Source organism: Callionymus lyra, chromosome 15, assembly GCF_982586985.1.
Source record: "Callionymus lyra chromosome 15, fCalLyr1.hap1.1, whole genome shotgun sequence".
Lineage (NCBI taxonomy): Eukaryota > Metazoa > Chordata > Actinopteri > Syngnathiformes > Callionymidae > Callionymus > Callionymus lyra.
The window spans coordinates 21,839,543-21,900,490 of NC_141832.1; the positions used below are offsets into that span (position 1 = coordinate 21,839,543).

Sequence of the window (60,948 nt, forward strand, 5' to 3'; positions counted from 1 at the left end):
GCTTCCCTCTCCTGAGAGGGAAAGAGAGGTGGCTGATATCTGTAGGCAGCCTGGAAGGGCGACATCCCAGTGGCTGAAGACGTCAGGGAGTTGTGGGCATACTCCACCCAGGGGATCTGTTGACACCAGGAGGCGGGGTGACGCGCCGACACGCAGCGTAGTGCTGATTCCAGGTCCTGGTTAGCCTGTTCCGTCTGTCCGTTGCTCTGCGGATGGTAGCCTGACGAAAGACTGGCCTTAGCCCCCAGGGACTTGCAGAATGCTCTCCAGACTTGCGAGGAGAACTGGGGTCCACGATCTGAGACGATGTCCACTGGAATGCCATGGAGTCTAAAAACGTGTAGGACCAGCAGGTCCGCTGTCTCCAATGCCGACGGTAACTTGATCAGCGAAATGAAGTGAGCCATCTTGGAGAAGCGGTCCACTATCGTAAGGATTACCGTCCTACCCATGGATGGAGGAAGACCGGTAACGAAGTCCACTGAGATGTGCGACCAGGGGCGACTCGGCACCGGTAAGGGTTGCAGGAGTCCAGCGGGGAGGCGACGAGAGGACTTTCCGCGAGCACACGTGGCACAGGCAGCCACAAACTCCTTGACATCGCGTGCCATCTCCGGCCACCAGAATTTCTGTCTTAGAAACGATAGTGTCCTCGAAACGCCCGGGTGACACGCTACCCTGTGGTTGTGTCCCCACTGAAGCACCTGGTCACGAGCTGGCTGAGGAACAAAGAGTCTATCAGGTGGTCCAGAGCTAGGTCCTGGGTCACTCTCCTGAGCCTCCTGAACTACCCTCTCTATGTCCCAGCTGGCTGCCCTAATGAAGCACCGCTTAGGGAGGATGGTCTCATCCGCCAGATCCTCCTGGGAAGGGGCAAACTGTCGAGATAAGGCATCAGGCTTAACGTTCTTACCTCCTGGGCGGTAAGTCAGGGCAAAGTCAAATCGGCCTAGAAACAGGGCCCAACGGGCCTGGCGGGAGTTCAGGCGCCTGGCCTCCTGTAAGTAGAGCAAGTTCTTATGATCCGTTAAAACCAGAAAGGGTACCTCTGAGCCCTCCAGCCAATGTCTCCCCTCCTGAAGTGCCGCCACCACCGGCAGGAGCTCCCGGTTGCCAATGTCATAGTTGCGCTCAGCTGGAGACAGTTTCCGGGAATAGAAAGCACAGGGATGCACCTTGTTGTCCTTGGCGCACCTCTGAGACAGCACTGCTCCTATGCCGGTGTCCGAAGCGTCCACCTCCACGATGAACTGACGGGCCGGGTCAGGGTGTCGTAGGATAGGGGCGGAGGAGAACAGCGAGCGCAGCCGGTTGAAGGAGTCCTCCGCCTTGGCGGACCAGATGAAAGGACTCTTAGTGGAGGTAAGCTGGGTTAGTGGAGGGGCTACCTGGCTATAACCCCGGATGAACCTACGGTAAAAGTTCGCAAAGCCCAAGAACTGTTGCAATTGCTTGCGGCTAACTGCTTGAGGCACTGGCCACTGGGAAACTGCCTCTACCTTCACGGGATCTGGCTGCAGCTGACCTTGCCCTAAAATAAAGCCCAGAAAACTCACGGTGGGAACTCCGAACTCGCACTTCTCCACCTTGACAAAGAGTCGGTTCTCTAGTAGCCGTTGGAGAACGCGGCGGACATGGCTGATGTGTTCCTCACAGGAACTGGAAAAGATCAAGATATCGTCAAGATAAACATACACAAAATCATTCAAGAAGTCCCCTAGGACCTCATTTATGAGTCTCTGGAAAACCGCTGGCGCATTGGTCAGGCCAAACGGCTTGACTAGATACTCAAAGTGTCCTAGGGGAGTCTTAAATGCCTTCTTCCACTCATCGCCCTCTCTAACACGAACTAGGTGATACGCACTTCGAAGGTCCAGTTTGGTGAAGACCCTGGCCTTGTTCAGTGGATCGAAAGAAGGATCTATGAGTGGGAGGGGATAACGATTCTTGATGGTTATGCTGTTTAACCCCCTGTAGTCTATGCAGGGTCTCAGAGACTTGTCCTTCTTACTAATAAAAAAGAACCCTGCACCAAGAGGCGAAGAAGAGGGGCGAATCAAACCGGCCGTCAGCGACTCCCCGATATAGGTGTCGAGCGCCTGACGCTCAGGACGAGAAACCTTGTACAGTCGACTACAGGGGAGTGGAGAACCAGGAAGTAAGTCGATGGCGCAGTCATAGGGACGGTGTGGTGGTAAGGATAGCGCCCTCTCCTTGCTAAAAACCTCACCCAAACTGTGATACTCGGAGGAAAGATCAGGAGGGGGAGAAATGGAAAGCGGAGGACGAGAGGTAGTGGGCGCAGAACGGAGACGCTGTGAATGACAATGAGGACTCCAACCAAGTACAGTAGAGTTCACCCAGTCAAAGTGAGGGTTATGGATACGAAGCCAGGGGAGACCAAGAACTATAGGAGAAGAGGGAGATGAAATGAGAAGAAAACATATGACCTCAGAGTGGTTACCCGAAATAGTGAGGGAAAGGGGAGTGGTCTGGTGAGTCACGTCAAGGAGCGGTCGGCCATCTATGGCGCAGACCGGGCGGGGAACGTCTAGTCTAACCAGGGAAATGTTAAGGGACAGGGCGAAGTCTCGGTCAATGAAGTTGTCGTCAGCGCCAGAGTCGATCAGAACAACCTCTGCAGTCGAAGTCATGTCAACAGTCAATAGTCCAGGTAGAGTGATTCGGTGAGTGGGGTCATGCGAAGAGCGGGTGTGTCCCACCCGAGCACTAACCTTAGGGCGACTTGGGCAGACGCGTAGTAGGTGACCAGGCTCGCCACAGTACAAACACAGTCCCCTCGTGAGCCTGTGGGAGCACTGTTCGGGAGACAAACGTGTACGACCCAGCTGCATCGGCTCATCGAGTGGCGGCGTCGGAGTCGCAGGAGTCAACTGAGGTGCTGGTCGGTCAAAGATAGGAAAAGGTGGAGAGAACACGTCCTTGCCACGCTCCCTGCGGCGTTCCCTCAACCTATTATCGATCTTTATGGCTAGGCTGATAAGAGCCTCTAACCCCTCTGGTTCTTCCCGTGTGGCAAGTTGATCCCTGACGGAGCTACTTAACCCCTGGGTAAACACGGTTATAAGTGCGGCTCATTCCAACCACTCTCGGCGGCTAATATACGGAAATCTACTGAGTAATGCCCCACAGACTCATCTCCCTGTCTCAACCTAAGTAACTTGCGAGAGGACGCAGCGGGAGAGCGATGTGGCTGGTCGAAAACCCGGCGCATCTCATCAGTAAACCCGTCATAATTCGCTAGAGCCGGAGAGTTGGACTCCCACAGTGAAGTAGCCCAGTCAGCTGCTCTACCCCGGAGGAGATTTATCAGATACGCGATCTGGGCGCGACCCGTGGAAAACGAGGAGGGCTGCTGGCTAAACACTAACTGAAGCTGGAGCAAAAAAACGTGCACAACCGCCCACTTCTCCACTATAATGTTCAGGCGTGGGTATCGTGGGTTCGCGTAGAGCCGGCAGTCTTTCAGTGTGAGCAGGTGAGACAGTCGGAGCGCGCACAGAGGCTGCGGCGGCTGCAACAGGTGCGGGAGGGGCCAAGCGAAGAGTGAGCTCACCCACAGCAGCTGACAGCTGGACGAGCGCTGCGTGACTGTCCCGCGTCACCTCCTCCAGAGAACATAGTCTGGTTCCTTGGGAACCGAGGGCTCGGCGGAGCTCCTTTACTTCCGCTGGGTCCATCTGGTGGCCAGAGTATTCTGTCAAGAGTCGAACACGGCAGGAGACCCAGACGCGGAAGTGAATAAATCCTCGGAGAATCGTTCGGAACAAAAAGTCTTTTAATGTCCAAAGAAGCGGTCGGGAGGGACCGGAACAAAAACAGGACAGGCGCTCGGGACGCAGGTAGGAACACGGCTGGAGATCAGGGTCTCGAACAGCAACTAAAACAAAAGGGAAAAAGACTCACCTGAGCAACTAAGAAAGCTGACAACGTCAGGGGGCTTCAAAAAACAGATCGTTCAGATAATTTAAGAGCGGAGCGATATCGAGTTGCCAACCTGGTCAGGAAACTGAATACTCTGGCGAGTTCTTCCGGTCAGAGACGCTCCTTATGAGTGGGAAGAACCCGCCATTCAATCATCCCCAGCCGCGCACCTGCCAGCGTCTGTAAAGACAAAACAGAGGACACGTACCAAACACGGAAACACACTTTCAAAATAAAACAGGAAGGAACAAACACATGACACCCAGTCCACCATTCCTCACATGGACTTTATACAGTTAAACCCTGTAAACCAATTTGCATATTGTCTGATAATAATTGATGCTTATCCAAATGGGTAGAAATCTTTACATCCAATACACCAGGTGCACTCACAGTAGCAAAGGCTCTCTGTAAACACATTTTTCTTACATTTCGAATTCCAAAAATCATCCGAAGTGATAATAGCACACACTTTGTAAACTAAGTAATTAAACGGCAAACTAACCATTTCAAGATTGAGTTGAAAAATCATTGTGTTTACCATCCACAGTCAGCAGGACTGGTGGAAAGAGCTAATGGCACCATAAAAAATAAGGACTGGACTGATTGTATTGAATTAGTAAAACTCAACATGCACATTATCCCAGCCACAGGACAAACACTGTCACCATTTGAAATGTTGTTTGGGCGAGCATTTGGGTTGCCACGACTGGCAACCAATGAGAAGGATGATCCTCCACTCGAAGTCTGTGACTTGGCCTATAAGATGAAAAAGGCCATGGATGTTCGTGAACTAAGGCAAGAATGTGCAATCCAACTGACTCGAGCCCTGTTCGCGTGGGAGACTCTGTTCATCAAGATCATCAAAAGAAAAACGTGGGCTAGTGATCTGCAATCATCGCCCCTCTTCTTTGATTCAACAACAGTGTTCTGATAGACGGAAAGTCTAGGCACTGAACATCGCCCCTCTTCTTAGATTCAACAACAGTGTTCTGATAGACGGAACATCTAGGCACTGCGACAGCAATTATGGATGCCCTATTCCCCACAGGAAGACCGGTGTGGACCAGAGACAAGAAACTAATAGGCTGTTTGGGAATTATGTTTGCAATAACCTTTTCTGTTGTATTGTTTGCCCTAACTTGTGCATTTTCCCCCAAGTTACTGACACAAGTGATGAAATATTCTACAAAACCCACAGACCAAAACGAGCGTTGCCCACCGGACCTAAGCTTGAATTTATAGACCCTTCTGAAAAAGGGAGACCTCATGGTCACGTAGAATCATTTATAGGAAGCACTGGCACCAGAATCACCCTAGATACCCTAGATCGTGAAAACATTGTCCAAATTCCTCTTGACCAACTGCAAGCCAGACATCAAAGTCACCGCTTGTCGCCAACGTAATTAATTTCAGAAACAGAAATCGATTAGAGTGAATACTGCTATCACACATATAGGTGGTGAAACAATTGATATATTAATAGAGGGTGAGACAGGTATTTACACACAACAACCTTTGACTGCCGGTTTAGATTTGGCTAAATCTATTACAAAAGACTGTGTGGTTTGCATGCCAGGAAGAGAAGCTGTAAAAATAATTGACGTACAGACAAATGAGAAATGTGACATGAATCTGACTACGAGCCAAAAACCTACTCTTACAGGATTATGTTCAAAGTACAGTGCTAAACATTTGACTTTGCATTATTCTCCTAGTCCTCTGCAATTTTGGTTACTGTATATACATTTTTATAAATTTATAAAATCTATAATTATCTCTCTGTAATAACTGCAATGCCATTTAGGAGTCCTTATGTATTTATTTTTAAAATGAGAAAAAAAGAATGACCCTTAGATAGATAGTGTATCCTCATATTTCCAAACTCATCTTGTGGCAAGATGATTGTAGGTAAGTAAGTAATTTGTATTTATAGAGCGCTTTTCTAGACAAGGGTCACAAAGCGCTTAAAGAATACCCAATAAAATAAATATTTAAAAGGTCAAGACAACACAGAGACAAACACAGAGTTTCAAGAAATCAAGAAAAAGTCTACACGAATAAAAATGTCTTGATCCAACAGTCAGGATACTTGAATTGAATGTTGAATCACTTTGTTTTACAAGTTAGAGCCAGTTAGAGATTTGTTTCTCGAGAAATGACCGTGGGACAAGGAATGCCTTTCTGTTTCGTCAACTTTATGTAGGTCATCTAATAATAATAATCATAATAATCATAATAATTAGGAATTTTATTTAAAAGATAGGGGTTTTAAACGCTCCCATCTCTTAAAATAATAGATCACTAAATTAATAATGATTAACTCTCAGAGTAGAATAAAATCACATTAAAACAATAAAACTGCATGTGAACAGTGTAATCTTCTTCCCTGTCCTATGTCTACCTCACAACTGTCACCAATTGAAACATCATAACTTTGTCCCAGCTGTGGAGATGTCCTACTTAATGCAACCATTTAATTGTATGTTAAATTAAACAATTTTCAATCTTTTCTTACTTCTTATTGAAGAAAATGGCTTGAATCCTCCTGTGAAAGCGAATGGTAGGTAGGTAGGTAGATCTTTATTGATCCCTCAGGAGGTCTCCTTCGGGAAATTGTTTAAATTGAATGCTGCAGCAGAATCATATTGATTATCGAGGAAATTAGTTACTGGAACATGCTTACATTTCTGTAATATAACAGTACCAGTTGCTGACCAGATCAGTCTCAGGGATTTTCAATAAGTCAAGATAGTGATCAGGGTTGAGCCAAACCTTGTAGAGAGTTGCGATCAACTGGCAAACTCTTCCAAAGTGACATGAAGCCCCTGTAAAAACAAATGTGCTTGAGGTTAGACTTGTGGTATCTTACCCTGAGGTAACACAAGAGATACCACAAACATGTTTGTTTTCGGTCCTTCAGGTCACATTGAACGTATAACAGCACAAGGTTTAAAAAGGGGGGAAGACCGTCGTTAGAGATGGGACGTTTGACATCGAGACTCCGAAGCCGCCTTCACTCTATTGAAGCAGACTGGCTCGAAACGCTGCGTCGAGGCTTGTATAAAATCTTCACGATCACATGACCAATGATGTTTGATGCGTCATACGTCATACCGAACCACCGGAACATGAGCTGACTGTTTCGAAACTTTGGCGCGAAGCACCTTTGACAGCGACGATTAGCTTGTGATCATGGAGAATCCGAGTGAAAAAAGCGATCCCTTGTTTGGGAAAACTTCAACCTAGTGTCACCCACCAAGGTAGGTGTTATATAGAATTATAATATCCTTTAATAATATGTTTTATTATAGTATATAATATCATATCATATATGATACTGATATAATATAATATCATTATATCATTATATACACATCTTGCTCTGCTAAAGAACTTTTAACTTAAGAAGCCTTTAAACTGGGTGCTCTTGTGCAGTGATGGCGTAAGACGTACTTTTTTGAGCTCTGTGTGTTTCGCCAAAAAATAGTTATTTAAAAGACTCTGCACCGCGCATTTTCTGGAACATTTTCTATCAACTTTTTTGGAACACGACCGCTTTGAAATATGGGGAAAAGAGACGAGAATCAAAGCAAATCGACTGCGGGACAGGCCAGCGGTGCTAGTAACGACGCCATCTTGGCGGCCGTGGCGAACCAAAGCACCGAACTCGCGAAAGTTTTTGAACTTGTGAACGCCATGAAGGAATCCATAGACGGGCGTTTCGACGCAATGGAAAGGACCCTGGCTTCCCTGCAAACTGACCACCGCGAGGTGAAACAACGTCTAGAGTGTGTGGACGAAGCTTTAACGTCCGCAGACTCACGCATTACAGCACTGGAGGCTACGTGTGTGGAGCTGGGGACCGCAAATGTTAAGCTAAGGGCTAAGCTGGTGGATCTGGAGGGGCGCTCACGTCGTCAAAACATCCGTGTTATTGGCATCCCAGAGGGGGAGGAGATGGGTCGCCCCACCGAGTTCATCATTGGATTATTACCCAAATTGCTTGGAATTGATCATTTTCCGAAGCCTCTTAAGGTGGATCGGGCGCACCGGGTCATTGGACAAGCCGCGCACCTTCATGGCCAAACTTCACAACTGCTGCGACATCGCTAAGATCTTCCGGCTCGGGCGCCAGCGTGGACCGCTGAACTACCAAGGGAAGCCAATCTTCATTTTTCCTGACTATCCACCAGAAGTCATTGCTCAGCGCCTCCTTTACAATAGTGTGAAGAAGACGCTCAAAGATGCCGGCGCCGAGTGTTCCTTCCGCTTCCCGGCCAAGCTACAGGTGACATTGAACGGCTCTGTCAGCACTTTCAACTCCGTGTCTGACACTGAGAGGTTCGCTGGTTCCCTGCCTGCCAGAGCATAATCTCATGGTTTGATCTGTTTACATTACGTTCCACTGTTTACAAACATATATATTCATACTTAATATTGTTTTAGTGACGACTAGCCTGTGTTCCTATGTACATGTAAAAATATTTTGATACGTATAAAAAAGCAGAAATAGTTCTATAAAAGTTATAATATTCGGGTTATTTGTTTATGCATTTGTTTATAAATATACTTTTTTTTTCTATAATAATATTGAGGTGTTTGGGTAAAATTCTGTTCACATTTACTCCTTTTTTCCTAAATAAGTTATTTGTGTTATACAATCGGTGCATCTAAATAAGGTGTTACACACGGGTTTGAGATGGTGTTTTTTTTTTCTCTCTTTTTTTTCTGAGGGGGGAGGGGGCTCTATCGCCCAGCAGCCTCTGTGGCTTAGGGGTTTTTTGGTGTCTTTACTCTAATGACACCGGGGTTAGGGGTTTATATGTGTTCATTCTTGTTTTGTGTTTGTTTTATGTTTCATTTTATTTTTTTTCGTTGCCAGTCCACAGCTACATATGTTGCAGGTATATTCCTATTAATAGACTGCTTTGATGCAGGATAATTCAAGAACTTGGTCAGATTTGAGTTCAATTAATTTCACAACTTGGAACTGCAGAGGAATGGGCAAGGCTTTAAAAAGAGGAAAAGTTTTTCAACATCTAAAATTTATTTCCTCAGACATTATCTTTTTGCAAGAAACCCATATATCTTCATCAGAGCAAAGAAATCTCAGAGCACAATGGATATCAAATGTCTATCAATCAACATTTTCCTCCAAAGCTAGAGGGGTTGCCATCCTCATCCGGAAAAATGTCCCATTCTTGTTTTCATCCATGACAGCAGATCCAGGTGGCAGATTTGTGCTCGTAACAGGTTCCATTAATTCTGTTCCGCTGACACTCCTTAACATATATGCCCCAAACTTTGATTGCCCAGATTTTTTCCAGAAAATGTTTAATCTTGTTGCAGACCATGACAACTCAAATATTATAATAGGAGGTGACTTCAATTGCTATCTTGATGCTTCCCTCGACAGATCTTCTTCAAAGACACCATCTCCTTTGAAATCGGTCCCTGTGCTTAATAATTTAATTAAACAGCAAAATTTAGTTGATATTTGGAGAATACAACACCCTTTGGACAAGCAATATTCCTTTTTCTCACCGGTCCATGGTAGTTTCACTAGAATTGATTATTTCCTGGTGGACTCAAGATTAATTTCTAATGTATCCAGCTCAAAATATAATAACATAATAATATCCGACCATGCTCCAGCTACAATGAAAATTGACTTTAAACTTCCAGCTCGCTCGTACAATTGGAAATTTAACCCCTCACTGAACACTGACAAATCTTTTCTTGAATATATCTCAATCCAAATTTCAGACTTCTTCCTTTTTAACGATAATGATTCAGTCTCCGATGCAACTTTGTGGGAGACATTTAAAGTGGTAATGCGTGGACATATTATTTCATATCAGTCAAAACAGAAAAAGGAGAGATGTAAACGTTATAAAGAAATTGAATCTGAACTTGAGACACTGCAGTCTGATTATCTTAACACAAAATCTGAAAACACCCTAGATGCAATGCTCAAATTAAAATATGAATATCATATGATATCTGCAGAACAAGTAAAAAACTATATACACAAACTAAAACAAAAGCATTTTGAACTGAGTGAGAAAGCTCATACACTCCTCGCCAGGCAGCTGAAAGGTGTGCAAGCAGACAGGGCTATCCATAAGATTTCCTCTGCTGCGGGAGAATTGATCACAAACCCAAAGTCAATCAACAAGTGTTTCCAGGACTATTACTCTGACTTATATTCATCTAAGACAAAGGCCTCTGTTGATGACATCGATGCTTTTTTAGACAAGCTTGATATTCCCAGACTTGGTAACGATGCTCGTCAGGAATTAGAATCTGAGATCTCATTGGATGAAATCAAAGCGGCTATCCGCTCGTTTCCCAGTGGGAAGGCATGTGGTCCAGATGGGTTTGGGATTGAATTTTATAAAGCAAACATAGATGCAGTCTCACCCTTGTTACTGAGGATGATAAACTGTTCGGTAAAGAGCAACATCTTCCCAAACTCTATCTATGAGTCAAACATCTGTTTACTCCTCAAAAAAGACAGAGATGCAACAAAGATGTCTTCATATCGTCCCCTGAGCCTCTTAAACAGCGACCAGAAGATAATTGCCAAAGTTTTGTCTTCTCGGTTATCAAAGCACATCTGCAATCTAATTCATCCTGACCAAACTGGATTCATTCCTGACCGCTATCCTGTCTCAAATACTCGGCGTCTTCTAAATATCATGTACTCATCAGAAAAACCACAGTCAGCAGTAATATCATTAGATGCACAACAGGCCTTCGATCAAATAGAGTGGACATTTATGTTTGGAGTGCTGAGGAAGTTTGGATTTGGCGAAAAATGTATAACTATTTTAAAACTTCTCTATGCTCATCCTAAATCCTGTATCTTGACCAACTACGATAAATCCACTCCTTTCGATCTTAATCGAGGGACCAGACAAGGGTGTTGTCTTTCTCCGATGCTCTTTGCTTTGGCACTGGAGCCCCTGGCTGTGGCGATCAGATCCTGTCCCCAAATATGTGGAATAGAGTGTGGGAAGGTAACATCTAAAATTGGCCTTTATGCTGACGATGTGGTGTTGACAATTTCAAAATTAACAGAGTCTCTACCATCCCTTCTTGATCTCATTAAAGAGTTTTGCCAGCTTTCTGGATTTACCATTAATTATGACAAAAGCACTTTGATGCCCCTCTCGAAGGACTTGGATCCAGATTATTTGACTAAATTGCCCTTTAAAATCAGTTCAGATTATTTTACTTATCTCGGTATCAATGTCACAAGACAACCCAAGTTTTTGTTTAAATTCAATTTTTTAAATTTGATTAATGCATTAAAAAATAAAATAAACAAATGGAAGCTCCTGCCACTGTCGCTTGTTGGTCGGGTTAACATTATTAAGATGACTATACTTCCCAAATTTAGCTATCTCTTTCAAAATGTGCCTATTTTTCTCACTTCCTCATTTTTTAAGACAATTGACTCAATCATAGTACCTTTTATTTGGAATTACAAACCCCCTCGCATAAGTAAGGCACATCTCCAGAAATCCAAGGCAGATGGGGGTCTTGCTCTTCCAGTGTTCAGACACTATTACTGGGCATGCAATGCCAGAAACTGGATCTTTTGGAATCAATTTTCATCTGGGTTAAATTCAAATGACGCATCTGCCCCCTCATGGCCTCTTATTGAAACTAACATCACACTTTCTCATTTCAATACTTCTCCCATTTCTATCTTACTCTCAAATACTATTCCTCAGCTCAGAGTTCTAAAAAATGATTTCATCTTATTCAATTCCTTTAAAATATTAAAACAAATTAAAAATGTCCTAAACTTGTCAGAACTCTCTGTTTATACACCTATTTGCCATAACTCTTCTTTTAAACCAGGACAGATGGATCCAGTGTTCAGTGAGTGGTCTGAGAGAGGTTTATGTTCCTTCAAAGATTTGTATTTTGGCGGTAGATTTGCTTCTTTTGCTCAATTGCAGTCAAAGTTCAATTTGCCGAGCTCTCACTGGTTCAGATATCTTCAAATCCGGAACTTTGTCAGCAAATCATTTCAGTCTTTCGAGCGTTTGCCAAAAGAACATACTTTTCATCATACAATGAGGAAATCCTCCACCTCAAACCATTTAATTTCACTACTTGTGTCTCTATTTTACAAGGCGGTCCCTTCGTCGCACATTAAAGAGTCGTGGGAAAAAGATTTGGGCGAGAAAATATCAGACGATGTGTGGACGAGGGGACTGAGCCGGATTAAACTCTGTTTGATAAATGCAAGGCTTCAATTAATTCAATTTAAGGTCGCTCATAGACTCCACTATTCCAAAACAAGGCTAAACAGAATCTTCCCTGCCATTCCATCCTCATGTGATCGCTGTTCAACGTCAGAGGGTTCACTCGGACATATGTTCTGGTCTTGCTGCAGGTTAAGATCTTATTGGTTGGAGTTTTTCAATTTTTTCTCTAAAGCATACAAGGTGAATGTGATCCAGACCGGTGCTTTGGTTGTTTTGGGATGTTCTGAATCAACCTCTAATCTATCCAGCACTCAGCAACAAGCTCTAGCTTTCTCTCTGGTTGTTGCAAAGAGAGTGATCCTGAGTGAATGGAAATCACCATCTCCACCTTCCTTCAAAAAATGGCTCAATGATATGGTTTCTCTCCTGTATCTGGAACAAATTAGATACACAATGTCTAATTTACACTTGAAATTTGTCAAGATCTGGGGACCGTTTCTGGACACTATCAGGAAATGACAATGAAGCATAAGCCACCTATTGTTGCTGTCCCTTTAGAGGGAGTTCTGTGAACTCTCTGACCTCCTTGTAAATACTTTTTTTTTTTTTTTTCTGCAGCATTGAAAATGTTAACTTATTATTATTATATTTTTTCTCTTTTGTGGTCTGGCACTTGGTTTTTCTTGTTTTGATGTTTCTTATTGTCCTGTTGGTTTTATTTTTTATAATATAATATAATTTACTATATATATATATTTTTATTTTATTTTATTTTATTTTATTTTATTTTATTTTATTTTATTTTATTTTATTTGTTTGTTTGTTTGTTACTCTGTACTGTCTTTTTTTTTGTCTGAAATGAAAATAAAATTTGTAAAAAAAAAAAGAAGCCTTTAAACTTGAGGTGCACAGACTTCACCTCAGTGATCTGATGTCTTCTTACAATGAGATGGTGGAAACTGCTAGATCTGATTACATCAGAAAACTGGTAGCAGCAAATAAGGAAAACCCCAAAGTGTTGTTTGACACCATTAATTCTCTCGTGTCTCTTGCTCCACAAATCATTCCTGTCTTCTGTGAAGCTGACAGCAGCTGATGACATCCAGCTCTACTGCTCTTTTGATACAAGCTATTCATGGTCAACCTCCTCCTTACATTCCTGATCTGATCCAACCTTACACGCCAGCTCGGGCTCTGAGGTCTGTGGATCAGAATCTACTGATGGTTCCACGCACATGGTTCAGGACTAGAGGAGAGAAACCCTTCCAGGCTGTTTCTCCTAAGCTTTGGAACGATTTTCCTCTCTGTTCTTGCTTTGGGAACTCGGGCTAATAGAACTTATTGCCTTGAACTATCACCCTTCCTGCTGTGATTACTCAGGCAAAGTTTGTGAAATGCCAATCCCACCTGGTCTGGTGTTGTCTCAACGAGGAGGAATTTTGATACAGATCCTGGGGGTGGATTAGCTCTCAAAGACGGTTTCCATTTGAATATAGTTCATTACAATTATGTTCCCGCTTTTCTCCATTATACAACATGATCATTCCCAAAACTGATTTAGTCGCCTGCAAAAATAAGACTATACAAGAATGCGAGCGGAGTAATACTGGAAGGTCAAAATATGACGTAACCTGCATTCAGTTTTTACAAGCGAACAGTGGTTGGCAAGACAGCAAACGCAGTTTCACAAGAGTTTTGCAAACAATCCGAAAACATCCCAAAAATGCAGTGCTGTTGACAAATGTGAATATCCTCAATCTTGTTAGTCATCTCTAGTACATCTCTTTACAGGTTTAAGTCAGTTAAAGACATGTGTACCTTCACAAGAAGGTTTAAATTTCATCTTACACCACTGCTTAGGTGATACACAAAAATGTTGAGAACAATTAATACGTTATATATATGAATGGACTTGAACTTTAAAGGTCTTCATGTGCATGTTGTTCTCCATTAAGTTTCCCCCGTTAACTTTTGAATAGAGCGCCATTAAACATTCTCAACCATGTTAGTTTATCTAACGTTACATCCAAGCAAGTGGATTTGTGAGGGCTATGATCAAGAATTTAGAGTGATATGGATTATTGCATTAGTTAAAGGTTTTGGAGGAACAGTAGAATATCAATCACAGGAGCATTTAACACTATGAAGGAACAAAGAGTGCAGCTATTTGTCAACCTATTCAAGTTGTTTGTCAACCTTCCATAATTTGAACAGTAATTACTGGTATTAAAGAACTCTTAAGCTACAATTTTAACCATGCTCTTGACTACGCAACTTTGTCGACCAGCCATGAGTAGGTATCACATTAATTTGGAACAGCTTTACAGCAGTGACTCGACTCGAAAAGTTACTTGGAGACTTTTTTATTTATAATTAATATTATGAATTATATTATTATTATTTTTATATATAATAATTAAATATCACCACACTGATCGATAAATAAAGCAAAGTATCAACTTAATGCTTAAAATGTAATCATCACAGAATTGTTATTTCTTGTTTACCTTGTGGATCTTTCTGTAAATGTGATGTACATGTCAATTTTTAGTTGTGTTTTTCAGGTTTGTGTGAAAATTATTAATGCTGTCTTAACCCTAGTGATATCTCAGGGTCACGGTGACCCGGTGGCTGAAAACAAATGTGTTTGTGGTATCCGTAGTGAGACCCAGTGTTATCATAAGTACTTGGAGACTTGTATACTAGATAGATAAAACCAGAATCTGACAAAACAAGAGTATTGATCTTGTTTCTTAAAGACATAAAATGCTGTATTTAGAAATTGTGAATCAGAGAAAAGTAGAGTTCAATTGTGGTCCTGGACTCTAAAAGCTTGTTTTAACCCAGGCTTCTATCTGGGTTTGTAGTTCTACATTCTAGCATTCATTATAAGTAACATCTTTGATTTTAGGTAAATAATGGTAAGAATAAAAGTTTTAATCCAACAAATAATTGTCTCGATATAGACAAGGAGGAACACTAGTGCAGGTGAGAGTAACAAGCAGACAATTTTAAGCGCTTTGCGATTGTTCCACAGTCTGTGAAAGGCACTTTACACTTACAAATTACTTACTTATTATACAGAAACGATGTATGTATAGCAATTATATTGTCGGTTGAAATTAGCTGCTGGAAGTACACCCGATGTTTCCAGTTATAAGTTAAACTACAGTTGCACGCCAGGTTGATTCGCCGGAACTGTTTGATATGTCATTATAGATTGTTACACATGCGTACTGGTTCTACGTCATTGGTGCTCCGCCCTCTAACGGCTTCGCTATTGGTTTACCCCGAGGCACCGCCTCGTCTCTGAGAAAGCTTAATGAACTCGCCACGGGGGCAGTCCACTTCCTATAAAGGCGGGAAGCACCCGCCGCACTTTCTCCTTTTTCAACTCAGCGAGAAAGCTCCTGACAGTGGAATGTAATGATGGCGAATGAATATTGAAGTGAACCATGTGTGCACGAAGACTCCCTGAAGAGGAGACACACATATCTGCTTCGTTTGCCTAGAGGCCCAAATCACACGTGATGATTATGTGGCCTTCCGAGCGCTTCCCACGGCTTTTGACAGTGTTGGGAAGCGTTCGAGGCTTGTCGACCCACGCCGCCTCAGATCATGATTATGATCAACACAGGACTGCCATGTTGTTTAAGAAAGCAACATGGCAGTCCTGTGAGCTGCACTCGACAAGCTCACGTTCCAACGTGTTGGGCCCTGATGAGTCGAGCTGAGTCGTCCATCGGTCATGAACAGACGTCGACGAGGAGGACGACTGGCTAGCTGCATGGAGTCGACCATGAGGTATGCGAGAGCGATCAGGTGAGTATCTCTTGCAGGCCACATGGCCCTCCTGCAGCACTCGACGGGTTCACTTGAGAGGTGTTAGTGTGCATGTGGCTCCGCCTGTGAGTGTAACGTATTCACAGGCGTCACTAGAGACTTTCGCCGCTAATGCTAAGCTAACATGCTCCGCCGTTCATAGACGGTGAGAGTTTCCTCTCAGAACACAGTTCGGAGAAGGTTTTAAACCCCTTCGTCCGGGTCATGCCGAGACTGTAATAACGGAGTCTGTCCACACGAATGAAGGGCAGACTCAACCATGTGCTTTGTTTCCAGATAAGCAAATGTCCACGAGACCGGCTTGATCAGCTGTGTTTACTTCACTTCCGTGTTGACATGCGCTGACGGGGTTTGACCGCCGATGAGCGTTGTCAAAAAAATCCCGGCGCCATGGATGACGTCACGTTTGGCGGAGAAACGTCATGGATGACGTCACGTTGGCGGAGAAACGTCATGGATGACGTCACGTTTGGCGGAGAAACGCCATGGAACGGACGCACCATTGAGAGGAATGGCCCGGCAGGAGGCGGCGCAGCTCCGCCATCACCTGCACGTTTGGCGTGATGACGAGGCGCGACGGGGATACGCGGAGACGGAGATCCCGTTCGTCGGCATCATCATCTGGTGCTGGGGGGAAGCGTCACCAGAGACCAGCCACCCCAGCAGCACCAACAACATCGGCAACAGCGGCGGCGTGCGACGAGTGAGCGTCGCCAAGATCCGCAGCGCGAGCCGGGGAGCCAGCAGCCGCAGCAGAGTCGACGGCCGAGGACTCCTCCCCCCTATTCATTCAAGGGAATGTGTCGGGAATAAAACAAGAGAACGTATGATGTTTCTGTGGTTCGTTCTGAGAGATGTTAGTAGTGTGCATGTGGCTCCGCCTGTGAGTGTGACATATTCACAGGCGTCATTAGAGACTTTCGCCGCTAATGCTAAGCTAACATGCTCCGCCGTTTATAGACGGCGAGAGTTTCCTCTCAGAACACAGTTCGAAGGAGGGTTTAAACCCCTTCGCCCGGGTTATGCCGAGACTGTAATAACGGAGTCTGTCCACACGAATGAGGGGCAGACTCCAACCATATGTGTTTTGTTTACAGACGAGCAGAGGTCCGCGAGACCGGCTGAGTCAACTGTGTTTACTTCCGCGTCGACCAGCGCTCGTGCCCGACAGAGCTTGACAGCGGAGGTGAGTGGAACTAGTCCAGACATGTCTATGTTGACCTGAGGTTGTTCCTTCCCCCACAGCGCTGTCTACAAGCACTGGCACCGTGGAGGACGTCACGTTTGGCGAAGAAACGCCATGGAACTGACGCAACCTGGTGTTTTTACGCGCGAGTTTTCTCGCCGTCCTGAGACCAGGCGAGGGCGAAGAACTTCCGCCCCGTCTGGTCGATCAACTGGAGAGGTGCGTGGCGGTCGGATCTCACGAGTGACGAGCAGGTCTGGACCGCCAGCGGAGCTTGAGAATGTACGGGACCGGGTGAGTGATGCGGTGCCGACGCGCGCGCGACCTAACTCACTTCAGCTCCGGGTTAATTCTCCAGCACATTCCTCCACATCGCGGGTTTTGTCAGCCCGGTGACACTAAGAAGTGCTCAGGGAGTTGGGAAGACTTCCGGGGGGGGGAAGGGAACACGCACGACGCGCATCTGAGGTGTCTCACGCGCACTTGCGCGCTTCTCCCACAGAGCCGGTTTTATGTATGAGAGTGGGGGTTCTTGTGAATCCAACTCGAGTACATGCTCTGTGGATTCAAGAGATAGAGACGCGGCTTGTGTGATGCCCTTTCGTCTATGGCCCGCCCTTGGGGGGCGGGCCGGAGGACTACCCAAGGTTCGCCAGGGCTGCGGTTCTGACAGAACATTATTCGGCTTGGAGTCGCCTGGTTTTACTTCTAAGACCCACTTGGCTGGGGGGAGTAATCAGGCGGGGCTATGCGCTACTTTTTGCCCGTCAACCCCCGCGTTTTCAGGGATTCTCTGGACGCGTATGGCGGAGCAGGAGAAATTATCCTGTTGAGAAACAAGGTGTCTACTCTGCTGCAGAAGGAGGTCGTAGAACTGGTCCCTGCAGCCGAGATGATGACAGGGTTTTACTCCCGGTACTTCCTCGTGGCGAAGAAGACCGGGGGTTGGAGGCCCATTCTGGACCTCAGCTATTTGAACAAGTTCATAGCTACCCGCCCGTTTCGCATGTTGACGGTCAAGAAACTGCTTTCAGGTGTAAGTCCAGGAGATTGGATAACATCTATCGACCTGACCGACGCGTACTTTCACATACCGATAGTCAAGAGACATCGAAAGTACTTTTCGCCCTCGAGGGTCGGGTGTTTCAATACACTCGACTCCCGTTCGGCTACTCTCTGGCACCCAGGACCTTCACCAAGTGTGTGGAAGCGGCAGTGGAGCCATTGAGAGTGAGTGGGGTAAGGATCTTGACCTATCTGGACGACTGGTTGATCCTTGCCAGGTCAGAGGCAGAAAGTTACGCTCACACACAGAAGGTGTTGAGCCATATTGCCACCCTGGGGTTCACAGTGAACCTCAGCAAGAGCGCTCTGACTCCAGTTCAACAGTTAGTTACCTGGGGGTACTGTTGAACTCGGAGGAGGGATACGCACGCCTCCCGGACGTGCGTATCCAGCCCATTCTCCGACTGACAACACAGTTGCTGGAAGCTCAGTGTCACGTGACAACAGCAGGCACTGTTATGTCCCTCCTGGGGCTCATGGCAGCAGCCCACACGGTTGTTCGGCTGGGCTTGCTGCACATGAGGGAGCTTCAGAGATGGTTTGGTCGTCTCAAGCTAGACCTCAAGCGGGAAAGAGGTCGGAAAGTGCGCCTTCCCGCTCGGGTTTTGCAGGACATCCAGTTTTGGAACTCTCTAGCCAACCTCAGGCGGAGAGTTCCATTGGGTTGCGTCCTTCGTTGCACTCAACTGTTTACAGACGCTTCTCTGACAGGTTGGGGAGGCACCTCGGGTCAGGCCTACGCCAGTGGGGTCTGGAGCAGTCCGGTGCTCAGACACATGAACTGGCTAGAGCTGAAGGCGATTCACAATGTCCTGCTTCACCTCTCTCCCCAACTGTCACGGTCCAACGTCCTAGTACTATCCGACAGCTCCACCGGTGGCGTACGTAAATCGCCAAGGTGGAGTAAGATCCCAAGACCTTCTGAGTGTGGCAAAGAAGGTTGGCTGTGGGCAGACTGTCACCTGCTTTCGCTCAGAGCTCAGCACGTACCGGGCGAGCGGAATGCAGTAGCGGACAGACTGTCGAGGGGGGCCGTCCAGGACGAATGGGGTCTGTCCGAGTCAGTGGCAAGCGAGATCTGGTCTCGATTCGGTCACCCGGTTGCAGACCTCTTCGCCAGCAAGGAGAACTTCAAATGCCCTCTTTGGTTCTCCCTCAGGGCTTCGGATTGCCCCCCACTAGGCGTGGACGCTTAGCCCATTCGAGGTGGCCGGTCGGTCTACTGTTCGCCTTCCCTCCTCCGCGGCTCCTTCTCCCCTTGATTCGGAGGGCGAGGCGGGGGGGGCTGAGGTTAATTCTAGTAGCACCAGACTCCCCGGGGGCGCTCTGGTTCCCAGAGCTGGTGCACATGGCGGTCGGGGCCCCGTGGGCCATCCCTTGGGCCCCGCTGCCCTGTGTCAGGCGGGGGGGGACTCTGACAGCGCCCCCGGTGCTGGGCCGGCCTCTCAAGGTGTGGCTCCTGCACGGGATGAGCTGATCGGGACTTTGGACGGGCCCCGTCAACACGCAGGCTTATGCCTCAAAGTGGGGGATTTCTCCCGCTGGTGTTCAGACAGGTCCTTGGACCCCAGCTCTTGTTTGGTCTCCGCTATCCTGTCTTTCCTGCAACATTGCTGGATAACGGGCGGACTGTGGCGACACTGAGAGTGTTCAAATCAGCCATAGCGACGAGGCATGTCGGTTTTGAGGGTGCTTCGGTTCGCGCCCACCCCTTGGTGGCGCGTTTCCTACGGGACGCCTGCAGGCTTCGACCTCCTGCAAGGCCTTCCAGCCCTCAGTGGGATCTCCAGTTGGTACTGGACTCTCTCACAGGCCCGACCTTCGAGCCTCTTGACCAAGTCCCACTGGATATCTTGTCTTCAAGGTATCGCTCCTTCTGGCACTAACAACCACGAAGAGAGCAAGTGAGCTTTGTGCCCTCTCCATTAGCCCTGGGTGTCTTCCTTTGGCGTCGAGGAGTCTTCGGTGTCTTTGTGTCCTAACCCAGCGTTTCGCCCGAAGATTCTGAGTTCCTTGTTCCGGGTGACGACCTTCACGCTGCGGGCCTTCACCCGCCGCCCCACTCGGACCCGGGTCAGGAACGTCTCCACCTGTTGTGTCCAGTGAGGGCGTTGGCCTGTTACTTGCGGCGGGTGGCCGTGTTTAGGCGTTCTGATGCCCTCTTTGTCTGCCACGGTAGATGCCGACGGGGAGAGGCGGTCTCCCCCCAGAGGTTCTCTCATTGGGTGAGATCAGCCATTATCCGGGCCTACCGAGCAGCGGGTGGATCCGCTCCTAGCGGTCTGAGGGCACATTCCACCCGTGGCGTGGCAGCCTCAGTGGCTTTTTTTGCGGGGTGTGGCAGCAGAGGATATCTGCTCAGCTGCTTCTTGGGCGTCCACGTCTACCTTGCTAAGGCCTATCTCTTCGACGTGACGGCGGGATCAGTAGCTCATACGGTTTTGAGCGCTGCTGTGCCCCCCCTCGAGGCCCACGGCTCCAGTGGACTTGGATCCTGGGCCGGTGGGGCCCTAGCGATGCTGCTTCAGGAGCGGCGTCCAGCTGGGGGTACATTTATCCCGTCAGGCTTCGCCTTTTGGGTAAACCAATAGCGAAGCCGTTAGAGGGCGGAGCACCAATGACGTAGAACCCCTGAGTTATCTATCATAACCTCAGGTTCTACGAGTTGGTGCGAAGCCCTCTAACCTCGTCGCCCAGCGGCCGCCCTTCTCGCTGAGTTTTCAGTTGTGCGGGTGCTTCCCGCCTTTATAGGAAGTGGACTGCACCCTGCTGGGTGGCGAGTTCATTAAGCTTTCTCAGAGACGAGGCGGTGCCTCGGGGTAAACCAATAGCGAAGCCGTTAGAGGGCTTCGCACCAACTCGTAGAACCTGAGGTTATGATAGATAACTCAGGGGTTTTACCAGTTTACGTGCTGGTTTTACCAGTTTTCACCTCCGGACTAGCGTGATCTGTCTGTCAGATAAGAGTGGAGGGGGTCGTCAACTGGGAGTGCATTTTTTCCACAGCGTCCGTGTGGTGTAAACATAGCTAAGCCCATAAGAGGCAGAACACACATGAAGTATAAACCCTGGTCATAGAAGCATGGTTGAAATAGTGCAAGCATCTTACTCAGTGCCAAAGCTGAGAATGTGGTTTTATTTTTGCAACCTAGAAATAATGAAAACTGATCAGATGAATCACACAAAAAGCAGCAAGCCGAAAAGCTGCTCCGCTAAATTATTATTTTTTCAGGTTTGTTTGAAAATTATTAATGCTGTCTTAACCCCAGTGATATCTCAGGGTCAAGGTGACCAGGTGACTGAAAACAAATGTGTTTGTGGTAACCATTTGTGATGTCTCAGAGTCAAGGTGAAGGTCAAACATTTGAATTCATTTAGTAAGAAAGTTGTTTTTTACTTTGAGCTTTATATATCGTGACAAGTTGACAAGGAAAGTCTTAAAAGTTGGCAACGTGGCCTAGAAGAATATTGATCTTGAAAAAGTGTTTTATAATATTAAATGTTTTATTTTTAAAATGTAATGTATCTTTGAGGGTTTCGGTCTGAATCATTGATATGTAATTAGAGTGAAACAAGAAACTAGACCATTTTGAGGGTGATCGCTTGACTCTTTCGTCAATCTTGTGAACATGCTTAACTCTGTTAATATATGTATATTTACAACTACCTTGACAGCCCTCAGTAAATACAGGAGAAAGGTTTTGAACAATCACAACAATGTTTGGCGAAATCGAGATTTAAGCTCCCACTTAAGCGTTTTAGGTTGGGTTGCGATCATATTGTATCCAGAATATTTGATGATATATAGTGTTACAAAAGAGTCCAATCATGTAAAAAGCCACTTATTAATTGTTATTTTACTGTCATTTGTAATTTACATGCCAAAGTTGACAAAAGTTTAAGCAATTCATAATTTATTTACTTAACATATTTACTTTGTTTCATAGTATTTGCTCAAACCAGGATGAGTCAGATAGCCATCCTGGAGCCAGTGATCTTTAACAACACCAGAACCAGTTGTTCAAGCTGAAACGATCAATCTTCAATTAGTTCCGCAGTTAGCCAGGCAAAAAAAAACTTTGCATGTCATGCTTTAAACCAAGGGTGGTGCAGGTTTTTGTTCCAACCGATCAAGCATGATCGACCAATTAGCTTACAGCTGAAACAAGCAACAGCAGACTATCAACGGATTACAACCTGAAGACTCCTGATTGGGTTAAAAGGAGTCCTCTAGATTGGTTGGAACAAAAACCAATGCTTTGAACTCAATACGAGGTGAGCTCTGGTGTAAGTTAGTGCTGCGACCAAAGTCTTAGTAGTTGGTTGGTCAAGAGGATTATAACTATGGTCAAAATCAGGCATTTGATGATGATTGTACTTTGTACAACATTATCCATCTTCACAATAACATGGCACTTGCAAAATCACAGGTAAGTTATTGGTTTTTTTTCGTTGTTTTGATACATGTAAATCCACAGAGAAATATGCACTTTAAGAATATTTAACTTGATCTTATATTTTAATCGAAGAATATTTGATCCAACCTTATTACAGCGATCTGAATGTAACATCTACCATCAGATAACCCCCTAACAATATCAGTGTGTCAGACCATGAGTCGGTTTCTATGTGTTGACAGGGGTTGACAGGGGTTGGCGACGTAACCTTGTGAATGAATGAACAATATACTTCTGGTATACTTTATGGTCAATCTGTGTATCAGGTTATTATCATATTTAATGCAAGTTTAATACAAAACATACCTATATATGACATAATATAAAACATACATTATAGCAGACAATGTATTACGATATAAACCTTGTGAATTGGGTAAAGATTTTGGGAACCCTGATTTAGTCAAGAGATTTACTCAGACTCCAGTCAGTAAGTAAATGTGGTGTAAATCTTATACATTATTTATTCAATAATGCTCCATGATATAATATAATGCTGTTGAATATTTTTGTTTTACCCAAAGACGAGTTAAAACAGCTAGATAGACAGCTGGATCTTCCTGTAAATATGATATACAGTCATGTTCAAATTTATAGCAGTCCCACAGCATTAGCAAGATAAACCACTGTTTTTTGTAGAGCGCTTTGCTAGCAGGTTTTATAAATGTAAAGAAAATTAACAGGTTTGACATTAACGATGCTGATTCTTTGGAACTAAATCATTAACTGAAAGAGGAGTACAGAGTTTAATTGTTTTATGTGAAAAAGTAATGGTGTTTAACATGTGGCACTTATTTAAGGATCAAGGCAATTATTTTGTGACTTTTTGTAAAAATAATATCAAATTCAATTTGTTGTGAATTTGTATTGCTTTGAAATATAATTTGCAGTGTCCCCAATTAATTTGTATTCATCAAATACAATTTATTTGAATTATTTTGAGGTTTACTCACCTTTTAAAACACACTGCTATTTTTATGAACATAACTGTATGTCCTATCTTTCAAGTTATGGGTCGGTCATGATTCATGCTGTCTTTAGATTCCTTATCTCATGCATCTTATTAATTCTTTCAACAGCATCGGTATGCCCAAACCTCCTGCCTTTCAAAGAAAACGTCCCAACATCTCTGAAATTAACGAAAGCACTCAGTAAGTCAGTTGGTCTTTATTTTTCAGATTCATAAATCATGACAAGCTGACCCGAAATCTCACTATTTTCACAGGAAAGCTATTAAAGAAGTAAAAGGACATTCTTCCAACTCTTGGAAGATGCATAAACAGAATTACCAGGAACTACAGTAAGAAGAACCATACAACCATAGTTTATAAATAAAAAAGTTCTGAAAAGGATTCAGTTCAACTGAATAATGGATACAATTTGGAAAAACATTGAAGGCACAGGTATATTGAACAGGTATTGTTTAGAATCAATCAAGGACCAACGTCTATTAGTTAATGTTAGTAAACTACAGACAAGGAACAATGCATTTCTTAAAAAAAGAAGACAGGGAATGAAAGAAACCAGCTGAGAGACAATAAAAGACTGTGTGAGAGTGCTTTAAATGCCAATTTGAAAAGATAAAGGGTTGTCAAAGGCGATCCACTCAACAAAAACATACAAAACATATTTTATCTGGGCAGGTTAGTATCTAATAAATGTACATTAAATTTTAGCATTTCATTTTTGCCTCAGTTTAAGTTGGAATTCAGCCTTAATCTCTATTTGCATAAAGAAAAGACTATGTACCTTAAAGGACATGCTATATTTGAACCGTTTGATGCTCATTATAATACAGCAAATACTTTATCATTTTACAGAACCAAGTTGCACAAGGACTGCAATGGTTTTGACGATGCAATCAACACCCAAAACAACTCTCCACTTGGATCCGTGATCAAGTTTGAAATGTCCTTAAAGCGTCTTTTGATCAATAAAGAGCTTTTCAGTTTGTTCCCCAAGGTAAGAAAAAAAAACAAAAAAAAAACACAGGACTCAGACATAGAGAAGGATGCTTAATCAGTATTTTAATAGATTCAAAAAGCCAAAAAAGAAAATCACTCCAACAGGAGAGAGCTCAATGTCTACAATACAGCAAACTAAGGGTGCTCCAACTGGAGGAATAAACAAGGGCTGAGGTGTCTTACAAAACAAATTCAACAAGAACAAAAACTCTTACTTGGTCAGACAGTGCAGTGATTAGGCTGGGGTAAACGAACAAAACTCTGGCACAAGACAAGACTATTTAAACACATGAGGGTAAAGGGGAACAGGTGGAAACAATAGGAAGGCAATCAGGGAGGAGACAGGTGAGGAAGGGGCCAGTGAGCTCACCACAGTGTGACAGAACACACAAACCCCGGCGCCAGCTTCCACTAAGGGACCCTCAGGTTGAGGTTCTTGTTGAAAGCCAGACTTTCTGCCCTGGCTGGTAGGGCGGGTCGTCTCCTGCTATCAGCTGTTGAGGGATTCTGTGAGACCATGCACCGGAGGCCGGTTTCCAATTGTTGGTTGAGGCGTTCGGTCAGGCCGTTAGCCTCCGGGTGATATCCGGAGGTCAGGCTGGCCTTCGCTCCGATGAGTCGGCAGAACTCCTTCAAGAACCGCGACACGAATTGGTGCCCCCGTTAGGAGAAAATATTTTTGGGAAAACCATATAGTTTGAAAACGTGGTTAATCATGATTTCGTCCATTTCTTTGGATGATGACAGCTTGGGCAGGGCTATGAACCCTATGGACCTTGGTGTTACCTTGCGAGACCGGGAACCTTAACCTCATTTTATATGTGCCAAGCCGCTCCATTCCGCGAGTGTAAGAGCCCCCGGTAGAAATAGCATGGCACCCAGGCTAGCAGGGCCGCTGGATGAAGTGGGAAGGCATGAAGAGCAGGGAACTCTCATGGAATGAGCTGTGGAACATAAAGTCTAATAACTAACCTTCATCATCAGAGTCACATACGATGTCTTGCCCTTTCCAACCAACCGACATCTTTGGTATGGAGAGGACCCGTCCTGCCTGACTACTCCAATTAATGATTTGAATCAAAGTCTAAATTCCTTGTTTTTGGCATCTGGTAAATAGCAGGAGCTAGAAAGTTGTAAATAAAGGGCTAGTTGTGATTTTAAAGCCCTTGTTCTTTTAGTAGGTTTATATGATGCCCTTTTTTTCATCTTACCTTGGATCAGGACTTAGAATAGACCTTAGCAATGAGTGTGTATTTTCTTAGTAGGGGACTTAATATGCTGCTTAATGTTTAGATAATTATCTTAAGTATTAGTCAGAAAAAACTTTCCTTGATTTTTTTTTTTTTTACTGTAATGATTGGTTTCATTTTCCATGGTCATTAATTAAGAAGTGTAACTCACACTATTATTTTAACTTGACTAGATATATGTTTTCAGAGGAAGGACTGTTTTTTTAAGCTACCTAAAAAAACGACAGATTTTCTCTCACTTTGTTAAGAAATGCATGTGTGTTTTGTAAGAACTAAGAAAAAAAAAGTTGTGACATTCTAGAGTCCAATGGGTCCATGTCAGAATATGACTTTCCCTCTACATAAGTTATTAATATGATGCTTTTCCCACGTAAAAAAATCACTAGTGGAATGACAAAACACTGTAAAAAATAAGTAATGTTGGTTACATTAAAGAGGAAATGTGTTCTTTTTTTCAGACATTTCATCGATCATTTATTCACAAATGAAAACTCTTCTTAATAGAATTTTTTAATGATGATGAAAATATACACATATACTTATACATATACTGCTATAACAAATGTTTATCAATCATTCATTTTTCAGTTTTGATTAAAGCTAGGGTTAGATTAAAGTCGTTCTTTATTTTTTTTTATTTCATCCATATTTCTGAATGTCAACTGAAAATAAAACATTTGTTAATAAATGTGAACAGATGACAAAGATTGTAGTCATAATTGATTTGAATAAAAAACTTGATCTTCAAAACAATAATTTAAATATATTAAAATAATTTAATTTGTAAATAAAATCTTGATACATGCGTTGTGTAAAAAATGTAATTATTTTATGACGTTAATAAAATATTGGCATAAATAAAAACTGTGATTGTATATCTATCACCTGCTAAGACATTGATGTTATGTTTTTATCTACCATTGATGTTATGTTGATCTGTCTGATGCATGTAATTGTTATGACATGACATGCATAGTAGAATTTTATTTTATTTATTTGGCTTTTTTTTATGATTGACATTTTCAGACGCATCCTTTTGGAAATAAAACCCATAACACTTGTACCGTTGTTGGAAATGGAGGAATCCTAGCTGGCAGTAATTGTGGAAAGATGATCGATTCAGCTGACTTTGTCTTCCGGTAAGACATTTGTGCAGAAATAATTTGCATGTTACTCCAAATATCGTTAATATTTTCATATTTTGCAAAACTAGGTGTAATTTACCACCTTTGAAAGAAGAATTTGCAACAGATGTTGGACAGAAGACTAATCTTGTGTCAGTAAACCCAAGCATCCTATTTGCTACGTAAGTATGAGTGTGTAGTTAAAATATTGTACCTTCTCACAGATGCTCTCTCTCCACAGATATAAATCCCTCCTAGGGAGGCGTCGACCTTTTGCTGAAAAACTGCAGGACTATGGAAATGCAATGGTTCTCATACCTGCATTTTCCTATGAGTCTAGTTTAGAGATCTCCTATCGGGCGCTTTACACACTTGAAGACTTTGACATCCCAGCTCATGTAGTCTTCTTTAATCCCGTATATCTGACTAAACTGGCAAAATTCTGGCGCGTCAGAGGCTTAAATGCTCCACGACTCAGCTCTGGTTTTATGATAATTAGCCTCGCATTAGAAGTCTGTTCCAAAGTAGATGTTTATGGTTTCTGGCCATATGGAAATCACCCTACAGAATTGTATTCTCTATTTCAACATTACTATGATGATGCACCAACCAATGCTCAAGTCCATTCAATGCCACGGGAGTTCAAGCACTTGTTGAGGCTACATAATACGGGGGTGCTCAACCTTCACCTTCATAATTGTAAGGGGTAGTTTTAGGGGGTAGCCTTGTATGTAGATCATACCTGAGGAATAGTTACCTAGAAAACTAAACTTCAGTTTGACCAAAAATGTAATAATACATTTTTTAAATGCTTGAAAGTTTTTGTCCTGTAAAAACCCAAACTTGGGGTGTCACTGTGTAAATCAGCTGTTATTTACTGTAAATATTAACAATTGTAAATGAAAATGAACATTCATAATTATTTATTGTCATGGATGAAATTAAGTTATTTTTTTTAATATATCTATCATTTGTGGTTTGTGCCTTTGCTACGAATAGTAAAGATCAGAAGAAAAAAAAATCTCCATTAAAAGACACATTGCTTTTATCTGTGTTACCTTTGATCTCATAATTCCATGACTGAACAATGCAGTTGAATTTTTCAGAGACCAGAGGCCTATTGCACAAAAGTAGGATTGAGACATCCAGGATAAGTAAGTACAGTGGGTTGGATAAATTCAAAACAAGAGTGTCCTGGCTTATTTGGTTGCACAAAGGCCAAGCCAGGATCAGCAGGCACGGATTCATAAAGCCAGGTGAAACCAATCCTGGATAAATGGGTATGTCCTGGCTTTTGGTTTGTAAGGTCCTGGGTTCAAATCCCAGAGTACTCATGACATTTTAGTCTCTTCCACTACCTAGATATTTGGCGTACTGAAGGCTTTCAGTGCCTGAACCATTGAGTGTTAGCACTGACATGTGATATAATTGTGGCATGTGCTGTCCTCCAGCATATAGCCTGCATGAGGCAGAAGAGCGCCCCCTACAGTACCATCAATGATAGACTAGGACAATGCTGCTGTCTTCTTCGGTGGTGACAGTGGTTGGCTGGTCAGAGACCAGTATGTTTTGAGTTATTTTTGTTAATATGCATGAGAATTTAAGATAATATGGCCTGCAATGGTAAATGAATTTGTTATTTTTTATTGATTTGATTGAGTTGTTAGTACTCATTTTATACAGGCCTACATGGAGGCTCCTGCATCCTTGTTCGACTTCAGATGGAAAGGAAAAATTAAAAAAATTAACTTGTATAGCCCATTTTTACAAACAGTTTGTCACAAATCTGTTTTTTTTTTTTTTGCTTTGGTTTATCCTTAAATAAAGTAACATCATGTTACTCTTCGCGTATCTATATGGGTTTTGTATAGTCTGTGTAAAAGTTTAAATGACAAAACTAATCTAAGATAATCAGTTTAAAATTATGTAAACTAATGATCACACATATTTTAATAATAACAGAGGGTCTAGTTGATTGTTTTAGAGTGTGTAGTGTGCAGTGTAATAAATATTGATGGATTTGTGTAAACTGTTGACTGAGATCAAGGATGAGATAATTTCGATCCTGGAACTTTGCCTGGTCTGGAGCAGGCTAGCTCCACAGAATAAATCTCCATGGTAACTGATGTCATAACATATCCCACGTTCTTTGCTGCTTTGTGAAACAGGATCACAGATAAGTTGAGCCAGGATAGCCCAACTGAATCCCTTATCTTACTTTTGTGCAATAGGAATAGCAATAATCCTTTTCTGTCGGATATAATAAATACTGTTCAAGGTAAAGACGACGGTGATTATATGAATGACAGAAATTTTCTCTATTAGAGTTAAACCCTGTTCGAGCTAACTTTGACAAAGTTCTTACCCTTTTACGAGGGCCCTTACTTTGTTGTAGGTCAACTGGAAGTCCTAATCTATCGCATCAAGAAGAGCTCCAGGTCCAAGACCAAAGTGGTTCATTATGACAAGCTCAAGCACTACTACCCTAGAACATCACTCGACAACAGCTTGGTGTTCCAGGACATCAGCATGCAGACACAAGAGAAGACTCCATCAACCGCTGTAGATGAGGATACTTTAGACGATGACATCAGTCCCCTAGACCTTTGGGACGCCTCATCTGATGCTGAGTATCCTGCTGCAAGGAGCTCAGGCGCCTCTTCACCTTTTCCATCCAGTGGGGAAATAGGTTCCGTAGCCCTGACCAGTTTCAACGGGAGGAGGCCGTCTAGCATCAGAGAGAGAGACTAGCTGGCTGCCCACTGGTGCTACACCTCTTCCACGGCGACCACCAAGGGTGCGCGGAGCTCCAAGCATTTTTGGTGACTGGCTGAGTCACTGGGGGTGATGATCACCTGAGTTAGGGTGTAGGCGGATCGCTGCCCTACTCAGGTAAAAAAAAAAGCAGTTACATTGTTTACAATCGTTGTTTGTTAAAATGTGTATTAATGTTGTTATCTTAATCACAGATATATGATGATAAGATTAAGAATAATTTTCTGCTCTGATATTGTTAAAAGGGGCTTAAAGGTTTTACTTAATTACCTTTTATGTGGTAATTGAGGTTTGCACACTAGATGGCAATCATTCTCATGTCAGATTTTCTCCCGCTTTGATTAGCAAACTGAGGGACTCTAGGGGTTGGGATGAGTATTGTGAGAATGTGTGCAAGTGTGATGTCACATATCCTGTTTATAATGTGTGATTATGTCCTGGAGGGATACTAAGGGTTTAATTAACATCCAGAGTGGGGATAGTGTTACCAACCAGCGTTCCTCTTTATGTTGCATGGTTGGGGGTATGTCTAACGTGTGTGTGTTTTGTTTTGTGTTGGTGAGCAGGCGTGCAGAGAATCCGCAAATGCACATTTGTTCGGGAAAAATCATGTTAACAATAAAACCACTCAAGCCAGAAAAGTTGTGATTCCTCTAAAGAGTCTCCTGTGACAATTTTCAACTAAACTATACGGACATTAAGTTACCCAAGCCGAACAAGCAAGCTAAGTTGAGAACTTAGTTTCACATTGTTTAAAGTTAAAACACAGCGGATATGCTTGGTATTGATCTTTCTTTTTTTCAGCAATTCAGTGGTTTTAATTGAGCAACGTTTAAAACATCCTTTCTGTTGAAAATAACAGTTCAGTGTTTATAGTTGTCCCAAAATATACAGATGGAACCTAACCAGTAAACTGAATCGAAGACAGGGGCGGTTCTACTACAACTGTTCTAGGCAGGGGCAAGACAAAAAAAGCTCTGTCTGTCGAGCTGTCACTCAAGTTATCCCTAACTCGTGAAAAGACTTCAGGACACCTGCAATTGTGCACCTTGGGAAAGGACATGGTAGTCACTAGAGCTAATACTGTATTGGGGCACAAAGAAATCATCAGGGGGGGGGCACCTTTCTCATCGGTCTCAGGAAGTGCAGGCGCTGCTGGGCTTTCTTCACCAGGGAGGTGGTGTGAAGTGTCCAGCTGAGGTCCTCTGTGATGTGCCCCAGTAGGAACTTTGTGCTGCTGATGACCGTTGTGCTGTTGCTGAGGAGTGCTGTGGGTCGGGATCTTCTAAAGTCAATGATTTCTTTGGTATTGTGGACGTTCAGAAGCAGGTTGTTCACCTTTCACAAGGCCAGCAGGTGTTGCACCTCCTCTCTGTAGGCCATTTCGTTGTTGTCCTGAATGAGGCCCACAACTGTTGTGTCATCTGCATATTTCAGGATCAAGACACAGCCCTGTGGGGAGCCTGTGCTCACAGAGATGACTCCTGCCTATTGCCCACACGGATAGACTGGGTTCTGTTGGTAAGAAAGTCCAGCAGCCAGTTGCAGAGGGGGTGTTGAGGCCCCAAAGGGCCCAGTTTGAATACCAGGTATAAATATAAATATATATAAATATATATTTAAATCAAGGCAATCTTAACTATAATAATGTATATCTATATCCCATTACATTTTAAACTAAAATACAGCTAGCTAGTATATACCATTGATAAAGTCCTGACAGCTTTCTTTAATTCCTGGGAGATGAGCAAGATGAACCACAAAGATTAGAGGTCAAAATTGCAGCGTTGTTACACAAATATTCTACAGACTGACTTAAAAAGAAAATCATAAATTCTATGTTTTGTTTTTACAGGGATCTGCTCAACATGAAGTGCAATGCCATTAACCAAACTTTCTTCACCAAAGATAAATATCTGCATTGCAAGGATCACGCATTGGTAAAATGGAAGTGGAAGGACCCGTGGCTACTTGTTACTGCAAACAACTTTAAAATGGCAGTACTCCTACTACTTTACTTTTCTTACTTTTACTATCTCAGCAAAATCATTTGAGATGTGTGGGGGTTAGGTGTCATTCAATCACAACACACATAGACACGTAAAGTGCCTGATTTTTGAAAAATCCTCGTCAAAGCAGACACCCAGATTATTTGCAGCGGTGCTAGCAGCAGGGGCAAGTCCATTTTGGAAAGCTCAATCATTAGTAAGCACTAGAACCTCAGTTTTGTCTGAGTTCAGTAAAAGGACGTTTTTTGTCATCCAGGACTTGATATCTGTAATACAGGACTGTAGTTGTGTTAGCTGATTTCTTTCGTCTGGCTACATTCACAAGTAGAGTTGGGTGTTTATTAGTTTATTCTGATAAAGTCCCCTAGTGGGAGCATATAGATTGTGAATAGGATTGGATCAAGAACAGATCCTTGAGGGACACCATAGCTGACCTTAGTGTGTGTCGATGAGAGGTGGTTGACATGTACATAGTGCTTTCTATCCAATAGCTAGGATTAAAACCAGTTTAGAGCAGTTCCACGTATGCCTATATGGTTTTCTAGCCTCTGTAAAATAATTTGGTGGTCAACAGTGTCCAATGCAGCACCGAGATCTAAAAGAACAAGAACTGAAACACGGCCCTGATCAGAGGCCATTAGCAGGTCGTTACTAACTTTTACCAGGGCGGTCTCTTTGCTGTTCCCTAAAACCAGACTGAAACACTTCACCTGTAAATGTGATGTAAATGTCAACTTTTAAGTTATGTTTTTCAGGTTTGTTTGAAAATTATGTATGCTGTCTTAACCCTTGTGTTGTCTCAGGGTCAAGGTGAAGGATCCTGAAAAAGTGTTTTATAATATTGAATGTTTTATTTTAAAAATGTAATTTATCTTTGAGAGTTTCGATTTGAATCATTGATATGTAATTGAAGTGAAGTGACAACAATGTTTGGGGAAATCGAGATTTAATCTCCCACTTAAGCGTTTTAGGTTGGGTTGCGAACATATTGTATCCAGAATATTTGATGATATATAGTGTTACAAAAGAGTCCAATCATGTAAAAAGCCACTTATTAATTGTTATTTTACTGTCAATTTACATGCCAAAGTTGACAGAAGTTTAAGCAATTCATCGTTTATTTACATATTTACTTGGTTTGCATAGTATTTGCTCAAACCAGGATGAGTGAGATAGCCATCCTGGAGCCAATGACATGTAACAACACCAGAACCAGTTGTTCAAGCTGAAACATTCCATCTTCGATTAGTTCCGCAGTTAGCCAGGGAAAAAAACTTGCTTTGCATGTCATGCTTTAAACCAAGGGTCTCCAAACCAGTCCTCAAAGTATGTGCAGTTTAACCAATTCGCTTTCAGCTGAAACAAGCAACAGCAGACTGTCAACGGATTACAACCTGAAGACTCCTGATTGGGTTAAAAGGAGTCCTCTAGATTGGTTGGAACAAAAAACAATGACTTAAACTCTATAAGAGGTGAGCTCTGGTGTAAGTTAGTGCTGTGACCAAAGTCTTGGTAGTTGGTTGGTCAAGAGGATTATAAATATGGTCAATGGGCGTTTGATGATGATTGTACTTTGTACAACATTATCCATCTTCACAATAACATGGCACTTGCAAAATCACAGGTAAGTTGGTTTGTTTTTTTGTTGTTTTGATACATGTAAATCCACAGAGAATTATGCACTTTAAGAATATTTACCTTGATCTTATATTTTAATTGAAGAATATTTGATCCAACCTTATTACAGCGATCTGAATGTACCATCTACCATCAGGGAAACCACTCTAACAATATCAGTGTGTCAGACCATGAGTCGGTTTCTATGTGTTGACAGGGGTTGGCGAATTGAATGAATGAATGAATGAATGAACAATATACTGTGGGGATTTTGTGTTCCGATGAACCAGTTCCCAGCCTCGTACATGGTGGTGGAATGAAGGACAGACACAGTCTTTCAGTGTGAGTTCTCAAACAGGTTCACACAGACTTGCTGGAATCTGGGATTGTTTAATCTTTCTGTGTTTGTGAGGCTTTGTGACCTCAGCCTGTGAATTGTGAACCTGAGTTTAGTTTAAGTGAATGCAATGCAAGACAATGATTATTTAATATGAATTAAATATGAAAGATTATCAGTTAATCAAGTGACTATTTGAAATGTGTGTTAAATCTAGATGATTGATTACAGTAAAGTTGTCATTTCCTTACAATACTTCTGGTATACTTTATGGTCAATCTGTGTATCAGGTGATTATCATATTTAATGCAATTTTAATACAAAACATAACTATATATGACATAATATTATATAAAACATACACAAAAAATGTGTTATGATATAAACCTCTTGAATTGGGTAAATATTTTGGGAACCCTGATTTAGTCAAGAGATTTACTCAGACTCCAGTCAGTAAGTAAATGTGGTGTAAATCTTATACATTATTTATTCAATAATGCTCCATGATAAGTAAAAATAAATAAATTTAGAAAGCACTATGTACAATCAGATTTTTTGTGTTGACTACACAAACAGAGCTGGATGGAGATCTCACTTTAGTTTCTTGTATATATAAATATTAAGCTGTTGAATATTTTTGTTTTACCTAAAGACAAGTTAAAACAGCTAGATAGACAGCTGGATCTTCCTGTAAATATGATATACAGTCGTGTTTATTATAAGCATAATTATAGCAGTCCAACAGCATTAGCAAGATAAACCACTGTTTTTTTGTAGAGCACTTTTCTAGCAGGTTTTATAAATGTAAAGAAAACCAACAGGTTTGACATTAACGATGCTGATTCTGTGGAACTAAATCATTAACTGAGTCTTAAAAAAAAATATCAGTACTGAGTTTAATTGTTTTATGTGAACATGTAATGGTGTTTAACATGTGGCACTTATTTAAGGATCAAGTCAATTATTGTGTGACTTTTTGTAAAAATAATATCAAATTCAATTTGTTGTGAATTTGTATTGCTTTGAAATATAATTTGCAGTGTCCCCAATTCATTTTTATTCATCAAATACGATTTATTTGAATTATTTTGAGGTTTATTCACCTTTTAAAACACACTGCTATTTTTATGAACATAACTGTATGTCTTATCTTTCAAGTTATGGGTCGGTCATGATTCATGCTGTCTTTAGATTCCTTATCTCATGCACCTTATTAATTCTTTCAACAGCATCAGTTTGCCCAAACCTCCTGCCTTTCAGAGAAAACGTCCCAAAATTTCTGAAATTAACGAAAGCACTCAGTAAGTCAGTTAGTCTTTATTTTTCAGATTCATAAATCATGACAAGCTGACCTGAAATCTCACTATTTTCACAGGAAAGCTATTAAAGAAGTAAAAGGACATTCCTCCAACTCTTGGAAGATGGATAAACAGAATTACCAGGAACTACAGTAAGAAGAACCATACAACCATAGTTTATAAAAAAAAAAGTTTTAAAAAGGATCCAGTTCAACTGAATAATGGTTACAATTTGGAAAAACATTGAAGGCACAGGTATATTGAACCGGTATTGTTTAGAATCAATCAAGGACCAATGTCTACTAGTTAATGTTAGTAAACTACAGACAAGGAACAATGCATTTCTAAAAAAAAGAAGACAGGGAATGAAAGAAACCAGCTGAGAGACAATAAAAGACTGTGTGAGAGTGCTTTAAATGCCAATTTGAAAAGATAAAGGGTTGTCAAAGGCGATCCACTCAACAAAAACATACAAAACATATTTTATCAGGGCAGGTTAGTATCTAATAAATGTACATTCAATTTTAGCATTTCATTTTTGCCTCAGTTCAAATTGGAATTCAGCCTTAATCTATATATGCATAAAGAAAAGACTATGTACCTTAAAAGACATGCTATATTTGAACCGTTTGATGCTCATTATAATACAGCAAATTCTTTATCATTTTACAGAACCAAGTTGCACAAGGACTGCAATGGTTTTGACGATGCAATCAACACCCAAAACAACTCTCCACTTGGATCCATGATCAAGTTTGAAATGTCCTTAAAGCGTCTTTTGATCAAGAAAGAGCTTTTCAGTTTGTTCCCCAAGGTAAGAAAAAAAAAACACAGGACTCAGACGTAGAGATGCTTAATCAGTCTTTTAATAGATTCAAAAAAGCCAAACAGAAAATCACTCCAACAGGAGAGAGATCAATGTCTACAAAACAACAAACTAAGGGTGCTCCAACTCGGGGAAAAAACAAGGGCTAAGGTGTCTTACAAAACAAATTCAACAAGAACAAAAACAGGTGGAAACAATAGGTAGGCAATCAGGGAGGAGACAGGTGAGGAAGGGGCCAGTGAGCTCACCACGGTGTGACAGAGGTTCGCTCCGATGAGTCGGCAGAACTCTAAATTCCTTGTTTTTGCCATCTGGTACATAGCAGGAGCTAGAAAGTGGTACATAAAGGGCTAGTTGTGATTTTAAAGCCCTTGTTCTTTTAGTAGGTTTATATGGATGCCCTTTTTTCATCTTACCTTGGATCAGGACTTGAATAGACCTTAGCAATGAGTGACTTAGTAAGTCCCCTGACTTAATATGCTGCTTAATGTTTAGATAATTATCTAAAGTATTAGTTAGAAAAAAACTTTCCTTTTTTTTTTACTGTAATAATTGGTTTCATTTTCAATGGTCAGTAGTGAAACTCACACTATCATTTTAACTTGACTAGATAAGATGTTTTCAGGGGAAGGACTGTTTTTTTAAGCTACCGACAAAACCAACAGCTTTTCTCTCACTTTGTTAAGAAATGCATGTGTGTTTTGTAACAACTAAGAAAAAAAGTGTTCCAGTGACATTCCAGAGTCCAAAGATCCGCTGGGTCCATGTCAGAATGACTTTCCCTCTAGATAAGTTATTAATATGATGCTTTTCCCAGCTAAAAATTTCACTAGTGGAATGACAAAAAATGTAATGTTGGTTACATTAAAGAGGAAATGTTTTCTTTTTTCAGACATTTCATCGATCATTTATCCACGAATGAAAACTGTTCCTAATAGAAATGTGTTAATGTAATACAAAATGATGAAAATATACACAACTTCATATATGTAGTTTTAATGAACTTATATAACAAATGCTTACCAATCATACATTTTTTTCCTTACATTTCTATTTCAGTTTTGATTAAAGCTAGGGTTTATCTATTTCTTCAGTAAGTCGTCCATAAGTCTGAATGTCAACTGAATATAAAACATTTGTTAATTAATGTGAATAGATTACAAAGATAGTAGTCATAATTGTTTGGAATAAAAAACTTGATCTTCAAAACAAAAATGTAAATATATTTAATAATTTAATTTGTAAATAAAATCTCGATTCATGCGTTGTGTAATAAAATGTAATTATTTTATGACGTTTTTTACCATTGATGTTATGCTGATCCGTCTGATGCATGTAATTGTTATGACATGATCTTTGAGGGACTCAATGCATAGTAGAATGTTACTGTTATTTGGTTGGCTTTTTTTTATGATTGACATTTTCAGACGCATCCTTTTGGAAATAAAACCCATAACACTTGTACCGTTGTTGGAAATGGAGGAATCCTAGCTGGCAGTAATTGTGGAAAGATGATCGATTCAGCTGACTTTGTTTTTCGGTAAGACATTTGTGCAGAAATAATTTGTATTTTACTACAAATATCGTTAATATTTTCATATTTTGCAAAACTAGGTGTAATTTACCACCTTTGAAAGAAGAATTTGCAACAGATGTTGGACAAAAGACTAATCTCGTGACAGTAAACCCAAGCATCCTACTTGCTACGTAAGTATGAGTGTGTAGTTCAAATATTGTACCTTCTCACAGATGCTCTCTCTCCACAGATATAAATCCCTACTAGGGAGGCGTCGACCTTTTGCTGAAAAACTGCATGACTATGGAAATGCAATGGTTCTCATACCTGCATTTTCCTATGAGTCTAGTTTAGAGATCTCCTATCGGGCGCTTTACACACTTGAGGACTTTGACATCCCAGCTCATGTAGTCTTCTTTAATCCCGTATATCTGACTAAACTGGCAAAATTCTGGCGCGTCAGAGATTTAAATGCTCCACGACTCAGCTCTGGTTTTATGATAATTAGCCTCGCATTAGAAGTTTGTTCCAAAGTAGATGTTTATGGTTTCTGGCCATATAGAAACCACCCAACAGAATTGCATTCTCTATTTCAACATTACTATGATGATTCACCAACCAATGCTCAAGTCCATTCAATGCCACGGGAGTTCAAGCACTTGTTGAGGCTACATAATACGGGGGTGCTCAACCTTCACCTCCATTATTGTAAGGGGTAGTTTTAGGGGGTAGCCTTGTATGTAGATCATACCTGAGGAATAGTTACCTAGAAAAGTTAATTTTGGTTTGACCAAAAATGTATTGATAAGTTTTTCAAAAGCTTGCAAGTTTTTGTCCTGTAAGAACCCAAACTTGCGGTTTCACTGTATAAATCAGCAGTTATTTACTGTAAATAATAACAATTGTAAATTATTTATTGTCATGGATGAAATAAAGTTTTTTTTTTAATATATATCTATCATTTGTGGTTGGTGCCTTTGCCACGAACATGCAAGAACAGTAAAGATCAGGATGAAGATGGTATCATTTATTCTAAATTAAAAGAGACATTGCTTTTATCTGGGTTACCTTTGATCTCATTATACCCTGTCTGATCAATAATTAGTTGAATTTTTCAGAGAATTTCTGAGACCAGGGCATTTGAAGGAAACCAGCTGTGTGTCGACTGCCTGAAACTAAATGGTGAAAATGTTGTGTGAGTTCTGGAGGTAAAACAAATGGATATGTATAAAATAGCCCCTTCACTCCATTCAGCCATCTGGCAGAACCCCAATTTCACAACAAAAACGATCAATTAAAGGAAGAAATACACACCTCCACCATATTATAGAAGGAAACTCGCTCATTAGTAAAAGTCAAATAAAAATAATATAATAATAATCACTGGATTTTAAGTGCGACCAAAAAATAGTTATTCGAGACTATTTGAAATGTACAGATGTCAGCAGTGTCAGGTCTAAATTTGCATAATCTTAAAGTTCTAAAGCGTTAGTGATACTTTTGTGAATATAGATAAGGGCGTCACTGAAACTGGTATTTCTAGTCCAACCACATTTAAAAATGGCAAACCTTTCACACCAGTGCCATTCAGCTACATTGATTATTTTATGATCAGTGAGTGAACTATTTGTAAAGCGCCTGTCCAATACTGGTGGGTATGTATGTGACGCAAGAGATTATACTTGACAGGATAAATATATTATCAAAAACTCTTTCAAACAAGGATAAAATATTGATTGTTCCTCTTGTTTTCTTATGCTTAGCTGGGTTGCGATCGCAGGGGCAGCAATTTCAGCAGGGAGGCCCAGATTTTCCTCAACCCAGCCTCATCGTCTTGCTCTTCCTGGGGGACCTCAAAGCGTTTCCAGAACATGTAGTGTATAATGCAAACATGTACTTTACAATACAAACATGTATTAGACAATACATGTTTGTATCGTTCATATATACGTATTGATGAGCATTAAACTGAAACAGGGATGTTCGTAACACGACTTTTAACTTACACTCTTATCTGTCACCATCCAGGTAAGGCTCTTTAATTTGGTTACCCTTTTACCTTATTTCAATAAAGACTTCTGTTAATGTCAACATATATCATTTAATTCTTTGCTATGCCTAATTGAGGCAGTTATTTAGTATTTTATTCAGTCGAGACCAGAAGGTGTATTCAATGCTGTTGTTGTCGATGTAATTTTTATTTTAATGTCTGACGTTTTGCAATGGACAGTTAAAAAGTAAATTTGTTTGAAGTGAATTATACAGTATAAAGTGGAAAATAATATAGTAGTTACATCTTAGTGTGACATAGTGGTTACAGCTACTGCTGTGTTTATTTTAAACTGCTCTCTAACATATTTGAGTTACTCAAATGTGAAAGTTTATTGCACGTTAACTTTGCAATACAGATTAGAATTCGGCAACATTCAAGTGCCAGACATCAATGGATGGTGTCGATAAGTGTTTCCTTTAAATAGCTACAACATCACTGGAGGAGGTGGTAGATAGAAACAGATCAAAATATATTTGTTATAGGTTTCAATCCTTCGTAATGCTTGATAAAACACTGACTGTTGGTTGTGTAAAGCCCTGCCAGCCAAAGGACAACAAAATATTTTACAGGTGATTCACCTTATCGTTAACAAAAAGTCCTTTGAAAACAGAGGTATGCTAAGAGAGTCATTCTTTGGTGCAGCTGACTCAGTGTTCCGAGATACGGTCAAGATATTGAGCAACAAGTTTTGTTTTGTTTCGTTTTTTTTAACCAGTAGCACAAGTAGATGGAGTCGGTTGAACGACTTAGGCATTGATGAGACCTGGATTGGAGTATTTGTCTCCACAGTCAAAAATCAACAGCGAGCTCAAAAAGCTAACGTTGGGCGTAAAACATGATGCTGTGGCGACTAAAAAGGATCAACGAGCGTGCACGTATTGGTGACTCGCTCGTCCTTGAGTCGGATCTATGACCTCTCTCTCTCTTCTGAGATCTGAGCACTCTCTCGACTAGAAGCAGATAGAGTGCACGAATGCTCCTTCCCATGATGCAACACTAATAGACTCAAGGACTCATTCATTCCTCGTGCTATTAGATTGTACAATTCTGAGTTTGGGGGCAGGAGTGGAGTGAAAATATCTTGACATTCTATTCTATGTTAATCTTTCTATCCTTTTTTTTTTTTTTTTGTCTTTGATCAATGTTCTTTATCTTTAGACTTAGATTGTGTGTGTTAGCAAATCTTTATTCAAACATGATTAACTTGCAAAATATTATTGGACACTAATTAACTAACTGATTGAACAAAATGGTGATTTAGAAAATGTCTCGTTAACTTGGCAGTACAGGCTTGTGTGCCTGCCCCATGAGCCACTGCAACACCATTCTGCAACTCTCTGACTCAGTGGTAAGTAAGTAGGTAAGTAAGTAATATTTATTTATATTGCGCTTTTCCAGACCAGGGTCACAAAGCGCTTTAACAATCAAAACAATACTCAAAAAAGTATATACTTTAAAGATCAAGATAATACTGAGAACAACACAGGAGTTTCAGAAAATCAAGGAAAAGCCTGAACAAATGGAAACGTCTTGAGATGTTTCTTAAAGGAGTCAGTAGACTCCATCAAGCGCAAAGAGAGAGGAAGATTGTTCCAAAGCTTAGGAGCAACAGCCTGAAAAGATTTCTCTCCTCTGGTCCTGAGCCGTGTGCGTGGAACCAAAAGTAGATTCTGATCCACAGACCTCAGAGCCCGAGCTGGGGTGTAAGGCTGGATCAGATCAGTGATGTAAGGAGGAGCCTGACCATAAATAGCTCTGAAAGTAAGAACCAGAATTTTAAAGTTGATCCTGAAAGAAACTGGAAGCCAGTGAAGAGTTTTAAGGATCGGAGTGAGTTCTTCTACTTGAGCGGGTTAGAATTCTCGCTGCAGAGTTCTGAATCAACTGCAGGCGAGACAGATCCTTCTTGTTAAGACATGAAAACAAACTGTTACAATAGTCCAGACGAGAAGAAACAAACACATGGATTACAAGCTCCAGATCATGTTCCGACAACATTTTCCTAAGTTTAGAGATTTTTCTCAGTTGAAGGAAACAGTTTCTGGTCAGTTTTCTGCAGTGTCGAACAAGAGACATGTCTTTATCAAATACAACACCCAGGTTTCTCAGGCTCAGTTTGACAGACTGACCTAAGTCACCCAAGTACTGACTCAACCCTGGAACCTTATCATCAGGAGCAATCACCAGTGTTTCAGTTTTGTCCACATTTAACTGTAGAGTGTTTTCACTCAGCCATTGTTTGATTTCGAACAAACAATTGACTAAGCTGTTCAGCCTTTGGGGCTCAGTTGGATCAAAAGAGCAGTAGAGCTGGATGTCATCAGCAAAAATGTGATAAGAAACATCAGGAAATCTCTGAATGATTTTACCGAGGGGAATCAAGTACAGCAAAAACAATAAAGGACCGAGAACAGAACCTTGAGGGACTCCACACAACAGATCTGCCGATTCAGACCTCATTTGATTGGCAGATACACTAAAACTGCGCCCAGAAAGGTAAGATGAGAACCATTCTAACACAGACTCAGACAGTCCCACTTCATCCCTCAGTCTTCTCAGCAGGATCTGGTGATCAACTGTGTCAAAGGCTGAGGACAGATCCAAAAGAACCAGAACAGTCGATTTACCAGAGTCAGCCGACATCATGATGTCACTGGACACTTTCAATAAAGCTGTCTCCGTAGAGTGATGTTTACGGAAGCCAGACTGAAACTTCTCATGGATGTCGCTCTGATCCAGGAACAAAGACAGCTGCTCAGACACCACCTTCTCCAAGATCTTGGACAAGAAATAGGCCTGAAATTACTGAGGTCAGTTGGGTCTAAGCCTGGTTTTTTGAGCAGAGGCTCCACAATGGCATGTTTAAATGCATTGGGAAAAAACCCTTTGGAAAGGGAGAGGGTCACCATATTGGTAACCCAGGGGCCAATTACATCAAATACTTTGATAAAAAGCCTACAAGGAAGGACGTCATCTGAGCAAGAGGAGGGTTTCATCTTGTTCACTAGTGCCGAAATATCACCCAAAGATACAGCAGTGAAGGAGGACCAAGAGGAGGAGAGGGGCTCAATGAAAAATCTCAACAATGCATTGCTGTCAGCTTCACAGAAGACAGGCGTGATTTGAGGAGCAGGAGACACAACAAGAATTCATCAGATCCCTGAGGTGAAGTGTCCACACTTTCACTGTCTGGGCCAGTTCTTCCTGTGAAAAAAGGAAGAGCAATCATGAACATCTGTACATTACTATTACAACGTAAATCATTCAAAGGGTTGAGGCCGCAAACCATCATCTTCCAGCTCCTGAAGAAAATCCTGAAAGTAATTCAGGACATCTTGCTCAAGGCAATAGCGTGTGGAGCCCTTCAAGCTCCATTCGGGTCTGCAGTGGTCTATGACGTAGTTTGCATCCGGCTCATAAAAAAAAAAGTTAATTTTGAGCTGTAATTTACTGGAAACTCAATACAATCAAAGGCAAAAGGACAACATAGCGATAGCTCTCAGCAGCCCTGACAGAAAAATGTAAGACTTAAGCAAGTCACCCTTCTTTACACAGTAAATGCAGCACCTAAAAATAACTGAGCCACAATTCAATGTATCATACAAGTCTTTAGTCTTTTGTAAATAGTTAGTAGTAGTTATTATTATTGTAGGATTGTCTGAGAAATATTAAGAGTAATCTGAATCACTTGAATAAAAATGCTTAGTCTTGCTGTGCATGTCTTTCATCTTACTGACAACAATAATATTGAAACTGAAGTTTGGATATTTGAAATGATTTTGAAATATCCAAACTTCTTTATAGACTTTATTGTTGTTTAGTTTCACCTGCAGATGGTGATAGGTTTTTTTGTTTTTTTTACATTGTTATCCTATTGCTATACAAAGAGTGTTCGCACATATGTCCATGTTGTTCCTCAAAAGTTGAGGAAGCTGATACAGCTGCAAACCCTTTCGAAGTTGGTCAAGTATTGGTAGGAGACGCCAGTGAGTGTAAAACAATGGTTCTGAGGGGGAAAAGAAAAAAAAGAGAGCCTTTTCATTTCTTTAGATATAGTTACATATGCGATGTACTCTGACAACATTATTTGTATGGTGACTGAACAACCCTCAAATCAAAAAAGTTGTCTCTCGTTTTGGTCTTTTGCGACATCTTCAGGTGTCACGGATAGAGAAGTCCCCCTTGAGCAATGCATAAAAACGTCATTAATTGTTACTCATTATGATAAATTATCATATCAAGTTACTACACATTTGTGGAAAAAAAGTTTGAAAGGAAGTCTGCTAGTTAAAATCAGACAATATTTTTCAATACTACTTTTGTCATTGTACTTTGTAGTCAGTCCCTCATCTGATGTCACAGCTGGGAAAGCTCTTTCAAACTATTTTCGCTGTTTATGTTCAATCAACACATTTTTTATTCAAAAATGAGGGTGTAGTACATAGCTTGTGTAACATTGATCAAAGTACACCTTGGGAACAAAGGGAATTATGAACGTTGTACTACTCTTTTCAGTGTTGATACATATGGACTTTGACGTGGAAAGGTTGCTAAGCACGTTTTTTTGACCATAAAACCCCTTAGTACAACGAGTGGAGCAGCCTCAGACCTTTACAACAACTACGACAAAAACAAACCACCCCTAAAAGCACCCTCCGTGTATCATATGTTGGAGAGCCAGAAATTGACACAGGAGCTCACAGAAAGGAATTCCTGGCAGGTAGCCAATGTTTTGGATTAAATCAATTCATAGTTATTATAGTAGATAATGTCACCTTGCGTCGTTACAGATTTGATGTCTGGAATTGAACAGAAATTATGTAAGCATGCTCCTGACAACAAAGGAAGGAGGGCTACTTCAGGTAATTTCCCACATTTATGATAATGAGTAACAATTAATGACGTTTTTATGCATTGCTCAAGGGGGACTTCTCTATCCGTGACACCTGAAGATGTCGCAAAAGACCAACAGGAGAGACAACTTTTTTGATTTGAGGGTTGTTCAGTCACCATACAAATAATGTTGTCAGAGTACATCGCATATGTAACTATATCTAAGGAAATGAAAAGGCTCTCTTTTTTTTCTTTTCCCCCTCAGAACCATTGTTTTACGCTCACTGGCGTCTCCTACCAATACTTGACCAACTTCGAAAGGGTTTGCAGCTGTATCAGCTTCCTCAACTTTTGAGGAACAACATGGACATATGTGCGAACACTCTTTGTACAGCAATAGGATAACAATGTAAAAAAAACAAAAAAACCTATCACCATCTGCTGGTGAAAATAAACAACAATAAAGTCTAAAGTAGTAGCTTGATATGAGGGTACTTCATAAGTGACATGAATTTGGTGACCATTAGAGTTGTAATTACAAAGTTATTAAAACTGTATGTGAAATTTTGCAAAGAAATATTGATATAAAAGAATTTAGAGGAAAATTTGAAAAAAAAGTTGACTGTAGTAATTTAATATGAAGGTACTCCATAAGTGACACGAATTTGGTGACCATCAGAGTTGTAATTAAAAAGTTATTACAAAATTTACATGAAAGATTACATAAAAATGTTTTTTTTAGAATTTCAAAAATAAATTAAAAAAAACTAATGAGTGTAGTAACTTGATATGAAGGTACTCCTTAAGTGACATGAAATTTTGACCATTAGAGTTGTAATTACAAAGTTATTAAAACTGTATGTGAAATTTTGCAAAGAAATATTGATATAAAAGAATTTAGAGGAAAATTTGAAAAAAAAGTTGACTGTAGTAATTTAATATGAAGGTACTCCATAAGTGACACGAATTTGGTGACCATCAGAGTTGTAATTAAAAAGTTATTACAAAATTTACATGAAAGATTACATAAAAATGTTTTTTTTAGAATTTCAAAAATAAATTAAAAAAAACTAATGAGTGTAGTAACTTGATATGAAGGTACTCCTTAAGTGACATGAAATTTTGACCATTAGAGTTGTAATTACAAAGTTATTACAAAAAGTATGTGGAAAAAGTACATAAAAAATGTTATTTTGAAAATTTCAAAAATAAATTTGATAAACTAATGAGTGTAGTAACTTCATATGAAAGTACTCCATAATTGAAATGAAATTTTGACCATCAGAGTTGTAATTACATAGTCATTACAAAATGTATGTGAAAAATTGCATGAAAATAGTTATTTTGAAAATTTCAAAAAGAGATTTGAAAAACTAATGAGTGTAGTACCTTAATATGAAGGTACTCCATAAGTGACATACATTTGGTGACCATCTGAGTAGTAATTAAAAAGTTATTACAAATTTACATGAAAGATTACATAAAAATAGTTTTTTTAGAATTGCAAAAATTAATTTGAAAAACTAATGATTGTAGTAACTTGATATGAGGGTACTCCATAAGTGACAATAATTTGGTGACCATCAGAGTTGTAATTAAAAAGGTATTACAACATTTACATGAATGATTACATAAAAATATTTTTTTTAGAATTTCAAAAATAAATTTGAAAAACGAATGAGTGTAGTAACTTCATATGAAGGTATTCCTTAAGTGACAGGAACTTGGTGACCATCAGAGTTGTAATTACAAAGTTATTAAAAATGTATGTGAAAAATTGCAAAGAAATATTGATATAAAAGAATTTAGAGGAAAATTTGAAAAAATGTAGACTGTAGTAACTTGATATGAAGGTACTCCTTAAGTGACATGAACTTGGTGACCATTAGAGTTGTAATTACAAAGTTATTACAAAAAGTATGTGAAAAATTGCATGAAAACAGTTATTTGAAAATTTAAAAAATAAATTTGAAAAACTAATTAGTGTATGTTATAAGAATTTAAGTGATTAAAATGTTTGTCCCTCACAAGTTGGTGCCTCGTGACTGATAAAACTTGTGCATCATTACTGATAAAACTTGTGCATCATTACCGATAAAACCACATACCATGACGTTTAATCAACAAACTGTATATGGTCCTTGTCTTATTCCTGCCAACCGAAGATCAACCCCTGCCAGCACGTGTGCCCTTTCTAATCGACGTTCATCGTATCTGTAAACCTGTTCCAGCCTGGTTGTGGCTGATGTAGCTGTGAAACTAAATAAAAAGCGTGAGGGAGACACAGATCGTTGGTATTCACTGGGATCGTTTGAGCGTGGTCTCTACGGTCTGAGTGTCTCCCCTCGCCAGTAACAAGTTTTGACTCTGGTTGTTCTTTACTCTGTCCAGGCATCGAGAACTTAACAATTTTCCCAACAACTTGGTCCTTCGAGCCGGATCGCTACGACTGTTCTGGAGGTGCGAGGATGACGAAAAACTGGGCAAAGTCGGAGGATCTGATCTCCGGGAGAAAGCCCACACGTCAGCGGTGGTTCGAAAGCCGAACGAAACTCAACTAACGTGCATTGTTGAGGTGTTATACGGTGGTGCGGGTTTACAGCCATCGTTGGGGCCTGTTCTGGTGGTTACGTCCCAGAAATTAAAAGAGCTACCTGAAAACCTTGACCGTAAAAACTTAAGGATTGTCATTTGTTGATTGTCAAATAAAAGTCTGGTTACGGGAGTGAATCTTAAACAACCAGTATTTGTCCGCCTTACCAACAGTTGGGAAAGGTAAAAGATTGACAAAAAGACCGTTCTACACTGATAAAAAGCAAAAAACAAATGAAACGAAAAATGAAACGGGGTGAGCTCACAGGGGAGTTTGATAAACTTGCCCAGATAATGGAACAACGATATACCGGTTGCACCAAGTACTTGAACCAACAACACCAAGACCAAGGGGCTGCAGGATGCGCCATCCTGATCCCCGTTAATACTGCTCAGACCGGAAACTCTGACTCAGACGTGACCAAGACAAAACCTGAGAAGAGAAAAACTAAACCTCTTCCCCGAGACCAAAAATGCAGAATAACTAGAGCTATGAATAAATGTTTTTTAAGAGAAAGTAAAACAACTAATACCATTAAAACTACTTTTAACTAATTAACAAACAGTTTACTTGAAAAATTCACCCTTTATGTATTGAATTTATGAAATAAATAACGTGAGAAATTCACCTCTTATGTCGACATTTACAATAAATAACTCAGATCTATTAGCCAAAGAAATATGAAATTATATATTTATTGTTTACATTTATTAAAATGATTATACTATTTTGTCAAAGGTTTTTATGACATTCATTTTTGATCTATGAATATATTGTTTTGTATCTATTTAGACGCATTTGAAGTATCATCTCAGTTTAAAAAATATTATTATTTTAGATTTTTATAGAAAGAGAAGAGAATGTAGGAAAAGAAAGAGAAGAGGAAGTGAATAGAAAGAGAAGAAAATGTAGAAAAAGAAAGAGAAGAGGAAGTGAAGAGAAAGAGAAGAGAATGTAGAAAAAGAAAGAGAAGAGAATGTAGAAAAAAGAAAGAGAAGAGAATGTAGAAAAATAAAGAGAAGAGGAAGTGAAGAGAAAGAGAAGATAATGTAGAAAAAAGAAAGAGAAGAGGAAGTGAAGAGAAAGAGAAGAGAATGTAGAAAAAGTAGAATAGGAAGTGAAGAGAGAGAAGAAATAGAGGAGGAAGAAGAGAGAATAAAGAGAGAGAATGAAGAGAATGAGTGAATAATAATAATAATCTTAACTATAAAATAATTTCTTAAATAACTTAAGAATGTGTGTGTGTTCTTGTGGTGCAGCAGGAATGTTATTAAAAGCTACAGAATGTTTTAGACTTTATAGTTTAGTCATGACTAAAATCTCACCATCTGTGTGCTGCATGAGTGTGTACATGTGTGTGTGTGTCTGTGTGTGAAGGTGAGGGCTCATATTTTTTCAGTAAAACTTCAGAAAATATGTTTTGAAATGTAGTTGATTGTTGTGTTTTGTGTTGTTCTCAACACTTTAATTCGACTTAAATGACACAAAAATAAAGTAAAATGAAAGTATGACATTAACATATTTAGCCGTTGAAATTATTTAAGTCTCGACTGCTGTTTGTTTATCATGTCTTTAAATGGCATCACGGAAGGATGGAGCGAAATGATCGTGTTCGTCGTCCTCATGGTTTTGACAATAAAACAAGGCCATGTGGCCAGAGAATGTCAGTCTCATAAAGACTGACGGGGAGGGGAGGACGAGGCGTTTCATAAAAACACAATTGAATCTGATTCAGAAGTCTCATCCTCCAGAGGGCACCAAACATGCCAAATCCACACACTGTTGAATTATTTTCAAACTGACTCTAAATTCTTCTCCGTGATTGACTTGTCGAACGCTTTTTTTGGTCAGTAATATTTATTTATATAGCGCTTTTCGAGACCAGGGTCACAAAGCGCTTTAACAATCAAAACAATACTCAAAAAAGTATATACTTTAAAGATCAAGATAATACTGAGAACAACACAGGAGTTCGAGAAATTCAAGGAAAAGCCTGAACAAATAGAAACGTCTTAAGATGTTTCTTAAAGGAGTCAGTAGACTCCATCAAGCGCAAAGAGAGAGGAAGATCGTTCCAAAGCTTAGGAGCAACAGCCTGAAAAGATTTCTCTCCTCTGGTCCTGAGCCGTGTGCGTGGAACCATAAGTAGATTTTGATCCACAGACCTCAGAGCCCGAGCTGGGGTGTAAGGCTGGATCAGATCAGTGATGTAAGGAGGAGCCTGACCATGAATAGCTTTGAAAGTAAGAACCAGAATTTTGAAGTTGATCCTGAAAGAAACTGGAAGCCAGTGAAGAGTTTTAAGGACCGGATAGATGTGAGTTCTTCTACTTGAGCGGGTCAGAATTCTCGCTGCAGAGTTCTGAATCAACTGCAGACGAGACAGCTCCTTCTTGTTAAGACATGAAAACAAACTGTTGCAATAGTCCAGACGAGAAGAAACAAACGCATGGATTACAAGCTCCAGATCATGTTCCGACAACATTTTCCTAAATTTAGAGATTTTTCTCAGTTGAAGGAAACAGTTTCTGGTCAGTTTTCTGCAATGTCGAACAAGAGACATGTCTTTATCAAATACAACACCCTGAAATTACTGAGGTCAGTTGGGTCTAAGCCTGGTTTTTTGAGCAGAGGCTCCACAATGGCATGTTTAAATGCATTGGGAAAAACCCCTGTGGAAAGGGAGAGGTTCACCATATTGGTAACCCAGGGACCAATTACATCAAATACTTTGATAAAAAGCCTACACGGAAGGACGTCATCTGAGCAAGAGGAGGGTTTCATCTTGTTCACTAGTGCCGAAATATCACCCAAAGATACAGCAGTGAAGGAGGACCAAGAGGAGGAGAGGGGCTCAGAGACAGTAGGGGTTCCAAACAAAGGGGGAGAGATTTTCTCTTTGATCAATTTAATTTTGTCAATGAAAAATCTCAACAATGCATTGCTGTCAGCTTCACAGAAGACAGGCGTGATTTGAGGAGCAGGAGACACGAGAGAATTAATCGTGTCAAACAAAACTTTGGGGTTTTTCCTATTTGCTGCTACCAGTTTTCTGATGTAATCAGATCTAGCACTTTCTACCATCTCATTGTAAGAAGTCAATAGATCCCTGAGGTGAAGTCTATGCACCTCAAGTTTAGTGGACTTACAGAGACGCTCAGTCTTTCGACAAAGTCTCTTCAGACTCAGGAGATCTTCATTTGTCCAAGGGCACCGTTTTTTCTGAATTTTCAAGTTCGATTTAACAGGTGCCACTTGATCCAGTATTTCAACACAATGATCAGTGAAACAGTGAATCAAACTGTCCACGTCTGGGCAGTCATCAAAGGAAAGACGGTCAAACATAGCAGAAAAACTGTCTGCAGTATCGGCTGAGATGACACGCCTCTGAGACCTAACTTTCAAAGGCTTAGGTTCAGGGATGAAGTCCAGGTTAAACAATACAAGAGAATGATCACTCAGATGGACATCATGTACAGATACATTAGAAATGTCCAGGCCAAGAGTAAAAACTAAGTCTAAAATGTGGCCTTTTTGATGAGTGGGTTCAGAAACATGTTGCTCAAAATTAAAGGCTTCTGTTAAAGTTAAAAGTTCTTTAGCAGAACAAGATGTGACGTCATCAACATGAAGATTAAAGTCTCCAAGAATAAGGACGGATTCCATTTGAAAAATGCAAGATAAGAAGTCACTAAAGTCTTTCAAGAACATCGCCGCAGGACCAGGTGGACGGTAGATTGTGTTGTGAATTTGGAAATCAGGCAGTCGGAGAATTTTAAAAGTTTAAAAACAAAATGCTTTATTTCAAGCTTAAGAGCAGATATATGCCGGCAGTCCAACGTGCACGGACCTAAGCGGAACAACCTCTCAGGTGAGTTGTTGTTCTGAAAAGGATACCTAAGCAGAGTGCGCAGACTCGTTTGTAAGAGAATCTTGAGATTAACATTGGTCAAAATCAAAGATGCAGGCGGGCGTTGCTTAGCGATACGCGGCCTGGTTGGAGCACTTGGATCCTTCCTTCGCCGTTGCTCCCCCTTACGGATGGAATGGGTCCATCGGTGTCTCTCGGTGTCAAGCCCCAAGTCTAATTGTCATGTTCCTGTTCTGATGGTTACCAGGGTACCGTTATCAACTGGCATGCCGATGGTTATGAAACAGGGAGGTTCCTCTCGCTGACCTCGGATCCTTCGGTGCAGTGTCGGGGCTGAGTCGCAATTATGAATTTGTGTGTTTACCTCAGTAGTTTTCTACAAACAGATTATTGCATAGTATTGCAGTTATATAAGCATAGCACGTATAACACATTTGTATGAATAAATTAAAGAATATCCCCTTTAATGATTAAGACCCACACATGTATTTTACTCATTAAATCCCCCTTTTCACACCTACTTGGTGTGACTAAATGCTACCCGCGCTTAAGTATGTGAGTCAAAATACATATCTGTGAATAAACGTTACCAGCGCAAGTATGTGAGTCAAAAAATATATGAAATTAATGCCACCCATTGTCATAAGTGCTGTCATGCATGGGTTCAGGTTCTATGTCTGATCCATCATACGGTAGGCGTTCAGGGGGTGGGTAGACAACCACTCCATTGATGGTAAGGAACGCCCCGTCAATGGTGGACACATCACTGCTCTCAGCGTCACTGTTGTCAGCATCCCCATCAGAGTTCTGAGGGAGTAAAGGAAATAGGCCACCAGGTGGGTCGGTGGGCTTCTCCTTGGACACGGCAGTGACGATCAGGCGGCTGAACAGCGTCCGGATGCACGGGATACAACAGCATCCACATGTAACAAGGATAGCGAGAAAGACAGCGATAGAAACTCCTAAAGACATAATTAAATTCTTCCACAAGGGAAGTGATCTTTCCATGAGAAATGACGGCGGCCCCCATCCTCATTTACTGGGGGTGGAGTCCCCATCAATCTCCGCAGGACTCTGTTCACATTCATCTTTGTTCCGAATTGGAGATTCTAAGTTTGCCAAATCGGCTCTTACTTCTGAAAGTGTTCTGGTTGGGTTAGGTGCTGGGGCACAATGTGTCAGGTGGTGCCAGGGTGCGCCTGATTTACCTCTGACCTGGACCGAGTGTGATGTCACCTCTTTTACTTCGAATGGTCCAGTCCACCTGGGTTCCGACCACTTTCTCTTGTGGACCTTGACCCTGACCCAGTCACCTATTTTGACCCGATGTTCTGGTTCAGCTGGTTCCTTCACCAGGGCTCTGGAAATCTGTGCAGAGAGAGCTGAAACCAAAGATGTTAGTTCTTGCATGTAGCTTGATTTTTCAATCAAACTGACGTCCAGAGGGGGCACGTGACCTCCCTCTCTGGGCGGACCAGGCATCGGCCGACCTGTCAACAACTCATGTGGTGTTAGGTGAGTGCCACCTCCTTTGGAGGTCCTCATAGCCATGAGGGCCAAAGGGAGAGCCTCAACCCAACTCAAATTTGAACTAGCACAAACCTTAGCTATCTTAGCTTTAAGTGTCTGATTAGCTCTTTCAACGAGGCCTTGAGATTGAGGATGATAGACTGACCCATAACTGTGAGTAATCCCTAGGCTTTGTTCGATTTCATGCAACATGGAGTTATTGAAATGTGTTCCATTATCGGACCGAATGCGTCTAGGAACCCCATATCTGGGGATGAGTTCTGTTTGTAGCCATTTAACAACTGTTTTGGCATCTTCATGTCTGGTGGGAATAGCTTCCACCCATCGAGAAAATCTGTCTACCATTACCAACATGTATCTCTTACCCTGCACCCTTTGTTCTATTCCCATATCAGTATAGTCTATACTAATATCTTGGAAACAAGCTGTAGGTACTGGATAAGAGCCCATTGGTGTTTTAAATGGTTTCTTTGGGTTGTGTTGACCACAAGTAGTGCATTCTTCACAGAACAGTTTAGAGATGCTTTCTAAATGTGGGTGCCACCACAGGGCACTTATGCGCAAGAATGTCTGTCTTTGCCCTTCATGGGTCTTTCCATGCGCTTCTGGTAGGAGTAGTTGGACAAGTTTGGCAGGTGCAACGATTCTTCCATCATGTGACCTCCACAAGCCTGTGGGGTCTTTGGTTCCACCTTTTCTTGTCCATTCTGACCATTCATATGGACCTGCAGCTTCTTGGAGTTCCTTAAGTTGTTTCAGCGTTAGCCTGTTGTCGTCTGGTTCTGTTGGTTTGAGAATCATAATACCTGCTCCATAGCCTCCGGCTTTCTTGGAAGCTTCGTTCGCAGCGTCATTGCCTTTGGCTATTCTGGAGTTACTGTACCGATCATGACCTTTGCACTTCATGACAGCAACTTCTTTGGGGAGCGACACTGCTTTGACCAGTCTTTGAATGGCATCTTGGTGGCGGATGGGAGTGTTGTTAGCAGTCATGAATCCTCTTCTTTCCCATGTTGGTGCATCTACATGAATTGCTCCATGAGCGTAGGCTGAGTCAGTGTAGACATTAGCTGTCTGTCCTTCTGCATAAGTGAGTGCTTGAATGAGAGCCTCGATTTCAGCCAACTGAGCTGATGCTGGTTGTGGAATAACTCCTTCTTTGACAGTGTGGATCGAGCCGTCCGGCATTTGTTGAACTACTGCATATGAGGCTCTGTTCAGGCCATCACTTCCTCTGTAGCAACATCCATCTGTGTAAAGCCACATATCTGGTGCCTTTAATGGGGTGTTTAGGAGGTCCCTCCTGATCTTGTTTTCCATTATGGCGAGTTCTTCACAGACATGTGGTTCACCTGTTCCAAAGTTACCTGCCATGTTTCTGTCGGCTGTGACATAGGTGATGTGGGGTTGAGTGCATGTACGCTGGATTTTTGTTTTTCTTGCTGTGGAGAAAGTAAACTCTTTGCTTGTTAGGAAGGCTGACACTCCATGGTTAATGTGGATCTCAAGAGGGTGGCACATAACAATATTTGCTGTTTTAGCAATGGTTTTTGCTAGTGCTGCAATGTACCTTGTACAGGCAGGCTGGCCTGCTTCGATGGCGTCCAGTTTTGATGAGTGATATAATAACACTCTTCTTTCTCCCCCTTTTTTCTGATACAATACTCCATGAAGATGAGAGTATTGTTCAGAAACATCAAGATGAAATGGTAACTTGTAGTCAGGGGGCATAAGTGCTGCTGCTTGAGCCAGTACCTGTTTGACGTCGGTAAAGGCTTCTCCTGCCTTTGTTGTCCAGTTGAGGAGGGCGTTCAGGTTTCTTGCACCCACTTCACTGATCAGCGCTCTGAGCGGGGCAGTCCTTGGCGAGTAGTCAGGAATGTGTGACCTGCTGTATCCTGTAAGGCCCAAGAAAGAGAGCATACCTGATACAGTAGTTGGTTTGGGGTGGTGCAGGATAGATTGTCTGTGTGCTGATGAGACGCCAAGTCCTTCAGCTGAGATGAGTCTTCCCAGGAATGTCACTTCTCTGCGGCATAACTGGACTTTTTCTTTCTTGATTTTGTAGCCTTTTATCTGCAAAAGTTTAAGAAAATCTTCTGTTGCCGACAGGCAGAGTTCAGCCGTCCTCCCGGCCAGGAGGAGGTCATCGACATATTGGATCAGAACGACACCTTCAGGGAGGGGCAGTTCTAAGAGGTGTGTCTTCAGTGCTCTGTTGAAGATTCCAGGAGAGTCTCTGAAGCCTTGGGGCAGTCAACTGTAGGTATACTGTTGACCTGCAAACGTGAAGGCAAAGATAGGTTGCGACCTAGGGTCCAAAGGGATGCTGAAGAATGCGTTAGCCAGATAAATGACTGTAAAATACACTAGGTCCGGGCTCAGACTGCTCAGTGCGAGATGTGGGTCCGGGACAGGATGCACATCAGGGATGGTGTTGTCATTGATCATTCTGAAGTCTTGAACCATTCTCCAACCTTTGCCCCCAGCTTTCTCCACGGGTAGAATGGGTGTGTTCCATGGAGATCTGCAAGGATAGATAACACCTGCGTCTACCAGACCTTGAATTGTCGGCGTGATTCCAGCCATCTGCACAGGGGTGAGAGGGTACTGTCTTTTGTAGACTCGTACGGTGGAGGAAGGCAGCTCATCTTCGCTTGAATCTGTGACATTTGCAGAGCTTGGAGATTCATTTGGTATCGGGCTTACTTGTATGGAGGTCTTCCGGATTGTTCCGCTTCCCGGGTAGGCCTCCTGTTTTTTATCTTTGGATGCTGGGGTAGAGTTCCTGCGGGTGAAATGCTTTTCAGAATAACCTGTGCGGCGACTCCGCCTGGGGTGGAAGTCATCCTCTTGTTCCTGGTAGTCTCCTACTGTGGGAGAACTTGGTATGGTATCCTGTAGGTGAGATGCCATAAATTCATCAACATCTTTAATGGTTAGGCTGCCTCCTCTCACGCCTTCTAAGTTTGATACTTGTCCGTCGGCTCTGTTCAAGAATTTAGTCATGGCTTCAAGTCTTTTTCTTATTTCATTCTGAGTTACCACCTCATCTACTGTGATGCTTCCATTTGTTGTTTGTAGTAGCGGTGCTTGGACAGCAGATGGCGGTGTTGGCTGGATCTGGACCTGCTCAAGAAATGGATTGTGGGCAGAGAGGTGAGTGGGTGTACCAAATGCAGCATATGGAGGCGGAGGAGGTGGAGTAATATCGGAAGTATCAGGTTGCGTGATGTAATCAGCAAGACTGGTTGTTGGCGCGGGTGCAGATGTAGAAATATTTAATGCAGCGAGGGTGGGGTACAACCCAGCATGGGCGTATCGGCTTCTTTGTCTTTCTGGGAGGGTGCGTCTGCAGTTTTAGCTTTGGGCTGTAAGTGGCGCTGTTCATAGCACGTCTGAATTATTACTCCTCCTACTCTTGATTCTGCTTTTACCATTTCAAAATGTTTTCTGGCAGATGTCTTTTTATCATTCCACCAGCAGATCCTTCTTCTGTTGCATCTATTTTTGCTTTAAGATGCCTTTCTCTGAGATCTTTAGCTATGATCTCGAGGGCTTTTTGATTGAGGGGCCCTCCGGCTCCCATCCAGCCTTCAACCGTCCATCTATTTAACAGTTTATCCGCTACTTTCCCATCCCCCTTTTCATAATCCTTACTTACTTTAACCTTAGCTTTTATTCTTTTAGCCCACTGATCCCCCACATTCGCCATTTTAGGTGTGCTCGGAGGACAACACAGTCACCGTGTTTTTTATTTTTTTTTAAGTAACTTGCTGTGTCCCGAACACCCTACGCACACACAAATTCAGCAAACAGTAAATCTGTTTTTTTTTTGTTTTTTTTTAAACAGATTATTGTTTCTTGAACTCACACAATCCGCACAGTTTGTCACAATCCGCACTGTTAATTTTGTTTTTTTTTGTTTTTTTTTAAACAGATTATTGTTTCTTGAACTCACACAATCCGCACAGTTTGTCACAATCCGCACTGTTAATTTAGTTTTTGTTATATCCCAGCACTAATCCAATAAGAATGCTTGGAATAGCCACCATGAATATTACGAAAATTAGTAAATTCGTTTTCCACACACTCCGCAAATCTTTCTTCAACCCTTCAATCTGATCAAAAATCAATTCAAGTGTAACTTCACCGTTTCCTTCTTCTTCAGTCAAACCAAATCTACTCCCAAATCTTTCTTCTGCTACTAGATCAGAATCTATAACAACAGCTTGTGATTCGGAACTTAATTCTTGTTGATTTACTAGAAATGTGTTCAATTTCTGGGTTTAATTCAATTTCAAACAACTCCATGCCATGTTAAATTTGGATGAATCAAACTAATTCCACGCTTCTCCCATGTCTCCGTCAAAAAGTAAATCGTCAACTCCCAATTCAATGATATTCCCGTCTCCTTCAACCTCAACCTCAATATATTCAACTATATCCTCTTGGACTTGTTCCGGAACCAGTCCACTCATTAACTCAGAATTTAAATTTATTGTATCACAACCACTGCTATCGTACTGCGTCTTTACAGCTACGCATAGTCCCGAAGGAATTGTGCTTCGTCAAATATTTTCTAATGTATCACATAAATTTAAATTTCTATTATATTGTATAACAACCACTGCCACCGTATTGTTTCTTACACAGTTCACGCGATTACTGTGTTTTCTTACAACTACGCCTGTTACCGAAGGAATTGTGTATTCACCAAATGTTTCTTATTGTATTACGACCACTGCCAGCACCCTGTTTTGTCCACAGCCACGTCTGGTCCCGAAGGAATCATATATCCTACCGCCCCTCTATCGGAGTTAGGCCACGGTAGGTCCCGTAGGATATTTCTCTTTTCACTCTTTTCCTCGTTATTCTCTTTTTTTTTTTTTTTTAAGATATTTGTTTATTGATTTTTTACATAAAACAATAAGTACAGCTCAACAGCTTAAATGGAATGATACATAGAAAATAGATAATAATAAAAGAAAATAAAAATATGAAAGAAGAAAGAAGGGAAATAACATTTTTGCCGCTGTACAAATAAAAGTATACATATATATCCACACGCACTCAAACATATACAGTATATTCATAAAAATAAAATAAAAATGAAAAGATACATTCTTGTATAATTAACAGAAAAGGTAAGAAGAACTAAGACAAAATAAATAAATAAAAGACACCACAACAAAATAAATAAAAAAAAAAAAAAAAAAAAAATTAAATAAAAAAAAAATAAAAACAAAAATTAAAAAATTAAAAAATATATATATATTAAAAAAAAAACACAAACAAAACAAAACATGCCTGGTCCGCACATACACACACCCCACCCCACATAGATAATAACATTATCAATCTAAACAAGCATTTAAAATAAACAAGAAATAAAAGGGAAGATGTTCATGAAGTGACAGTCAAGTGCATTGTCCTTGCATATACCAGAAAAGGTCCCCACATCCTTGAGTGTTTCCGGCACCGTCGTGCATAAGTTAGAAATGTATAATAAGAGGTCATCTGCATAAAGTGAGACTTTGTGCTCCACGCCATTTCTTGTTATGCCAGTGATTTTAGGATTAGAACGTAGGGCTACAGCCAGAGGTTCGACTGCAATAGCAAACAGCAGTGGACTTAAAGGGCATCCTTGTCTGGTGGATCTGAAGAGCGAAAAGTGTTCTGAATTATTGTTGTTTGTACGTACAGAGGCTTGAGGTGAGGAGTACAACAATCTAATCCAGTTAATAAATCTCTTGCTGTATCCAAATCTGTCAAGAGTGTAAAAAAGGTATGGCCACTCTACCCGGTCAAAGGCTTTTTCTGCGTCAAGAGATATAACAGCTTCAGCAGTAATGTGACTGGATGAGGTATAGATTATGTTGACTAACCTTCTCAAGTTAAAAAAAGATTGTCTATTTTTAATGAAGCCTGTTTGATCAGGAGAAATAATTACCGGGAGTGACGATTCAAGACGTAAAGCTAGAAGTTTGGATAATAGTTTAAAGTCAACATTCAAGAGGCTGATGGGGCGGTAAGAAGCACATGACAGAGGGTCTCTGTTCTTTTTCAGAATGAGGGAAATAGAGGCCTGTGTAAGAGTTTGTGGTAGTTTAAGTGACTCGTATGATTCGTTAAACATGTCGACCAAGGTTGGGGCTAATTTGTGTAAAAATTTCTTATAAAATTCTAATGAGTAACCATCCGGTCCTGGGCATTTTCCACATTGCATGGAACCGGCTGCAGTGGAAAGCTCTTCTTTAGTGATGCTTGAGTCCATGTTTTTAACTAGTTCTGGGGGTACAAAAGGAATATCAAGTGATCTGAAAAAACTTTCAAAATCTGAAATATCTGCCTTATTCTCTGACTTGTACAGATTTTGTAGAAGTCTCTGAACTCATCGTTTATCTTTTTATGATCAGTTGCTATTCCAGAAGGTGTTTTAATTTGAGTTATTTTTCGTGAGGCTGAAATCTGTCGTAACTGATATGCTAATAATTTACTGGCCTTATCACCATGCTCGTAATAGTTGAATTTAGATTTTAATAACATCTCAGTCGCTTGGTCTGTGGATAATAGTTCAAATTCAGTTTTTAGGGAAAGGCGCTCCTTATAGAGGTCAGGTGACGGGGAGGATGCGTAGATCAAGTCAAGCTGACTGATGCGTTTCGTTTATTCTTTAATTTTAGTGTTTTTTAATCTTCTCTCGTAGTTAGTGTATGAGATTATTTCATCTCTAATATAGGCCTTGAGAGTTTCCCATAGCAGTGAAGCTGACACTCCCGGGGTCTTGTTGACACTAAGAAAGAAATCTATTTGTTTTGATATAGATTTAACAAAGTCGTCATTTGACAAAAGACGGTTGTTAAAGCGCCATGGAGTGCGGCTGTTATTCATATCTACAAAATTTACTGTCATAGTGACCGGAGCATGATCTGAAATAACAATTGCTTCATATGAGGTGGATTTTATCTCAGGCAGAAATCGGTTGTCAACAAGAAAATAATCTATACGGGTGAAAGTGTGGTGGAGATTTGAGAAGAATGAATAGGCTTTAGCGGTGGGATTTTGATATCGCCAAGGGTCAATTACGGAAAATTGCTCCTTAAACATTTGGATAATTTTGGCTGACCGTGAGGGTAAACAACTTCGACTAGAAGAGCGATCAAGTTTTGGGTCTAGCCAGCAATTAAAGTCTCCTCCAAATATAGGGAGGTGCGAGGATATGTCTGGTAAATTAGAGAATAAGGATTTAAAGAAGCCCTCGTCATCCCAGTTTGGACCATGAACATTGATGAGCATGACTGGAGTGTGGCACAGTTTCCCAACAACAATGAGATAACGCCCATTTGGATCCGTTATTGTTCTTGTGCATTCAAAGGGGACTGATTTGTGCAACAGAATAGCCACTCCCTTGGTCTTGCCGTGGAATGAAGACTGATAACTCTGACCAATCCAACTGCACTACAGCTTTCTTTGGTCTGAATTTTTAAGATGAGTCTCTTGTAAATAGACAATTTGGGCTCCTAGATGTTTAAGATGGTGTAGTACCTTACTGCGCTTGATGGGATTGTTGAGGCCTTTGCAATTCCAGCTGCAAAATTTTAAATCACCCATAGTTTCCACTGTACTGTTAGATGCTATCATGTCTGAAGAAAGTTATGCATAATGCTTGAAAGACAGGAAATGCGCACTGATGGCGGACCAGGCATGGATCCCAAACACAGAACAAAAAAAAAAAAACAAAAAAAAAAAACAACAACAACAATCCCTTAAAACAACATAACCCAAAACCCACCCTCCTTGGCAGAAGTGACTCCCCAAATGAGACACGCCCAAACCCTAACAAACACACTCTCTTGGCAGCTTTCATACCCTCCACTACAAACTGCTGCTCCTAACTGGATTGTGACAATAACACAAATAAGTAAATATTAGTTGCACACCTCTTGAACAAACAAAACTTGACGCAAACATTAGTAAATATACATGTATATATGTAATAATGATAATCTATATAAACAAGATATATTTAACACAAAAACTTTGTAGACAAAAACTCACTCTGAGAACTTCTTGTTGTCAACATTTAAATCAGAATATTTGCTCACCCACAACGACTCAAGTATTTGGATCCACCACCTTTCTCAGGTGTTTCTTAACAAAGTCAGATGCAGCTGTGGGGTCCTGGAAACGATGCGTTATCCCATCAGAAGTTGTGATCCTGAGAACCGCCGGGAAGAACAGACCAAACTTGATGCCGGGGCAAGAGTGCAGCGTGCGCTTCACCTCCGTAAATGCTGCTCGTCTCCTAGCAACAGCGGGTGGATAGTCGGCAAAGATGAAAAATGGTTTGCCCCGGTAGAGAAGAGGAGAATGTTCCGCCGCTCGTCTCAGAATCTCGTTGCGAACTTTGAAATAGTGAACCCTCGCCAGGAATGATCGCGGTGCCGTCCCCTCCTTGTTCGCGGATGTCCGGTGAGCTCGGTCCAGCAGCGGCTCCGTGTCCAGGTGTAGAACGTCTTTCAGAAGTTGAGAAATAAACTCCGTGGGACGGGAACCCTCCACTCCATCGGCCAGTCCCACCAGTCGGATATTGTTCCTCCGCGAGCGTCCCTCCAGGTCCTCGCA

The 60,948-nt window shown here is 41.2% G+C and overlaps 2 protein-coding genes and 1 pseudogene across 2 annotated transcripts; 2 read left to right on the forward strand and 1 right to left on the reverse strand.

Moving 5' to 3' along the window:
* The first annotated feature begins 23,810 nt into the window (after window positions 1-23,810).
* LOC148065353 (alpha-2,8-sialyltransferase 8E-like) lies at window positions 23,811-29,813 on the forward strand. The gene is made up of 7 exons (XM_087808384.1): window positions 23,811-23,875; window positions 23,950-24,024; window positions 24,545-24,686; window positions 26,965-27,077; window positions 27,152-27,244; window positions 27,304-27,761; window positions 29,458-29,813. Exons 1-7 carry the CDS (start codon window positions 23,811-23,813, stop codon window positions 29,811-29,813), a joined length of 1,302 nt encoding a protein of 433 aa, XP_087664510.1.
* A 3,636-nt stretch (window positions 29,814-33,449) lies between these two features.
* LOC148065354 (alpha-2,8-sialyltransferase 8F-like) lies at window positions 33,450-38,159 on the forward strand. The gene is made up of 7 exons (XM_087808385.1): window positions 33,450-33,470; window positions 34,992-35,101; window positions 35,176-35,250; window positions 35,771-35,912; window positions 37,352-37,464; window positions 37,539-37,631; window positions 37,691-38,159. The coding sequence occupies exons 1-7, from the start codon at window positions 33,450-33,452 to the stop codon at window positions 38,157-38,159; spliced, it is 1,023 nt and encodes a 340-aa protein (XP_087664511.1).
* Window positions 38,160-51,414: 13,255 nt separating this feature from the next.
* On the reverse strand, window positions 51,415-55,329 carry LOC148065355 (uncharacterized; annotated as a pseudogene).
* Between the last annotated feature and the right edge of the window lie 5,619 nt (window positions 55,330-60,948).

Bases quoted from the DNA above. Each gene is read 5' to 3' on its own strand.
- LOC148065353 (XM_087808384.1), top strand. From the start codon at position 23,811: ATGCCCAAACCTCCTGCCTTTCAAAGAAAACGTCCCAACATCTCTGAA. The intron at 23,876-23,949 runs GTAAGTCAGTTG...CTATTTTCACAG, and splicing joins GAAATTAACGAAAGCACTCA to GAAAGCTATTAAAGAAGTAA. The intron at 24,687-26,964 runs GTAAGAAAAAAA...TGACATTTTCAG, and splicing joins TTTTCAGTTTGTTCCCCAAG to ACGCATCCTTTTGGAAATAA.
- LOC148065354 (XM_087808385.1), top strand. From the start codon at position 33,450: ATGGCACTTGCAAAATCACAG. The intron at 33,471-34,991 runs GTAAGTTGGTTT...TGCTGTCTTTAG, and splicing joins TGGCACTTGCAAAATCACAG to ATTCCTTATCTCATGCACCT. The intron at 35,913-37,351 runs GTAAGAAAAAAA...TGACATTTTCAG, and splicing joins TTTTCAGTTTGTTCCCCAAG to ACGCATCCTTTTGGAAATAA.